The 72,089-nt window shown below is 43.7% G+C and overlaps 1 long non-coding RNA gene across 1 annotated transcript; it reads right to left on the bottom strand.

Annotated features, from left to right (window-relative positions):
• Positions 1-39,913: 39,913 nt before the first annotated feature.
• On the bottom strand, positions 39,914-46,354 carry LOC123370255. Its single transcript, XR_006579333.1, has 3 exons — positions 46,219-46,354; positions 43,074-43,174; positions 39,914-42,126 (listed from the first exon to the last, which is right to left on the bottom strand). It is a non-coding gene; the product is annotated as an uncharacterized LOC123370255 (long non-coding RNA).
• Positions 46,355-72,089: the final 25,735 nt, after the last annotated feature.

The following is a 72,089-nucleotide window of genomic DNA, read 5'->3' as shown; positions in this document are numbered from 1 at the left end:
AGTGCAGATGTGATGAATCAATCCCTGATCGCTCTCCCATCGACTGCTGAACTCCAGCTCGGTGAGAGGTGGAAGCAAAGTTGACGGGGGAGCGGCGGCCATCGATCCCGCACCGCGAGGACATGAAGTAAGTGATTCTAAGTCGATCTAAGATGTGTTGACTTCAACTACGCTATTCTCATAGCTGAAGTTGCGTATCTTAGATTGATCCCTCCCTCCTCATGTAGACCAGGCCTTAGGGACACCCAGATCACAGGGTTACATCCCTAACAATCTTGGCTAATAGCCACTGATGGACATAGCTATCCTCCAGGAACTCAGTTGTACTTTTGGCCTTCACAATATCCCATGGTAACAAGTTCCAAAGACTGACTGTGTGTTGCATGAAGAAGTACTTCCTTGTGTTTCTTTTAAACCTGCTGCCTATTTGTTACCTGGGGATTTCTGAACCCAAAGGTCTTGGTAACTTTTCCTCTTGGCAAGGCAGTGGCAGTAAATAAATCAATGGGGACATGGCCGTCTGGCCGATAGGTTGTTGACACAGCAAGGACAATACATGAGTGTTCTCACCTGATAGCTACACTTTATTTAGTCTCGAGCACTTACACACATCCACAACCAGTTAGTAAAACACCCTCAGCCCTCAGTAATTACCAAAATCTGGTGTGGATCTTAAGTCTTCTGATAACCAGGCTTTTGTCTGCCAAGATGTGTCCACAGAGGGATCCAACTAGCCCAAAGTAGCCCAAACTTTGAGCAGGGGGTTGGACTAGATGATCTCCTGAGGTCTTTTCCAACCCTGATATTCTGTGATTCTATGATTCTCCCCCACTTATTTATTGTGTTAGCACAACAATGACACGTCTATCAAAAATAAATAAAATAAAAGCTTAAGCGAGCAATTTTGAAGGTTAAGCAAGAGGTTTCCTCAGACTGTTAATTAGACAGATGTGTTTTTGCAAAGTCTGCATGCTTGAGGGTCCTGACAAACACACCCCAGAGGGCAAATATAGATAAGCTCCCTGTTTTCTAAACACACATTCCTCTGCAATTTCAGCAGAGATCTTATCAGAAAGGATGCAGGGAAAGGCTCCTCCTCCCTTCCCCTCCGCTCCTGGGTGAGCTATGCTAAGGCTGCTGCATAGGCCCACCAAAGGCCGACTGACTTGGCTGTCTTGACAATAAGCATAATAACTGATATTCCAATTACCAGTAGTGGTCCAGGCAATTTACTGATCCACCAAGATCTCCCCATACCTATTCATTTCATTGGGTGACCCCTGCTTCTTCTGCTGTGTGACGGAATAAATAACACTTCCTTCTTCATCTCCACACCAGTCATGATTTTATAGACCTCTATCATATCCACCCCTAGTTGTCTCTTTTCTAAGCTGAACAGGCACAGTCTTTTTAATCTCTGCTCCGATGAAAGCTGTTCCATACCCCAGTCATTTTTTGCTGCATTTCTCTGTACCTTTTCCAGTTCTAATGTATCTTTTTTTTCAGATGGAGTGAGCACAGCTACACACAATAGTCTAGGTAATAATAATAATAATAAATAATATTATTATTATTACCTAGAATACTGGTGATATTATTAATTATTATTATTATTATTAATTATTATAACAGTATTCTAGGTGGGGGGGTACCATGAATTTATATATTGACATTATGGAGATAGAGCCCCTTTGTTATACATCCTTTCCATTACCAGTAGGTAAGGGAGGTCCCACACTGGGTACCTGCAATATGAGTTTAAATACTAATCCAGGCAAGGCGCATAAAGCATATGCATAAGAACGGCAGTCATCCCATTGGAATATTTGAGCATGCGTCTAAGCGCTGTGCTGAATACTGCCTGCAGTTCTGGTCACCCCATCTCAAAAAAGATATATTAGAATTGGGAGATGTACAGCGAAGGGCAACAAAAATGATTAGGAGCAAGTTTCCATATGAGGAGAGATTAAAAAGACTGGGAATTTTCAGCTTGGAAAAGAAACGACTAAGGGGGTGGGGGAATATGATTGAGGTCTATAAAATCATGACTGGTGTTGAGAAAGTGAATAAGGAAGTGTTATTTACTCATTCACATAACACACAAACCAGGGGTCACCAAATGAAATTAATAGGCAGCAGGTTTAAAACAAACAAAAGTAAGTACTGCTTCACAGAATGCACAATCAACCTGTGGAACTCGTTGCTGGGATACATTGTGAAGGCTAAAAGTATAACCAGGCTAAAAAAAAAATAATTAGATAAGTTCCTGGATGATAGCATAGCTAATGGCCACTGATGGACCTGTCAGGGATACAACCCTATGCTCTGGGTATCCCTAAGATTCGGAATTCCAGAAGCTGGGTGTTGGCAACTGTTGGAAGACAGGTACTGGGCTAGATGGACCAATGGTCTGACCCAGTCTGGCTATTCTTAGGGGATAGTTTGCGGAATTAAGGACTGAAGAACAAAATAATAGAATATTATCCTACATTCAGTAATGTTAATATATGTATATTTAGATGTGTTACATTTGTATATATAATAGAAATCTTTGTAATGTTATTAGAATTATTTTTATATGAAGAAATATAAAACACTTGACAGCAAAATAAGAAATTAATAACAGATGACCAATACTAAGACATATTATTCATGTGATAAAATATTTAACAGTTTTTACTGCTAGCCGGTCTGGAAAAACAATTCACAACTATTGAAAAACTGATATGTCTGGCTCCCCTTACTGTGTGGCCTCCGTTTGGATAGCTGCGTATTGATAATTACCATGGGGAAGTACTGCTGCTAGAAATCAGACTATCATGGTAACTGACTAGCAGTTCTGAATGCTGGATTCATGCATCAGAGCAACAAAACTAATGTAAATAATTTACAACTTAAGTATTTTATTAGGGAGATAAAAACACTGTACATGTTAAAATTTTGTAAAGTTTTGCTACGAAATGAATTATGTACTATTGGGTTTGTGTACCACTGGAGATTTGAAAATAGTTCTGATTGCTACGAGGAGGAACTTTAGCACTTTAATGATTTGAGCAGAAATGTTATATTATAAATGTATTTATATCAGTAATGTATTGAGGTTATTTCCAGCAAGCATGGTGGTATATCCTTCAAATTGCTTCAGAATGCAGAGGAATATATTTTTAAAAATGTCAAGAAATGTACATTACTTAAGCTTTTTAAAATGAAAGCATTTGACAATCAAAATGATACCCTAAAGGCCAAATATACTTTAAATACTAGCTGACACTTCCAGCAGAACTTTGCTCAGTCGCATGTTTTGGTGCTAACATTCTGTGCCAGAATAGAATAGCTGGTAGGTGCATTTAACCAGAGAACCCATCTAACCTCTCTCCTTCCCACATGACAGCACAGAATATACAGTCACTAACACCCTTCCTTCCTGAGACCCTGAAAATATTTAGCAATTATACATTGCGCTATAGAAGTTCAGGTTGAAGCCTTCCCAGAATAAGCTGAGAGCACTGTCCTGTTTGCTCTCCATATACCTCATCCTTGTTGCTGGAAGAAAGTGTCACAGGGAGGGGAGTTTCAGGGAAAATGAGAGGTCCAGAACAGACACAAGTAGGAATATACTCTAATGTCCCTCACAACGCATAGTATCCCACACTGTAAAATGGTAGTGCTACTCATACCCTGTGCTTCTTTCACACAATCAGGGAGGAGCTTTTCCCATGTCACGATGAAATGCATGCCTTCCTGTTTTGCTTTCTGGTATTCACGTTCAAATCTGAGCAGTTCCTGGTGTGCTTAGGATTTTATAGCCCACTCATCTCCATGGGATCTGAGCACAGTGGTGTCTTCGCGATGGAGAGAGATCTGCTTCAGGTCCATTCAGTGATTCCACAATAATTGCCATCGGGCCAGCCACCTATCCTGTGGCTAATTTGAGGGGGCTCCTCTGATTCACATTGAACTTAATGGAAAGATCTATTACTACAAGCGCAGTGTCTGCAGTGGACACACATTGAGCCATCATGGATATTTCGACTGTATAAAAGACCTGAAACAGTAGCCTAGAAGTTGCTACTTCTCACAGAAAGGATCAGACAGTCTGAGGAGAGGCTCCAATGTCTGATAGCCTCTTCAAGTCGTAGATTTTGGTGGTACCTAAGATGTGGTGAAAGTACAACCCCAGGTTGAATAGTAATAAAAGAAAAATAACTCACTGATTTTATGAACCTTAAAACAGTTTGGTCCCCATCATCTGTCCATCAGCCTGTCTCACAGTGATGCAGTTTTCAAAGCTAAGATGTGTGATGCCTTTTTTGTGTCCTTGCCTTGTTTAATATGAAACTACAGGCACCAGCTGAACTATTGCTGCATATGGAAAGCTATTTTACTTGGCATAAAAAGATTGATTTGCTGGAAATATTTTAAGCTTTGACAATTAGATCCTGACTTTTCAGCAGCCTTAGGGTTTGATTCTAAATTGATGTAATTTTTTCTTTTACTAATGATGCCCACTCTAAATGTCTGCACAAAGCCCATTAAATTAACATGAAAAAATTAATAATACTCTAATATGTTTTCCTCATTAAATTCCCATTATGAAAGTAATGGTGGTCTTAAATGGACATCATTTTAATAGAGAAATTGCACACATTAACCATTTAGTGTGTTTATTTTTCTAAAAATGTGTGTACCACAAGCATGGATTTCAATTTCCTCAGTAGAGCTGTGCATTTCATGAAAGTTTTTCCTTTTCACATTTTTCCCAGCTTAAGTCTACAGAGAGCTCTGGCTGTCACATTTCTTCTTTAGAGGAGGTCTGTGAAACATTCTCTCAAGTCTCCTTCCCTCTCTCCCTCTCCAGACAATGACTGACTCCTGCCAGATCCCTGCAAGACCTATTTCTTACCCACCATACTCACATCCCGCCTGGTATGGAAGAGTGTCCGTAGACTGTTTATTGAGAAATGAGCTGACCATGTGTCCTGGATCTGGGGAATGTCCCTCTCCTCAGGGTCCCTCTGTTGGGAGGGGGATTGTTTGTTTTACAGAGAATGGGATTGATGTAGGTCCTAGCAGGAGACATGGGCTGGGTAAGCAGGTCCACTCCAAGCTTGGCCACGTACTAATGCCCTCCATAAAGCCTCCTGCTTAGCAACCACCTTGTACTGGCCTCTCCTGTCAGGGGTGGCTCCAGGCACCAGCCCAGCAAGCGTGTGCCTGGGATGACAAGCCGCGGGGGGCAGCCAGCCGGTCGCTGTGAGGTCGGCAGTCAGGCGGCCTTTGGCGGCGTGCCTGTGGGAGGTCTGCCAGTCCTGCGGCTTCAGCAGCAATTCGGTGGCCAGTACGCCAAAGCCGCGGGACCAGCAGATCACCTGCAGAAACGCCACTGAATCTGTGTGACTGTGGACCACCCGCAGGGGTGCTGCCGAAGGCCGCCTGACTGCCGTGCTTAGGGTGGCAAAAAAATGTGGAGCTGCCCCTCTCCTCCAGCTCCTGACACAGTGCTGGATCCATGCAGAGTCTAGGACTGTGCCCTTCAGTGAGTGGTGAGCCTACAGGCAGCTCTGTTGTGCTAGCACATCCCCATCCCCCCAAGCTAGTTTATCCCATGTCTGTCTCTGTTCTTAAATACATGGAGAAATACCTATCTCCTAGAACTGGAAGGGATCCTGAAAGGCTATGGAGTCCAGCCCCTGCCTTCACTAGCAGGACCAAGTACTGATTTTGCCCCAGATCCCTAGGTGGTCCCCTCAAGTATTGAACTCACAACGCTGGGTTTAGCAGGCCAATGCTCAAACCACTGAGCTATCCTTCCCTCCCTACCTTTACCTGTGAGGCTCTGTCTCTGAGCGGCTCCCTCTCCTCCTGCACAGCTTCCCTCGGGCCCCATCTCTGCTATGATGCCTGCAAGACACCAGCCAAGGTGGGGATAGCAGAGAGTTATTGGATGGGGAAAATATAGATTGTATATTTTATCCCTTTCCCCAACCCTGTGCATTTCTCATCATCACCGACTGAGAGTTCTTCGGCGCTGTAGGCTTGGGCACGGACTACCCCATTGCAGGGGCTAACAGAGACACCCAAAGAACTGGGGAGCAGGGAGAGGAAAGGTTTGGGTGAGGGTTAGGGCTTCACTACCTCATATACTGGCTTACATCCAGAGATCTGACAGCACGTCCAAAAGGCCCCAGGATCCCCATTTTAGAGAGGAGCACAGTTAGATGTAAAGAGTTAGGAGACTTGCCTAAGCTCACGCAGAGATTCAGTGTCAGAGAACCCAGCGCTTCTGCCTTCCAGCCCTATGCATCCTCATGTGTCCTGCAGCACAAAGTATTTTTTCAGCCCCAATTTTTTTTCTACTGAGCTGTTGTCTAACTCTGTTTGACAGCAACGCACACTCGTTACTGCTCTTGCTCCTCAGTGCATTCCAGCTCTTAGCTATCCGCTGTGTAAATAAATTCCTCCCTTATTTTACTGTGTTCCCATCCCCTTTTATACCAGTTCAAACAGCATTTCTCCTTCTCTAGTCCCTTTCGCATTTTTACTGCCAAAGTTTTGCACATTTCCAGAAAAAGCGCCGTTAAGTGAGTACCTGGGTACGGCACACGACTGTAGTCAAGAGTCTGTTAGCATATTTCTCTAGTAACAATAATGCTTTTTGACTTTCATAAGTGATGTATTTCAGCCCGTATCAGGCTGAAAATTGGTATGCATATAGTTAAGCTTAACTGCCTGTTGTCACATTAGTGAAGTCCTGATTTATCGAAGGTGCGATCCCACAGTTGGCAGGGTTTTAGTACGTTTTATCCAATTTTTGGCCTAAAATTGCTACATTCTGCAAAACTAGAGATTGCATGGAGTTAAAACCTCCCATGTAAAATATTTTTTGGGAAAAAATATGGAAGCACCAGACAACATTTGTATGAATGTGATATTTTTCTCTTTCCATCTACATTCTATTCACTCCATTGTGTGTGTGCTGTATGTTATTATTCTCCTTTCAATAAATACATGTACCAAAGAGCACAATTATTTAATTGTCTGTATCACAAGACCATCTCAGTCCCTGTGCAATTTACGCTAAAAGTGGTTGGAGGCGGGCAATGGCTGGGCATGTCAGAGAAAGAGAGTTGGCGAAATCTGAACCATCCAGAAGAGATGGTACAGCATGTATATCCCCCTCTGTGCACCAGGAACACTTGCCTTCTGGGGCACAGTCCTTCCCAATGCCCCATCTGCAGCATAGACCGGTGGCTAAACATATTTTAGCCATGCAAAGACCCTGAGACCCTGATGTGACTTGGTTTAGTATTTGCACAATAACCAGAAATCCTTGACATCCACCAGCAATTACACTTTCGCCTTACTGACCTAATCCACCAAAGAAGTTCAGCACATGCTTAACTGTAAGCACATGAATAATCTCACTGACTTCAAGCTAATCACATGATGACATGCTCTGCTGGCTCAGAGCCAGCGTAAGGGCAACATTCTCCCAATGCAAAATCTGTTTTAAAGAGAGCCGTGTACTGCAGACAGTATGGCCTTTTTACTAATCTAAATCCCACGAGAGCTTGCCGACGAGGGATTGTAATGCTGTGGTTGGGCTCAGCATCTCATAGCATTGGCCTTTGGTGCTCTGAGAGCCCTTCTTTGGAACCTGATTAACTACAGTCCATCTGCCATGCAGTTTTCGCCATCTAGATTATACTTTGCTTTGGTCTCCTCCAATAGCCACCGTTGTGCTTCGCCTTTCCCTTGCTGGAGGGCAGGCACACGCCATATTTTTCATGTCGCTTTTTAGGTGTCTTAATGTTTATTTTATTCATTTCTCCTGCCGGAATTGGACAAGAAAATAGGGTCCCTGGGCAGCAGGAAACAAAGATGACAGCAGGAAAATGTTGGGGAAAGTAGAGACCGGGTGAAGAGGGCTAAAGAGCCATGGAAAGGTTTGGAAAAACAGAGCAGTGAACGAGTTCCAGAGCTGCAGGGAGTGTTCAAAGGGAGCACAGGACGTCATTTGCAAACTCTGAGAACTTGTCTTAATTAGACTTTTGTACCTCAAATTCATGGATTGACACTTAACAAGAGGTAGTTATAACGTCTGCATAGCCTACCATGGACGACCCTTCTTTCATCCAGGTTACAAACATTTGCTCCGTACCCAGACCACATGGGGTGTTCCACTAGCCTTCACAACTGTGTTGACTACCTCAAGTTAACTGGCAGGCAATTAACTCAAGGCATAATCGTCTAGTGACGACAGACCACAGAAATCAAGGGCCTGATCCAAAAAGTCACATAAATCAGTGGAAGGCTCTTCATTGATTTTTATAAGCTTTGACTCAATCCCCAAATTCTGCCCTCACGTCCACGCAGGCAGCTCCAGTGACTTCATGGAAGCGCATGTTTAAGTGAGGGCAGGAGACATTGCTTTCCAGCCTGAGAGGAAGAACTAACTGTGAAAAGCATTGCTCCTAAGCATTTAGAACTGAGCACATCTAGCTCACCTTCCATTTGAATGTGTTTTTTTAAGATTTCACAGACACTCTCTCTTTCCTGGGACTCAGGTTATGATGAACACATGACCCCATGAGCTCATTGCCCTAGAGGACAACTTCTAATGCGAGCCTGTTATGCACACTGGCTCTTACTTGTGAGAAATGACACTGTGGGGGGGACTGACTGCCATGGTAAATATTGAAAACAGCATGTTGTACCAGGGGCTGGGAGAAAGTGTAACAATACATAATAGACAAACCTGAGCAAATTAGTGACATGCCTGCTATTTTCCTGAGCTCATCAGTCTACATATGTCTCTCTCGGGCGTCTAAATGCAGAGAAAATTAAGGAGAAACAAAAGATTCAAAGAACAAGATGCGTTTTCTCTCTCAGTTCTTCTGGGCTACAGAGATATGTAAGATCATGTCGTCCAGCATATAATTCTTTTTAGGTTGGCTTATCCCTGGGGAAACGAACCTCACACACCTCGCTGTGACTGAATCTTTCCATCAAGGAGTTCCATGACTAATGCCCCACCTCAGAGAACTCCATCCCAAGTGCCTGCCCCACATTATCAGTGCTTACTATAGACCTATCCAAAGCTTATTCAGATCAATGGAAATGTTTCCGTGGATTCCAATAGAGTTTTGGATCAGGCCCTGGCATTCTTATGAGTCAATGAGCAAACACTGTTCTTCATTTGCATTTGTCTTATATTCATGCAAGTATTTAGAATAACAGGACATAAGAAACGATAGTTCTCTTCTACTATCGTAACAAAGGGAACATTAAGAAAAAGACGTCAGAAACGGGGAATCCAAGGCTGGGCTGTAAATCAATACATGAACATTTATATAAGGTAGCACTAAACCCAGGGAATGCATGAGGTAGCTTTATGCTGCTGAAGTCTTTGAAACAGTCAAAATAAACTGGCATGGAAACAGAGCATTCCCTGAAAAATACCCAACCTACAGTACCAGTAGGAATGCTGTCCTGATGGAAGTTGCCTTGTAGGCATGCAATTCCCTAAACTATGATACAACTGGCCATTCAACTGATTTCATTAATGGAAGAAATCCTTTCAACAGGACAAGTAGGCAAACAGACCTTCCAGCAGGCTTCTGGAAATAGCTATTTTAAGAGCTCTTCCACATTCTTCAAACCATTTCTCTCTAGAGGATCTCCTCATAGTACCCACAAATCGGAAACCTCAGTTAGCATTAGGGCTGCCAACTTTCTGATTGCATAAAAGTGAACATCCTTGCCCCACCCCTTCTCTGAAGCCCTGCCCCTGCTCCATTCCATCCCCTCTCCCTCCATCACTTGCTCTCCTCCACCCTCGCTCACTTTCACCAGGCTGGGGCAGGGGGTTGGAGTGCAGGAGAGGGTGAGGAGTCCAGCTGGGGGTGTGGGCTCTGTGGTGGGCCCAGGGATGAGGGGTTCAGAGTGTGGGAGGGGGCTCCATGTTGTGGCAGGGGATTGGGGTGTGGGCCTGGGTTGGGGCCAGAAATGAGGGTTGGGGCCAGAAATGGTTTAGGGTGCAGGAGGGGGCTGTGAGCTGGGGCAGGGGGTTAGGGTGTGGGAGGGGCAAAGGGTGTAGGGTCCTGGTGGCACTTACCCACAGGCGGCTCCCAGGAAGCAGCCAGCATGTCCCTCTGGCTCCTAGGCAGAGGTATGACCAGGCAGCTCTGCATGCTGCCCCTGTCCATAGACGTCACTCCTGGCACTCAGGAGTGAGGCAGCATGTGGAGCCCTCCTGGTTGCCCCTGCACGTAGGAGCCGGACACGATGGTCACTGCCGGAAGCTGCACAAAGCCAGACACTGTGGCCAGCTGGACTTATGCTGACCGGAGCCGCCAAGGTCCTTTTTCAATCGGGCGTTCCAGTCGAAAACCCAATGCCTGGCAACCCTAGTTAGCATGTAGACAAACAAGAAATGCTTCCAGGGCATTTCATAGGCCCATAAGACTTACAAATATGGACTGCAGGTCTGTTCAGGAAGAAATGCACACAATGCATCCGGCTAAAAGAGCTATTTAAACTCCTGAATACAGTATAGTTGTGGCCATGTTGGTCCCAGAATATTAGACAGACAAGGTGGGTGAGGTAATATATTTTATTGGACCAACGTCTGTTGGAAAGAGACAGGCTTTTGAGCTTACACTGAGGTCTTTTTCAGAACTCAGAGTATATGTGGCAATATCTGTCTTTTAGAAGAACCATTTCAAAATCTCTTACACTGGTACAAATCAAGAGTAACTGTATTCAAGTCAGTTGAGTACAGAAGTGTCAAATCTATATTAGTGAGAAGAGAATATGGTCCAAAGTGTCTAGTCAACTTTTTAAAAGTATCTATTGATTTCTGTCCAGTTGTTAGTAGAATTCATTGCCATTAATTTTCTTTGCCAAGATGGTAGCTGAAAATATTGAAATCTTTCCAGTCTTTTCTTTGCAAATGGAGAATTACATGAAAGCTATAAAATTATTATATTTAGCACTTACAGTTTATAGCATTTTATAGTTACAAAGCACTGTGTGTACAAACATTAATTTAGACAAAAGAAATGATATAGACTATTAAAACTGTATCTTTTACTTTTGACAATTTAAGCTTGCTAAATAGGCTTCTTGTCCCAGAGTCCCTGTAGAAGGTCATGGTAGAGCTGGCCAAAACTTGGCATTTAAAGTTCTTGGGAAACTGACACTTTGAAATTTGATTTTGGCCCAATTTGGAATGAAACCAAATATTTTAAAAATTTCCCGTGAAATAGAAATTAAAAAAAACTAAAATGTTTCAGAAACACTTAACATGGTGTTTCTGAAATCAAATGTGCTTCCTGAGACCGCAGCAGACTAAAACTGACATGATTCTTGTCAGTTTCACCACTCCCCTCCAGTCTGCAGGGCCTCAGGTCCCCAGTCCTGGGGCAATCCACATGGTGGAACTGCCCTGGAGCCACAGACCATGGAAGCATGTATAAGGATTTCCAGGTGCCTGGCCCCATGCAGGGAACCTGGAAGCCTTTCCATGGTGGGAGTGGACCTATAGTCTCCGGCGCAGGAAATCCTGGTGCTCTCAGCAACCTTATTGGGTTCTGACACAGACTTGTCTGCAACTCTACAGAAATTTGTCAAACCAGATATGAGTCTTTTATGGGAAAATTTCCCACCAGCTCTAGTTAAGGGATAGAGCCCTGGTAAAGTTCTTTCAGAGATCTACAGTGAAAAAGAATGCAGATACGACACTTTTTGTCTTCACGATGCTAAGAGGCATTGTTGAATGCTAGACAACAAACAAAGGTGCTGATTTGACATACTCCTATCTGGAAAGGAAGGATTAATTTATGCCTAAAGCAGATTTACAAAATCCAAAAGGGTCCTTTGAATAGGAATTATGATACATTAGCCCTGGTTCCTGATTAACTACAGAATTCACATTAAGCAATATAATAAATATAATTCCCAGGCACGCTAGGATCAGTGTGTCAGATACAGGTCCTCAGCATGCACTGATTTTAAAACTTCATTTGATGGAATTGTAGATCATGTGGTAGAAGATGCCAGACTGTACCTCTCCTGAATTGTTCCATGAAAGAAAATCATCTTTCACCACTCAGAGAACTATTGGTAATTTACATTTCATGGGCCAAAATCTCTGCTGATGTAACACTAAAGTAGGGTGACCAGATGTCCCGATTTTTGGGTCTTTTTCTTATATAGGCTCCTATTACCCCCCCACCCTGTCCCGATTTTTCACATTTGCTGTCTGGTCACCCTACACTAAAGAAGCAAGTGGAGTCATTCCAGAGAATAATTTGGTCTCATATAAACCTGCACTGAACCTACTGAAACAAGGAATGAAGCCTCATTGGTTGCCCTCTATACATTACCTCAGTATAATGTTAAACAACATTACTCATTTCCATAGGATCACCACTACCGGATACACAAACAGTACTGTGCTTTTTAAGCCCGCCTATCCACCGACGCGTGTTGATCTGGACCATCAATATATCAAACAATGCCTAGATACCAAAAAGGGGTTTAGTAAACCTGGAGGCCCCAGCAGTGTGTTCTCTTTAGCAGCTGATGTAACGGGGAACTACAGCCAAGTCAGCGCCCTGCCCTAAAGAATTTGCACCTGCACTAATGTAGAAAAGAAATACTTGTAGTAGATCCAGCACATGCTATTTGCTTAGGGCTAGATTTTGCAATCCTCACCCACATTGGTGAGTACTTCCTCATGGGACTGTCACACTGAAGCCAATTGAGCCCTTGGAAAATTTACTGAAAAATCAAAATGGCAAAATTCCCTACGAGTATTGAAGAACCCTCTAGTGAAACTGACTCTGGTCCAGGAAACATGGAGTGTTAAAAAACACTGCCTAATGCAAAGTTGCATTGTTGGAGAAGTAGCATCCTGACCAGAACCCATCTGGTCAGAATGACTTTCACAGATGTTGCCTTCTTTATCCTCTTAGCTGTCTGCCTAAAGCAGAAATTCCAGGTCCAGCCTACGAGTGTAGAAAGCTCACAAATAATTTGTGCTAATAAAAAGTCCATTCCATCATCACGAGAGAAGAAAAAAAAAAGTCAACCTTAACGAAATATTATCCTACTCTGTTATTCTAGGGAGAGGCCAAGTTTTAGCCAGCATCCCACTTTGACCTCCCAGGAGAAATCTCTGACAGACTTAGCACTTTCACTTCTCCTGGAGAATACAATACGACATGTACATACAGGGGCTCAAAGTAGTCAAGTTCCACTGGCTTTCAGTCCCATTTATTCAATGAAAAGGAGGAGGAAAAATCTGCCTTTTTATTGTAAAGACACTGTCAGGTTAACTCCAGTGCAGCAAAGAGAGACAGACACACGATGTACCAGAAAATGAATATTAACTTTGTTTACTAATCCTTGGCTATGCAGATTCATGTGAACAGTTATCAATGGGATTTGGGATTTCTTATTCAAGGACTGGCTATAAATGTGTATGCTCACTGGAATTACACCGATTTCTTGTGCAGATGGTACCTGGCAGCACTGGATCCCCTACATCTCCCCTTTCACTACAGCGTGATATTTAAAAATGGGAACTGATTCTTAAATGACATGCATCATCTTTATTCCTGGCTGTTCACTCTGAAAGGTCATTCTGCTTGAACTGGCAGGCAATTATATAATCACATCACACAGGGCTAGAAAATGAAAAAGAATTCAAAACAGTCTACCTGCCAAGTCTGCATATTTAAAACATTCCCATGGTCTTCACCATTTCACTCCAAAAAGAAAGTGGCAAAGTCACAAAATCCTATTGTACATACGATATTATATCGAGATTTGGGGGGACATTTAGCGTGATTTGGATATGTGTCTTGATTTGTAAATGGATTTTTTTTTAATCTCCGAGTAAAGCCATAATTCCTGAACACTGAGGATTTTGAACCAGAAATCTGAATCCTACAGAGCTTCGCTGGTATCTAAGGATACAACATGCATATCATGAAACAGCAGCTGCCTATTAACCTCTGCATGGTTGGAATTCAAACCTCTGTTCGTAGAAGTCAGTGTTTTAGCCCCATCTTTCAATTACTTCAAAGAAGCCACATTTTCTACGTCAAATCTGGAATAAATGTAACATTAGGATTATTGCCTCAATTCAGCAAGGTGTATAGGAATGTTCGTAACTTCAATAAGACTACTCAAGTGCTTAAAAAAATTAACAGCACTACAGTGCTCAGGATTAGGCTCGTGTTTATGTACTTTGCTGAACTGGTGACAAAGTAGAGAAATTCCAAATCATTTGTTCTTCTCTATAGTCACTGAGATACAGGAGACATTTTATATTCGGTGGTAATGTCTGCATATCTGCTTCTCCACATGCTTTGATGGAGCCCTGCACATCATATGGAATATTATAGCATATCGGCTTTTTAAATTAGGTATATGCTAGACCAGTGGTTCTCAACTACTGTACCCCTTTCAGGAGTCTGATTTGTCTTGCATACAACAAGTTTCACCTCACTTAAAAACTGCTTGCTTTACAAAATCAGATATAAAAATACATAAATGTGTCACTCCACACTGCAGTATTATGGAGAAACTGCTTAATTTTTACCATTATAAAATAAATCGATTGTAACATAAATATTGTGTTTACATTTCGGTGTGATGCCTGAGCCTGTTATTCACTTGTGAGCCTTGTCTGAAGCCCGAGTCCCAGGCAGCAAGGCTGAGGCTGAAGCCTGGCCACCCGGGACTGAAGCGTGTAATTTAGCTTCACAGCACCTTCTGTGGTGTGAGGCCCTGGGAAATTGCCCTGCTTATCTCCCCCAATGACAGCTCTGCACTTGTGACCCCTCCTAACCCGGTCCTGTCACACACACACACACACACACACACGGGGGGGCTGCAATCTTTAGGTTGAAAAACACTGATCTAGATGAGCTGAGTACCCCTGGAAGGCCTCTGCGTACCCCTGGTTGAGAAATACTCTACTAGGGCATTTGCTCTTGCCAGTGTATCTTGCTACAAATAGCCACTAATATTATCAATGATAAATATTTCTAAAGCACCAAACTTCATATGGAGCTTTAAGGAGAAACAAACCTGATCCTCGCCCTGAGAATCCACATCAGGCAACGACGAGAACAGACACACTTGAGTGCGTAGGGAAGGGGTAATAGTGCAGGAGGATGGAGAAGATGGTCATTCAGCACCTTCAGGCCTTAAAAATCTATAAATCTGTGTTTGGCGTTTTGACTGGTTGAGAAACACTGTACTTTATATTTGGCTCAGACACTCTGCTTCCTTCTCCAGACCTGAAGAAGAGCTCTGTGTAGCTTGAAAGCACGTACATTCCATCAACAGAAGTTTGTCCAGTAAAAGCTATTACCACACTCACCTTGTCTCTCTCGTATCCTGGGACGAACCTGGCTACAGCACTGCCAAGAACTCCAGAAAAACATCTCACAAAAACAAATGCTTTAGAAAGTTTGGTCACTGCAAGATGGAACTGGAAAACAGGCACCTTCCAGTTTTGGCTCCAATCTACAAAACAAATTTCAGGCATGCGTCTGGATCCATGTGTGACAGGTTGGATCACAGAAACCTCCTTGGGAGCTGCCAACTGATGTGCTAAAACCCAGGTCTGTACCACGTCCCCTAACAGCTGTAGGCTTAAACTGAAAACAGCTAACAGACGTGTTCCTGTCTTTAACACTCAGATGCCCAACTCCCAATGGGGTCCAAACCACAAATAAATTTGTTTTACCCTGTATAAAGCTTTATACAGGGTAAACTGATAAATTGTTCGCCCTGTATAACACTGATAGAGAGAGATGCACAGCTGTTTCCCCCCCCCCAGGTATTAATACAGACTCTGGGTTAATTAATGAGTAAGAAGTGATTTTATTAAGTACATAAAGTAGGATTTAAGTGGTTCCAAGTAGTAACAGACAGAACAAAGTGAATTACCAAGCAAAATAAAATAGAACACGCAAGTCTACGTCTAAGAAACTGAATACAGAAAAAAACCTCACCCAGTAAGCTTCCTTTCACAGACTAGTCTCCTTCTAGTCTGGGTGCAGCAATCACTCACACCCCCTGTAGTCACTGTCCTTTGTTCCAAGTTTCTTTCAGCTATCCTTAGGGGTGGAGGGGCTATCTCTTTAGCCAGCTGAATACAAAATGGAGGGGTCTCCCAGGGGTTTAAATAGACTCTCTTGTGGGTGGAGACCGCCTCCTCTCTCCTGTGCAAAGTCCAGCTCCAAGATGGAGTTTTGGAGTCACATGGGCAAGCCACATGTCCATGCATGACTCAGTTTTCACCAGCCAAGCCACATTCCTGGGACAGCCCTGATGTGGATTGGCGTCTCTGAGTTCATTGTTGGCTTAAGTGGTTCTAGATTGGGCATTTAAATTGCACATTCCTTTCTCAATAGAAATCAAGCAAGTATACAGCCAATATTCCTAACTTCAAGTACAAAAATGATACATGCATACAAATAGGAGGACTGTATTCAGTAGATCATAATCTTTACATAGATATGTTACATGGCATATGTAGCATAAAACATATTCCAGGTATGTCATATATATATATATATATATATATATATACTCATCAGCATAGTCCATAAAGCTTTATGAGGGGCCCCATCACACCATGGATTCAAATCTTGCCACCCCATCCCACCCAAGCCCCTCGCTCGACAATTCCAAGTAGTAGAGATGCAACATGTTGGTTTTGATCTATTTCTACTTTTCACCTTCCCATAAGAAAAAGTTTTAGCAACCCACCCCTACCACCCTTCAACTGGAGAGCGTTGAGGATCCAGTGATTTAAAAGTGGGCCATTCCCAGTGCACATCTGAAATGTGGAACTAAAGAAAAAGTGACTTTCTCCTTTTGCTGCGTCTGATTCTGAAGGCAGAGCAGTTGTCCTTGACACACTTTTGAAAATGACTGAATCTTCAGAATATAACTTTGCTCTCACCAAGCCAGCCCAGGAACTGTTCAATTATAAAAGGCATTATTTCATGTAGCAAGGGCTGCAGTGCTGCCTGCACACTGATATAACTTACATTTTTTAATTAAAAAAATGGTGTAACTGTTAAAACTGATATTTAGGTGATGTCGTGATTCCATCATGTGGAGACAAGTTTTATGGCCTGAGAACTCTCTCCCCTAGTGAGATTAACAGCAGGTCTTAGAGGAGGCCATGTGTCTTTGCTGTACTGATTGGGCTGAGAAGTGTCATGGCAGATAATAAGGGAGCTGCTCAAGGTCAACAGGAGATGAAATGGGATTGAAATGAATATATTTTCCCTAGATATTATTCATATTAGGGTAGGTTTTACAACCTGTGAGGGAGTGTTCACCCCACCCCAACCATAAAAGGGTTAAGGAAGCTCTGAAAGAGCCAGTTAGTGTGATAAACCACACCTTAGAGGATTAGGCTGGAGGAACAACCCCTGGTTGGAGGATGAAGCTCACCTGAGCAGGTGTGGGCTGGGCTATTATAAAGCCAGGAAGCTGGAAACAGAAAGGCCTGCAGTGAGGAAGTCTGCAGCCACCCTTTGTGGACTAGAGAGGAAACCAGAAAAAAAGAGTAGGACCCAGGCCCTCAGGGAAGGCCATACCCTGAAGAGAGTAGGGCAGAGAAGAAAGCCTGTAGGAAGCAGCCCAGGGAGTGAGCTGGAAGATTGGGGTCTAAACAGACCTTGGCTGTGTTATAGGGCAGTGCTTCTCAAAGCCAGTCCACTGCTTGTTCAGAGAAAGCCCCTGGCAGTCCAGGCCGGTTTGTTTACCTGCCGCGTCCGCAGGTTCAGCCGATCGTGGCTCCCACTTGCCGCGGTTCGCCACTCCAGGGCAATGGGGGCTGCGGGAAGAGGCGCGGGCCGAGGGATGTGCTGGCCACTGTTGTAAGGTCTCTGGGCTGGAACCCAGAGCAGTGGGCAGGCCGGGGTTTCCCTACCTGCCACTGATGGAGTGGTATTGCCTGGACCTTGGGTCCAGCGAGACTCAATGCTCTGGAAAGGGAACGAGCCCATGAAACCTTGGCATAGATTACAAGACCAGAAGGGACCATTGTGATCCTCTAGTTTGACCTTCTGGAGAAGTACAGGCCATGAAAACTTTCCAAAAACAATGCCTAGAGCATATCTATAATTCCTAGAGAATATCACATAAAATCCTACCTCACACTTCACCATTGAATGCAAAACTAATTAGCAAACATTCACAGGGCTATTTGAGAGAGACTGTCACCAGTTTATCTCGGCTGTGTGTTTAAGACATTCTGATAGCAAGCACAGGGTTTACTCAGCTGTTGATACGCCCTGCGTGCTCTTCCCCACTCATTAGCTGAAATGGCCTCAGGGCCAGGAAATTCTCTGCAGCTCCAGGCAGTCCATGTTGAAATCTCTCATGCAACTTATCAGCAAATATCAGAGCAATCGTTTTATTCCACGAAGTAAAATGACGTTATTGTAAGATTAAACAAGGAAGACTTGCACTAGTTGGTGATAATATCAGGTTCTAGCTCAGTGTTTAGAACTTGATCCAAAGCTCACTATGCAAATGGAAAATCTCCCATTCCTAATGGGCTGTGGATCAGGCTCTTAATGCATATTAATAGTGCATCTGATTTGGCTTTTCCTGGGCTACAATCTTTGCAAGGCAGGTACATGACTTTGAATGCATTTATGAAACATGGAGCATACTAATTACTGTTGGTATTGCACTAGAGACCTCAGCCAAGATCAGGGCTGTGTTGTGCTAGACATGGTCCACCCACTTGGTATAAACAATATTGTACGTTCTTTGGGGCAGGAACTCAATATCGACGCTAAGAGATAAATACCATCTCCATGACCCTGCACAGGCAGGTTATGTTGATGACTTTTCCTATATATCTTTATAGCAGGGTTGATGGTCTGGAGGACAGGAGATTGTCAGCAACTGAATGAATCTGAGGTAGATTCCTGAAATAGATCATTTTATAGGACACACCAGCTGTCGACTGACTACAACCAGGAAGAGAGAAAACAGATTTCAAGATGGCTACATCATGTACAAGTCCAGTGAGTAGTGACTTTCTCCATCTACAAATATTCCTGTGAATGAAACATCACTCAGGAATGCTTGCACAAAGAATTTTGAAAACCAAAACAAAATGCGTAGTTTTTATTTGCACAGGTATTCACAAATACTTTTCTTCACTGTCTGCAAGCTCTAGCCAGGACAAAAAAAACATTACAAGAAAAGTGAAGTGTAGAGGAAACGAAGAACAGGAGGATGAGGAAGAGAGGAGTATAAGGTATAAAACCTATAGTAACCACTAGAGGGAGGTGCAAAAGCAACTGAAATTGTTTTTAATCAAATCATGGTAAAAAGGCAATTCTCTGTGGTCTGAGATTCAATTTAGATAAATAAAAGCTAACGACAGTGGGAAGGGACCACCACCAAGCGGTGGTACAAAATGGGAGGATTGCTTCTCAGAGAACAATAGTGCAGAGAAGTTTCTGGATAGCAGATGAAAGTATGGACATTGGCTCACACGGTGATACTGCAAAGAAAAAGACAAGTGCCACCCAGAGGATACAAGTCTAGGTGCTTCCCTTTCTGAGATTTTGCCTGTGAGTTGGGCTTGTGAAAGATTACAGTTTGCCAGAAGCTGGGAATGGACGACAGGGGATGGATCACTTGATGATTCCCTGTTCTGTTCATTCCCTCTGGGGCACCTGCCATTGGCTACTGTCAGAAGACAGGATACTGGACTAGACGGATCTTCGGTCTGACCCAGTATGGCCGTTCTTATGTACTAATGCATGGGTTAATTAATCATAATGAATGCCAGCAGTAATTAAAGGTTGCTGTAAATGTTACCTACCAATTCACTTTTCCATGAAGAGATACAAAAGCAAACACTTTTAATCCACCTAAAACATTTAATAAAAATGTATTTTCTTTAATTCCAGCAGGTATTCATTTATTAGCTGGGCAGAGGGGAAGGCTTGATGAAATATGGGATTATGTCCTGGCTGGGCCAGACTTCCAGGGTGGCCTCGGGAAAGTCTCAACTCAAGTTTCTCCATGGAAATGTGGGGTACTGCTATTTTCATACCTTACGTTGTATTGTGAGGATAAATGTATTAAGTTTGTGAGGTGCTCAGATATTATGATAATATGGGCCCCATGCACACAATATATTTCCTGGGCTCTGAATCGAACGTGATCCTATCTCTGCTGAAAAGCCAAGAAGCTGCCCAATGAGTCAGATAAACATTTATATTTTAGGGAGCTTACCTAAGCCAACGCCAAACTCCTATTCTCTTAAGATTCTCCCATTGTTAACCCTGTCTCATCTCTGCTAATACAGGGCCTGAGTCAAAGCCCATTTTCCTCATTGACTTCACTGGGTTTGGTTCAGAAACTTGCCTTTCAGTGGCTCCTTGCTTCCCATTTATATCTCAGAAATATAATATTTCCATATTTCTGAAGTATCTCTTCCCCGACCCATGCTCTGCAGTGCTTTCAGGACTTAGAAGTAGAGAATATTCCAAGCTGTTAGACTAACAAGAGTTATTTAAGCAATTTTCTATTATTTTTTATAACCTTCTCTGGCCTGGTGTTACCGCAGCAGATATTAGACAACATCCCGACCTTAAAACTACCCAGCAACCTTTTACTGAGTGAAATAAAACGCTGTTGTTCCATGGAGGTGGCTTTGTTATATAACTGTGCCCTGTTAATGTGGAAGAAGCTACTCTGTTGAGATAATTGGCTGCAGACACTTGTTACAAAAAATACACAGTCTTAAAAAATTACTATTTCTTTTTTTTTTTAAAGAGTTACAAATATGTAATTTAATCAACCAAATGTTCTTTAACCACTTGCCATTGAAGTGTTTTGCTCAGAGCTTGAAAGATGAGATGCCTAAAGTAGCTTTCACGATTATGTACAAGAGATTAAATGTTCAGTGTCAGTAGGGGGCAATTCCACTTCATTTGGAACGGGGGAGAACCTAACAGCAGCCATCAGTATCTTACGACGCCAAGACACTGATTGTCACTAAGGAGGGAGGCACCAAGCCCGGCAGAAGGGAATGGGGGAAGGGTATTGGTACCAGTACAGAGGAGACGGGATGGATTTTGGCTAACTAAGGAAGTCACAAGGCGCAATAAGTAAAGAGAAGAGGATCATGGTTAGCATGGAAGAGCCAGCCAATGGGCAGAGGGATGCTGTCTATAGAGAACGATCATAGCACACCAACCATGATAGCGATGCAGAGGGCAGCGCATTGATGGCTATTATTTATGTCACAGGGGTACCTGAGCTTGAGTCCCCGTTGCACTGGGCACTATCGATACACGTCATGAGAGAGAGAGTCTCTACCCCCAGAGAACTTACAGTGTAAATAGAAAGGTTGGGAGAGGAAGCAAAGGCACAGGGAGATGGACGGTGTGTGCAAGGACACAGAGCAAGTCAGTGGTAGAGCTGGAAAGAGAACCCAGGCGTCCTAGCTCCCAGTTCACTGACCTACCACTGGACATCTCTACAAGCCCCAGCTCTTCAACATCCATGTGAACACAGTTTTTCCCCATTACATTTTGTATACACATTTCTCTTAAGGTTAACGAACATTCTCTTTAATCTCCCTGGTGGGCCAGAATCTGCTTCTTGTCCCTCCCTGCATTTCTGAAGAGTGGGACAGGTCTGTTGTGGGTCCTATTGAATGACATCATGATTTCCAAATAGTCTGGAAAGGCAGTGGATTAATTCGTTGTTGAGAGAAAAGTGAGTCACAGAACACTTCTCCTAGTCTGCTTTCATCTGCAGTTTCTAAGCTCTTTGGGGCGGACATCATGTCTTCTTATAGGCTTGTACAGCACCTAGCACAATGGGGCCTGATCCCAGTTGTGGTGTCTGGATGCTGCCTTCGTACTACTGTTAATTAATATAAACACTATTGTTGACAAGGGTGAGCAAGTTTTTAGTCTTGGAAGAAATACTGTGTTGATGGATTTTTCATGTAGTTCTTGGAGAAAGCTGGGCCAAAAACAAGGAAGTTTGACATTTCTAAGGATGAAGGCTCTAATTAGATACTTTGTCTAATTACAGACAATTGTTAGGGCACAGTTGCTCCCTGAGGGCTGAACATTGGTGTTTGGGCTGAAAGTTCTGAAAGAAGTGATTACCTGCCTGTTGTTTGTGACCACCACTGCTCCAGGACTGGTGTAAGTGCAAAGAAAACAAACTGCACTAAGAATATACCAGTCGCCATGCGCTGATATCTCCTTTGATAGGAAATTGATCTGCAAGGCCCCGCTGGGCAGAGGGGCAATAATATTAGGTCTGTGGTAAGGTTATCAGACTCAGATCTTCTGCCTTGGTTAGTCCCAACCACACCTGACCTGAGCCAAAGCTTCAAGATGTGCCAAAGGTTAGGCAGGGGGTTACTTTCCATGTCTTACAACACAAACGGAAGCCTGTTGGACTTCAGTGTAAGCAACCCTCCCTCTGTGATGGAGTAGGGACTGTCTGTGTGGGGGATGGAAGAACCGGGGAGGACTTTAGGTGAGGGACAATACCTGAGCCTGTAACCTGAGCCAGGCAGGGGGGAGGGGTGCGAGCACCTTGGCCCGGGAAGCTGGACAAAGGAAGGGGCCGGCTGGAGGGGGTTCTGGTCAGTTTTGGTTTGGGGGCTGGGTGGTTGGAATTCAGGGAATCCCAAGCTGTGGACTAAGCTTCCTGAACCCCAGAAGGACTCGATTCAGGGGTCCTGGCTGTGCCCACAAGCTCTGCTGTATCCTGCATTCCTGTTGTCCAATAAACCTTCTGTTTTACTGGCTGGCTGAGAGTCACTGTGAGTCCCAGGAAGAGGGGTGCAGGACCGGACTCCCCCACACTCCGTGACACCCTTTTGAATACAAAAGGTGCCGTGTTTGCAGTTAAGATTGCAGGCATGCATTATTCTCATCCAAGTATGAGATTAACTCCAGTTGGTACCCAGCAGTGTGGGTCAGCAGTAATTTTCACTGCTTGCTGCTGGTAGGTTTCTGGCCTCTCAGACATGATGAATGAGCATAAACCTTTGAGTTGCACATCTGCCCATTCTGCCACAATCGAATACTGTGTGCCAATAATGGAGTGGTAATGTTTCAAAATCCCCACTCATAAGCTAGCCGAGAAAGGAACTGCTCTTTGATATACCAAGACTCTTTGAGCAAAAGCAACGCATGAGAGACCTCACAATCCCCATAATATAGTCTGTGCTTTCAAAATTTGGAACATTTAATAAATCCATTGAAATCCCTCATCCTGTCTCCACTGATGGCTAATAGATCAACTGGTTTTTTTTAAATTCTGAAAGCTATTGACTATCCAGGGAGAATTTAGGGGCCATTTGACCCTGTTTCCGGCAAATAGGTTGTGCCTGACAGCATTTAAATAAATATGTACTGCATGTACTTTTAACATCATACACATGCAGTGCTGTACCTCTGCTTTGTTTCTCTGTAGGGAATGCTTTCAAATACTAACTACATTGATGGGGATTTTGTACATTAAATGCTCACAGATGGCATAATAAACAGATCTAGATGTTTTGCTCATAAACTATATCAGCTTAATTTTCTGAATACTGTGGCACATCTGCACACCCAGGTAATTAAGAGATCCAGGTACATAAATATTGACAGTCATAGTCTATAATTCTTCCATGGATATAGCCCACAGGCCATGTGCGCCAAAACTGTCACTTGTTTTTGTATGTTTATTTTGTGAGGTCTTGATATTTGAGCTCCATGAACATTAAAACAAACTTGGCATGGAGCTGTAAAAGCTGTACACTACCTTGGGCTGCAATGTGCATTCCTTACTGAAAGTAGTTGCATTCCATTGGCATTGACAGAACAAGGAGCAATGGTCTCAAGTTGCAGTGGCGGAGGTCTAGGGTGGATATTAGGAAACACTATTTCAGTAGGAGGGTGGTGAAGCACTGGAATGGGTTCCCTAGGGAGGTGATGGAATCTCCATCCTTAGAGGTTTTTAAGGCCCAGCTTGACAAAGCCCTGGCTGGGATGATTTAGTTGGGATTGGTCCTGCTTTGAGCAGGGGGTTGGACTAGATGACCTCCTGAGGGCTCTTCCAACCCCAGTCTATGACTCCAGGATTCTGGAACATGGCCAGTTGTGAGCAGATGATCACATGCTCACCAATACTTTGTCAGTGACCAGGTGGGTGAGGTAACTTTTTTTTTTTAAATATTATTTTCTGTTGGTGAAAGAGACAAGCTTTTGAACTCTTCTTCAGGACACCGACCTGGGACAAACACAGTCACAACACCTCTGAAAACATAAGTATTGGTGAGAGCTGTAATCTATTTTCATTTGCATATCCAGGCTGAATAGCCATCCTTACCTATGCTCCTTATTTGCCTTTTGTTTAGCACAGCTGCCAGGAGCTATACAACAAGGAGAGTTATGTAATTGGACAAACACTAGTAGATCAAGAATAAAAGATGCTCCCTGATGGCCTGTCTCTGATAATTAACCGACTCCTATGGCAGAAGGACACCCTAAAGAACGAACAGATTTTATTACAACCGCTGCTCAAAATCTTCTCCTGCCCCGGATGCCGATTAACTAAATAGGTCTGAATTCTGAAGCTGAATGCATAAAGCATGTGTCATTCACATCCATCTCTCTATTTAATCCACCTCACCATCTCCCTTCAATACATTTCCTGCCCCATCCGTGCTGTGTTGAAATTCTGCAGGGCGCTGAGACTCAAAGTACCGGCATGATGGTAAGAATTGGCATGGCAGCAAAACACTAACATTAATGTGTTCTGAGGCCGCTCCAGAGTGCATATCGAAAGCCAACAGATACAAAGTGTATGGAGAACAGCAAGAGAGTGTTTCATTTGTTATTCCATTGTTAGTTGGCTTTAAATACTACTCCATATGGGCTCAGGAGCTATCCTCATATAGAACTTGCACTGCAGAAAGCGCCAAGTCCAGTATGCGGCACAGAAGTAGGAAAACATCCAGAATGGTCTTTGTTCAGCAGGGAAAAGTTGACTGTATGAAAGCTCTTAGTGCTTTGAGGGGGTTGATTTTATATATAAAGCACCTGTGTTCGTAAGCTTCTAATTGAGACTCTTGGAATCACTGTGGCCACATTACTGTAAAACATCCAATTTAAGCTGAGAGTTGTTCCTTGATTTCCATATGGCATGCCACCACAATGCACCACAAAACACTGTTTGGTATTCACAGTAATGCTGAAAGCAATGGGCCTGATTCTCCACTGCACTGCACCTTGTGCAATCACCTACACCAGTGCAACGTGAGCACAAAGTGGATTGAAAAAAGGCTGCTAAAATCAGAGTCTTGTACTCACTTTCCACTAGAATACATAATTCACAAGCAAAGAATCAGGCCCCATTGATTGAATAAAATGAGTAATGTACAGCAATGAATAAAAAGTGTTTTTTATTCCAAGGAAAGATGCATATTGAGTTAGACTGCACCAACACCTGAATGAGTTTACAGAGAGATTTTTTTGCCTTGCCAAAATAAGACTTAATATCCTGCAAATCATTTTAATGGAGTTTATTTTAAGTTATGATTTACAACATACAGTTACATGAAACTCCAAGGAAATGAGATGAAGCACAGCCATCTCAGAGCCTCTCCCTGCAATAGCCTCACTTGTTGGGTCAGAACCCAAAGCAGGGTGAACAGAGAAGCCAGATATGTCAAAAAAAAGTCTAAATTTGGCAGATCCAGTGACGCAATCAGAAACGCAAGTCTGGCACCTTGCCTAATGCCAGTCATGTCATATCTGCCAAGCCTCTCGGACAGATATTGCTGTTAGATCTCTCACAGAAGCCAAAAGAAATCGTTAAGGAGGTCATACACACAACAAAGTCAATAGTCAATTGGGTTGCCAAATATTGTGAAGATAAGCATCTGTGGTAAAATTAGCAAATTGTGGGGCAGGCTCATTAGGACTGAATTGGCTGTAATTTATCACAATGCATTTGAGACAGATACCTTGAGCTAGATCCTCAGCTCTGTAAATCAGCATATTTCCCTTGAAATCAACCAAGCTACACCAATTGACATCAGCTGAGGATCTGCTCCTGGCTCCAATCTTAAAGTTCAAACCTTCCTGAAAATAAGGAGTTCCTCCATGGCAGCATTCTCTGAAATGCTTCCTGTTCCACGCACAGGGCTGGTTAGACAGGCAGAACTGCAGGGTCTCAACGCGTGGATGAGATGATGGTGTAGGGAGGAGGGGTTTAAATTTATTAGAAACTAGGGAAACTTTTGGGAAAGGAGGAGACTCTACAGGAAGGATGGGGTCCACCTAAACCAAAATGGAACCAGATTTCTGGCACTTAACATTAAAAAGGTCAGAGAGCAGTTTTTAAACTAAGGGCTGGGGGAAGCCAACAGGTACATGTGGTTCAGACATCCCTTAGGGGAGGATCTATAAATGGAGATCTCCTATGGCCTAGTAAGGAGGAGAGGATAAAGATGATAAAATACAGGTAAGATCTGATGAGAAACAGTCAAAAGAAAAAAGTCCCAGTCAATTACAGGATGTAATGGAAGACAGCTAAAAAGTGACACGATTTTAAAGTGCTTATATACAAATGCTAGAAGTCTAAATAAGATGGGCGAACTAGAGTGTCTTGTATTGAATGAGGATATTGATATAATAGACATCACAGAAACTTGGTGGAACGAGGATAATCAATGGGATGCAGTAATACCAGGGTACAAAATCTATCAGAAGGACAGAACAGGTTGTGCTGGTGGGGGAGTGGCACTATATGTGAAAGAAAGTGTCGAATCAAATGAAGTAAAAATCTTAAATGAACCAAACTGTACCATAGAATTGCTATGGATAGTAATTCCATGCTTGAATAATAAGACTATAGCGGTAGGGCTATATTACCGACCACCTGACCAGGATGGTGATAGTGACTGAAATGCTCAGAGAGATTAGAGAGACTATTAAAATAAACTCATAATAATGGAGGATTTTAACTATCCACATAATGACTGGGTACATTTCATCTCAGGTTGGGATGCAGAGATAAAGTTTTTTGACACCTTAAATGACTGCTTCTTGGAGCAGCTAGTCCTGGAACCCACGAGAGAAGAGGCAATTCTTGATTTAGTCCTAAGTGGAGCACAGGATCTGGTCCAAGAGGTGAATATAGCTGGACTGCTTGCTAATAGTGACCATAATATAATTAAATTTAACATCCCTGTGGCGGAGAAAACACCACAGCAGCCCATCACAGTAGCATTTAATTTCAGAAAGGGGAACTGCACAAAAATGAGGTTAGTGAAACAGAAATTAAAAGGTACAGTGACTAGAGTGGAATCCCTGCAAGCTGCATGGAAACCTTTTAAAGACACCATAATAGAGGCTCAACTTAAATGAGTACCACAAAGTAAAAAACATACTAAGAGAACCAAAAAAGAACCACTATGGCTAAACAAAGTAAAAAGCAGTGAGAGGCAAAAAGGCCTCCTTTAAAAAGTGGAAGTTAAATCCTAATGAGGAAAATAGAAAGGAGCATAAACTCTGGCAAATGAAGTGTAAAAATATAATTAGGAAGGCCAAAAAAGAATTTGAAGAACAGCCAGACAAAGACTCAAAAAGTAATAGCAAAGAGTTTTTTAAAGATACATCAGAAGCAAGAAGCCTGCTGAACAACCAGTGAGTCTACGGGACGATCGAGGTGCTTAAGGAGCACTCAAGGACGATAAGGCCATTGCAGAGAAACTAAATGAATTCTTTGCATCAGTCTTCACGGCTGAGGATGTGAGGGAGATTCCCAAACCTGAGCATTCTTTTTAGGGGACAAATCTAAGGAACTGTCCCAGATTGAGGTGTCATTAGAGGAGGTTTTGGAACAAACTGATAAACTAAACAGTAATGAGTCTCCAGGACCAGATGGTAGTGTTGCAATGAAGAAACTTCAGAGCACTCCAACATTTTATGCTGGGAAGTATCTTGATCCATCTTTCAAGTATCAGAGGGGTAGCCGTGTTAGTCTGGTTCTGTAGAAGCAGCAAAGAATCCTGTGGCACCTTATAGACTAACAGACGTTTTGCAGCATGAGCTTTCGTGGGTGAATACTGCACCCACGAAAGCTCATGCTGCAAAACGTCTGTTAGTCTATAAGGTGCCACAGGATTCTTTGCTGCTTGATCCATCTTGTTATGTTTCTGGAGCCAGCAGAGAAGGAAAGACAGGAAGATTCAGAGGGAGCTGATGGACACAGCTGTGTGTTGTGTTGATTTTATTGTTCCCAGAGCAAAAGTGAAACTAACATGAAAGTAGGGTTTTGCACTGGGGAGTGCAGATGAGAAGAGCCCCTGAACATTTAGAGGGGCAGGAAAATGGAGCTGGTTGGAAAATTTGACAAAACAGTATTCCATCAGAAAAAAACCTGAACATTTTAATGAAATGTTTTAGTTTAGGTGAAATTCATTTGAAAAAAAATTAGTTTTATTTCTAAAAAAAATTTAAATAAGGACAAGAGGTTTCATAATAGAGTACCAGTATTTTTAATGTCCTTGTGTGTTATCCTAGAACAATTATTCTAGGTTATTAAAAACAGCTGCTACTCTAAGCAGTACTAAATGAAACATCTTTTGGTTGTTCAAAGTGTCTGTTGTAATAAAACAGTCTAACACTTTGAATCAGATAACAAGTTAAGCATTCAGTACTAAGTAGAGCAGATTTTAATATTTAAAAAAAATCAATAAAATTTTAAACTACTACTACGTCAGTAGAAGTGCATAATGATATATTATGCATAACTACTATGACATATCAAGAAATAAATATTGAAACAAAAGTTTCTTTACAAAACAAACTTTTGATTTAACAAAAATGTTTCAAGATTAGGAGTTTCATGGGAAATTTCAAAGTTGCTTGTTAGGATTGAGAACTAAACCAAATTTCAAAAATGTCAGAATTTCTAGTGAAATTGAAACTTGACATGTCTATCAGCTCTCATCCTGACTGCCACATTCCCAGGGAGTCTCCTTTGAAACCAATGAGACTCGGAGATAACGTCTGTACTGTAACACCACAAGAAAAGTAAACAAGTGATATTGGGCGGAGGAAGGGAGAAAGTGATTCGAAGGGTCTAATTAACATTGTCTAAAGAAGAATAGTGCATTATACATGAAGAACAGCAACAAAGGTTTCAACAAGCACAAGAGGCATTTCATCAAAGATTTAGCTGCTGACTAACTATAGAAGTAATTAAAATGGTGTTTGTATGGAATCCTTATCAGGAAGAGAGAACAGGAAGTGTATGGGATTAGACAGATAAAAGTTTAAAGCAGAACCATTAATCTTAAAGTGAGCATAAAACACTGTTGGAGGATCCCGACTAACCTGTCCTATCCCGTTAGAGAGACAGGATGGGTGAGGTAATATTTTTTACTGGACCAACAGAAGTTGATCCAATAAAAAGGTATCACCTCACCCACCTTGTCTCTAATATCCTGGGACCCACACTGCAACATCTACACTGCTTTCAGATCGTTACTGCACTTTTTCAAACCAAATTGCTGCACCAGTAAGAATTGTTTGATTATTTTTGTTTGATTGTTTTTAAATTAAAGTCTTGATTTGATATAATTGTGGCCTGAGGAAAATGTACAGAAGAAATCACATTAAACAGCTGAAATTTATCCATTTCCCGCCTTCTCCCCCCTCACCAGAAGAGGTTTAGAGAAGGGACAAAAATAAAAAGGTGTCTACACAGGTATATATATAATATAGTGAAATCAAGCAGGAATAAAATGAGATATTAAAACCTACAAGTACACAGCTAGTCATGCTGTAGACAGTAAACAGGATATATCTTGATTTTAATAAGGCTTTTGACACACCCCACATGACATTCTCATAGGCAAACTAGGGAAATTGGGTCTAATTTAAATTACGACTGGTTGAAAGGCCGCACTCAGAGTAGTTATCAATGGTTCGTTGTCAAACCAGAGACCATATCCAGTGAGGTCCTGCAGGGGTCATTCCTGAGTCCAGTTCTAGCCAATATTTTCATTAACGAAGTGGATAATGGAATGGAGAGGATGCTTATAAAGTTTGTGGAGGACACCAAGCTGGGAGAGATCACAAGCACTTTGGAGGACAATATTAGAATGCAAAATGACTGATACATTGATTTCATACAAATTCTTCAACAGGATGAAATTCAATAAGGACAAGTGCAAAGCACTACACTTAAGATGCAGAATAACTGGCTAGGCAATAGTACTGCTGAAAAGGATCTTGGAGTTCCCAGATCACAGATTACACGTGAGCCAACTGTGTGATGCAGTTGCAAAAAAAGGGTGGGGTTTATTAACCAGCATGTCATATATAAGACACAGGAATTAGCTGTCCTGCTCTACTCAGCACTGGTGACGCCTCAGCTGCACTACTGTGTCCAGTCTTGGGTGCCACATTTTAAGAAAGATGTGGAGAAATTGGAGAGACTCCAGAGGAGAATAACAAAACATGATAAAAGGTTTAGAAAACCTGACCTATGAGGAAAGGTTAAAAAACCGTGCTGATACACTCTTCAAATATGTTAGGGCTGTTATAAAGAGACACAGATCAATGTTCTCCTTCTCCACTGAAGGTAGGACAAGAAGTAATGGGCTTAATCTGCAGCAAGGGAGATTTAAATATTAGGAAAAATATTAACTCGAGGCCACCATCCACATCCATGGTCTGCACACCAGCACTCTGCCTCTGCTCCTGACTATCACTCTTCTCCCAGCTCCCAGAACCAAAGCATCCTCCTCTTGACTGAGCCCTCTGTCTGCATCATCATCTACATTTACCCCTTCCGGCGGGTGGAGGGGGGGTTATATCTGTCCAACAGTTCAGCTACTTCCCCAGTGGCAAGTGGGGTGCGGGGGAAAGGGAGGCCCACCCACTACTCTGGGACCCAACCCTGGAACCCTCCTGCTGCTCCTCTGTAAACTCAATCAACACTGCTCCATTTCCATTTTCCCATGACCCCAGCTCCCTCTTCACCCTTTTCGCAGGGCCTCAGCTGCTCAGTCCCAGCAGCCAGCCACTGCTTTGTCCAAGTACTTACAGTTCTCTCAGCACTCCAAGGATGCAGTCCTTACTCTCAGGGCTCCAGCAGCAACTGACCCTGTTCTGCCCTGTGGCTCCTTTTCTACGGGCTTGCTGGGTCCTGATTGGCTCTTCTTTGCAGCCCCTCTCCTATTGGCTGCTTTCCACGCAACCTCCCCAGGGCTCTATTAACCCCTTATGTGCCACACCATCACATTCAGGACCTTATGCGCCAATTCTGTAAAGACTTCTGGATTCAATGGTCCCATTGATGTTGAGGTTTACTACTGGGTCAGATTCTCAGGTGGAGTAAATCAGTTGTGTTCCATTGACACCAGTTTATGCAAGCCAAGAATCTGGCCCATGGTGTGCAAAAATCTGTCAGGATCAGGACCTCAGATTGCAGGTTTGTTGTGGCGGGACTGCCTTTATTATATGCCCAGCACCACGTGTCCCCTTTCTGACCAAGGCCTTTAGACACCACTGTAATACAAATAAGCCATCCGAGAAAAGGTGTGGATGCCCCAGTTCTTGTACTAATACACAGGCCAAACCATGAGCTAATTTAGGATGTGGCCCCTCACTTTACTGGCAGGCAGAACTGGAAAAAACATCACCATTATCTCAGATTCACAGGAGGCACAACACTGTGAATTCCAACGACTTTATCTAAACAGGTCCCTTCTCTCTGGCTGCCCCCCAATGGGACTGCTCAGACAAGTAAGGTTAGCAGGACTGGGCCCTTACTTCACACCCGAGACAACTGTATGGTGGAGTTTCCCGAGAGATGAACATGGCTTGGTATGTGGAAGCAGAGCTCCATCACACACGTGCCATTTTCAGAAAGAATAGCAGCTTATCTCCCACGGCTCTGATAAGCTCTTTAACGGTTTTCTAAACGTGAAATGCTAATGAAAACACTGCATGTCGAGTACAGCAGTTTCTAAAGCAGACTCAATACTCACCATGCTATGAGGTGAAAACGTCCTTCCCCTAAATCTTTGCAGAATGTCATAAAAAAGGAAACTAATCTCTTTAAAGGTGCTCAATTCGCAGCACTATAATAGGAAAGAGAATGGTAATTAAAATGCCTTTAAAATAGCACCATAGGAAAGCACAGTCGTGCAAACGGATTACAGACAATGGCTTGTCAGAGAGAGTGCCTCTCTTGCAAAGCTCTGATTCCTTTGACTGCTGTTGAAGTAAACAGGATTGACTGCACTTCATGAGTTTGTAATAAAAGCATTGGCTCTAAAAGAGACAATATTCACAAATCTTAAAGGAAATTAAACAAAGTGAAGAATTGTCACCAGAAGATGGCAAGAGGTGAAACCAGTGGGAGAGAAAACGTATTTTTATGATGGAGTGTGTTGCAGAGACCCATTTCCTGTAGCTTTTTGCCGTATTTCAAATTACTTAGTGATGAGCCAAGGTCAATAACAGCTAGTATATGATACAACGATGTCATTTCATCAAGGGATTTCAGTGGTGGGTCGCCAGACTCCACATGCTATTAGGCAGTTGCATATTTTCTAGTTTTATAAATAAAAAAAAGGAGAACACATATGGTGCCAGCTCCACAGCTAGTGTAAATCATCATAACTCCATGTTGCACCAGTTTACACCAGCTCTGGATCTGGCCCATTATTTTTATTGGAAAAGATCTGCTCACATTCTATAACTAGCATTGTGAATGTGATAGGTAATAATTGGAGATATACCAATCTCCTAGAACTGGAAGGGACCTTGAAAGGTCATTGAGTCCAGCCCCCTGCCTTCACTAGCAGGACCAATTTTTGCCCCAGATCCCTAAGTGGCCCCCTCAAGAATTGAACTCACAAGCCTGGGTTTAGCAGGCCAATGCTCAAACCACTGAGCTATCCCTCCTCCCCAATGATGCTATATCAGTGCTAATTCCTTCTCTCCCCCCCCCCGCCCAAGTCCCCGGACACACATTATTTTATGAACAAAAATATTTATAGCCATTGAAATTTTTAAAGTTTTCAGATATCTCCAAAAAGCTGAAAATCATTTTCTCCCCTTTGGCAACTGAAAAGTGAAGAATTCCAGCTGGTCAGGTGAAAGATTTCAATCCAACTATAAAATGGTTACCTGACAGGTTAAAAAAGTTTGATGTTTTTGGATGTCAATAACAGCATTCCCCCCCCCCCCCGGAGTCTTTTATATAAACCTGTGAACAAATTAACTGAAGGCAGACATTCCTCACAGCAACAGCTATTTAGTTGAAATAGACACTTTCCATTAAAACAAAGTTGATGGATAATTTATTACCATCTACTATTAATGTAGCCGTATGACTACACAAATATCAAATGAGTTTTTTTTAATGCAGTGTCCTCTGCTGGTGTATGTCAAGGAATTTCCATGAGGCACAGATGATTGGTAAAGTCAAACAGGACACCAGAGCAGTGAAGGACCATAACTGAATTGTTGATAATGCTCTGACTTTACCAATACAGAGGTAATGGGCTTGTTCCTACTCCCACTGAATTTAATGAAGTCACGATTGGGACCATCAGCAAACATCATGTTTTATATTTCCACCTTCCCACAATGCTTATTATTTGTAGATCACCTACCTGTTGACATTTTGGGGATAAAATCCCAGGTGTTACTCCACTAAATTTAATGGTACATAATGGGGCAAAATTCATCCTTGGAATTGACAGACAGAGGGCTGCGGTTACCCTGGTCTCCCACATAACCCTCACTCCCTACCTACTAGTTTATGTCATTGTCTTGTCTTTCAGGCACTGGGGAGGCACTGTCATTTGCTATCTGTTTGTACAACACCTAGCCCAATGGGTCCCTGACCTGGCTAAGACTTCTACCCAATGTTGAGATTAATATAAAAAACCCAAAGATGGCACTTGTGCACATACGTAATCTACTGTTTTCCAAAGTATCCTTCTCTGAATCAATTGCAGGCCTCAATTTTAGGCTTCTTCTCATTAGAATATCCACAACACTACTGAGATTAATGGTAATGTATTGATCGGTTTTGTTTCCCACGGTTATGGAATATGCAAGCAGCGCTGACCTTCTCCATTGTCAAGGTCAGCTGGTATTTCAGAACCTTAGTTTATGTCCATTTCAGGATTCTAAAGTCCCATTTGTAGGTTACTGGATGGCACAGGGAAACAACAATAGATTATAGAGCATTTTATGCACTGTTTCATAATACATAGGAAGACAGCAATACATGTTATAACTAAACAAAGAAGAAAAATGGTCCATGAGGTTATAATCATACCTAAAGTGAATGTTTCCTTTATAATGACATTTCCTCACTGTAATGCAGACTCCTTTAGGCACTACACATTCTAAATATAGAAAGCAATATGGTGAGGTATCTGAGAACGTGTAAATGGCACCGACTCTCTGGGGATCTTCGTCATCCCACACAGGACTTCAGAATTCTGCTGGCATCTAGTAATGCCCATTATGAATAGACATATCACACACTCAGCTTCTGTTTTATGAATTAGGGTTGGGAAATCCAGCACACAAAACAGAAGCTACCTTGAAGCTGAAACCAAAACCATTTGACAGCTCTACAGGGCTTAGATGTTCAAGAACCACCACCTCCAAGAAAGCTTTAAAGTTATTTCTCTCCCCAGTTTCAAGCCCTTCTCCCTTTCTCCCAACCCAGCCATATTTTTTTTCCTGACCCCGTCTTCCATAACTACCATGAAGGACATTAATCAGTCACAACGATGACATGCAGTGTCTAGTACATCCCAATCTAATTTGCTAAATAATTTTTCTGTGAATTAAAAGCCTAAATCCTTACCATGGAGACACAAAACTGTCAGGCCCCCCATCATTCCACTGGGAGGCATTATGGGCCACTGGAGACATTGTTAAACAGGGAACTGGCAGCCCCCTTTTTTATTCTTTGCTCTACCACCATGGAACTGGGCAGGTCACTTCAACTCTGTTACTTTCCATGCCCGTTGTCAGTGTGTTTATGTAAACTGCCAGAATTGCTGGTGGAAAGAGTTTGTTCAGTGAAAAATGGCTTTCATCAAAACAAATTTTCATGGGAAGAATCTGATTTCTAGTAAACATTTAATCTCTTAATCGAAAACCTGGGGTTTGGGCTGAAATTTCTCATTTCTTTAAATGCAGACTCAGACGCCCTTTGAAGAAAAATTGCTACAAAAATGAAAGCTTTGTTTCCTTTGAAATTTTTCTAAAGGACCAAAAAACATTTCCCAACCAGCTCTAACTGAAAGCTCTTTGGGGGAAGGTTTGGTTCTTAATCGGCATTTGTATGGTGCCTACAGCAATGGGGCTCTGATCTTGTGACTTGCAGGGGATCCTATAATACAAGCAATAATAATTCTACGCAGACTTCATTTCAGTAACGTGTGTGTTTGCAGGCCCAGGGCTGTTGGGTTTCATCCTGGTAGGTGCTTTATATCTCGTGCGTGGTTCAGAGTATTCACAGCTTCTAATGATTTGGCCAGAGGCACACAGCACCTTTACTGACACTTTGAACTTTGCAGGATTGGGTCCCTGGCAGCACCCATGGAAAAAAAAAAGCTTTTGAGATACTCTTCTTGTACAATCATAAAGATGTTGACATTAAAAATATCACATTAACAAGATGAGAAAATTGTGCCAAACCTGACTTGAAAAGTCCTCTATTTCATGAGTAAATTAGAATTAAAGTTTTTTTCCCCTATTTGTTTTTAATAGATAGGAATTAGTACTGGGCAGAGAGCCAGGAATGCCTTGAAACCTTTCCTGTTTCATATGAATCATGTTTTTTAACATTAACATTTAAGTCTCAAAAACCATGGGCAGTCATTGAATCACTTCAGACACCGCAATTAAAAATAGATTAATACTTACTGAAGGCAGGTCTATCAACAAGCAGCAACCTACTGAGCAACGCCGTGGGTGTCAGAAAGAAACTAGTGTAGGCTGCACAGCAAGATCATTTCAATAAGTCTCTAGTCCGGGCCATGCTGTGGGTGTGAGCATTTCTGCAGTTCTTGGATTAGGGGAAACCAACTCAAATGAGCAAAGATGAAACAAGGGGGCCATACAGAAGCAAGTGTATATATGTTGGGCACAAAGATTCAGGATCCACTCCGAGGGAGCAACCAACGGATTTTATTGACAAGTCTAGGAATCTGCTCATGGATTTCTCCTCAACTCAGGTCACTCGCTGGAGTCAGAAGTATCTAGCACATTTGGGGGTTTCAGTCAGGTTCTTTTTAAAAGCCTTTAGGTGCCTACATCCAACATGAGCTTCTCACAACCCCCGCTCAGCTGCCACCTAACTCTGAAGCTGTCTAAGTCTCCTTAGGCCCTCAGTCTCCACCAGTGGCCTGTGCAAAGCATCTGTAGGGCCAGCTCCCAGTTCCTTGCTCACACCTAAGCCTCAGCAGGTTCCCTTTGAGGGTCCACCGCCTCCCATCTCTCTCACCTTTGGGCCCAATCCAGCATGAGTTGTCAGAGCATGCCTACTGGGTCAGGCCCTGCACAAAACACAGTCACTGGAGGAAGAAACCCCCCGTTATTTACATTCTGTAGCCAGGTAGTTGGCGCACTCAGCCAAAATGCAGGAGACCCTAGTTCTCATCCCTATGCTGCCTGAGGCAGAGTAGGGATTTTTACCCATGTTTCCTACCTCCCAGGAGAGCAGACTAACCCCTTTGCTATTGGGTGTCCTAGCATGGGATTCTCTCCTGTTGAAGCTGTTCCACTTTGCATAAAATACTTAAATAGTCACTGAGCCAGTGAGAAGACGGTATAGCCCAGTGGACGGGGAACTCATCCAGGCAACCCAGGTTCCAGTTCCTGTTCTAATGACTAGCTTAGTATTTCCTACAAAGGGGGACAGCTTCCACCAGGCAGCTGGGTGGTTAGGGCACTTGGCTGGGGGATGGAAGAACTGGGCTCAAGTCCCTTTTCCACATCAGGCAGAGTGGGGAACTGAAACTGGGTCCTGGCTAAGTGCTTTTACTACTATATAATACATGTAAATATAGAGATCAAGAAAGGGCTGAGCCGCCTTAAGTACTGTTGCAGATTCACAGCATCTCTGCTACACCTGTTCTTAAAGTCTCTTGGAGGAAGCTCTCTACTGTGGAAAAACCACGGGGGCGGGGGGTCTCACTTGCTCCTCTCTCAGCCTCATCCCTACCTAGAATGAACTACTGGGCTCCAGCCCTCCTGCTTCCCACTGTGAGCTTTGCTCAGCAAGTGCAACCGAGAGAGACTCCGGGTAGAGACTCGTGCACGTCACCCAGTTTGTGCGGTGACACTCAAGCAGCATTTTCAAAGCAGCAGAGATTTAGTTAACTAGAACATAGCACTGACAGTGCTTAGGTTAGCAAGGAGAAGAGAAAGTTAAAGCATAGCCAATCTGATCATCCTACAGCAATACACCAGCCAAGCTGTAATGAGCTTTGTTTCAGTCCGTCTCTCTCAGACTTCCTTCCTTAGTAAGGTGAGATAGCGCCAAGCTTCTTCCAGAAGTCAACTCTTTATTCCCTCACCTCACCGCCTTTCATGTCCTCTCTTCTCAAGCTGGGATCTCTGCTCATCTTCCCTGGTGAGAGGCAAGAAAGGCCTCCTCCCTCTGAGTCATTGGTCAGTAGGTGTAGTAGAAAGAGAGAGCCTGAGACATGAGGCCTGGAATAAGAGGTCTGAGGCCTGAACTAAAGCAGTCAAGCTCTGCTAATATAAAGCAGAGTTAGCAAGAGTCAGGCTAAGATAGGCTCTGGCCGGTTACAAAGCAGAGGCCTGTCTGATACGTGAACTTGGCAAGAACGGGGCTGGTGTTGCAAAAACACAAGCACTCCTAGGCACCAAGTATTCACATAATTACATTCCAGAAGGGTAGGACCAGAACACCCGGATACAGGATTATGGTGTAAACACACTCCCCAAAGATGACACAAGGACACACTGACCCCTCTTAAAGATGAGGTCAGGATGACAGAGTGATGGATAGAGATGATTTGATCAAACCAACAGGTACAAGGTAGAGGTGGTAACTAAACGCATCAGAGGGACACTACGTAACTTGTTTGTATCAGTGTATAAAAGAGGGTGTGTGTCTTTATTTGGCTGAGGGGGCAATGGAAAGTCCTGCCATTCACTGAGTTGAGTCCATTGTAATGGGGATACATGTCTTAGTATCTCCATGGGGTCTGCCGCGTGCTATTACCATACTGCGCTGACAATAAACCTGGCCAAGTGCCTTTGCTATGGAACCAAGTCTGTGGCCTTTTGGGGCTCTTCCATCAAAGTCTGATGTGTCAGCTATCTGCACAGAACTGGGACAGCACACAGCAAGAACACACACGCAGACAAGAACTGATGACACTAGGTAGCAATGTCTTGGTGACTGGGCTTTCCACTGGCTGCTTGGATTTTCCACCGATATAGAAGAGCCTCGACTGCTCCTTTTCAAATGACCTCCTCAGCTAGCATGCACACACCTGTGTCTCTCAGCCTGCCCTTCCACCCCCACACAGGATAGCCATGAAAAGTATACAGGAAACTGAGGCACATGTAGGGTTCATACAAATATTTTTTAAAATTCCCACTTCATCCCATGTGACTGACTTCAGGAGAGGATTCACGGCGATGAATATCAAAAAAGAGGTGCCTCCCTTTAGGCCTGAGACTCCCTTGGAGAGATGGGGTTTAGACCTCAGCCCCCCACCCACCCACAGCATTTCCTACTGGCTAGCTTAGGCAGATCCCCACTCATTGCACTGGCTTTGATTAATTCAATTCCTAGAGGCCTGGCAGCCCTATGCCTCCTATAGGAAGCCTGTTTGCCAGTGCTGTGTATTTACTAGGTTCCAGGGTGTCTAAAGTTAGACTCGGAATTACAACATTTTAGTCTCCTTTGTGAAGCTCGTCCCCTCTATTATACTGGGGTAAATATACTGTATTTCCCCCTCCCCTCCAATTAGAATGACTCTCCCCCTTGTTCCCACCCTGGTCCCTTTCTGCTATTTTCCACCGCCACCCCACCCCCATAGTCTGTCCAGTAACATTCAAGGGGAATCAAAGTTTGAAACCTACAGCACTAGAGTGGGCTGAACTGCACATGGAGAAAACGATCTAATTCAGTCTTTGGATGTCTGCACAAGGCAAGAATGGGCAAGGGTAGGGAGGTGGTATTGTGTCTGTAGAGGGATTAGTAAGACCATTACTGGATGATGTGGGCAAAAAGATGCTGAAGATTGGCAAGGTTCAGAAATCAGAGGTGTAGCCGTGTTAGTCTGGGTCTGTAAAAGTAGCAAAGAATCCCGTGGCACCTTATAGACTAACAGATGTATTGTTAATCCAACGAAGTGGGTATTCACCCACGAAAGCTCATGCTCCAATATGTCTGTTAGTATATAAGGTGCCACAGGACTCTTTGCTGCTTTTGAAGGTTCAGAAAAGAGCTAGAAGAATGACTAGAGGTCTGGAAACCAGCCTTATAGCGAGTGACTCAAGGAGCTTGATCTATTTAGTTTAATCAAAAAGAAAATTAAGCAGCAATAGTCCTGGACCATACTGATGTTGGAAGGGAAAAGATATCTGACCTTAGCAAGCTCTTTCATTCAGCAAACAAAGGCATAACAATATCCAGTGGCTGGAAGTAGAAGTTAGAAATATTCAAAGCAGAAACAGGAGATATATTCTTAACAATGATGGCAGTTAGCCACTGGAACAACTTATTGGATGTGTTCGATTCTCCATTACTTGCAAACTTTAGAAAGGGCCCCAATCTCAATTGAAAATATATTCTCTAGTTCAGCTCTGAGGTACTGGGCTTGGCACTGTTTAGGAGGAAAGAACGGTGCTTATCAGAGTGAAGTTCTATGGCCTGCGTTATGCAGGAGGTCAGAGTGGTCCTTTCTGACTTTAAAATCTCTGAATTACACAAAAGGGGTCAGAGACTATGGATAAATATAGTATTCTGGTGGACCTGTCACTGTCCCGCTGCCATGAATGAGAGTGTTCAGTGAGCCAGCAGTGCAAGGCTTTGGTTACCATTCGTTTGAGGTGGAGTGCAAACACACAAAACGCCTTTGGGCACCACTAATTCACACTTTGCTGTCCTGCAGATTGGATGATAGACACACACCCTCCCAAGCCCAGCAGGCTCCTTGCGCCTCTAAGCAAAGATTTAACATCAGAGCGCAGTAGTGAGTTCTTACATTACTACCAGCCCACTGCTCTCAGAAGGTGCACTCCTCTACGTTCACAGCAACACCAACAACGACGTGTGTCAGCGGCAAGCCCGTGGTGTGTAGTACTCTTTACTGTGTTGTGACCTCAGGCAAGTTATTTAATCTCTCTGTGGCTCTGTAAAGTGGGGATGATATTCCTTACTTTGCCTATATTCTCTGTTTAGATTGTGAATTATGTGTCTGCCCAGTGCCTAGCACAAAGGGGTCCTGACCTCAGGTGCAGCCTCCAGGCTGTACAGTAATACAAATATATCAGTAATAATTCCCTGCCCTCTTGCATCACTTTGTGACTATCATAGAGTGCCACACTTCCAGTCAACAAGTTACACTAGATTCCTCCAGACCAACAAAGTCAGCTTTGTGGAGCATTTTTGAATCCTTTATGATGATGGGGTGTTTTTGCCATAGCACTTCTGTGTAACTTGCACTAATGATTATGGGCCCCACTATGGATAAATTACTTTCAAGCACTAGTGTGCAAGTAAACAGTCTCAAGTTTCCATGAGCATTTTCCATTTAACAGGGAAAGGACTCTGTAAGAAAGTCTGATCTGTTAATTAATGATTCCTGCCCTTCCTTCAGTTTTAAGTTACTGGTAAACCATGCCAATTATCACTGATAAAAGTCTTTCCCTTCACCCCGCTTCACCCACAGACTAGAACTAATTAATGCAACATCATGAGACGACGTAATGATAAATGATCCGACTTTCCCAGGGCTGGTGATGCATTGCCTTGGTTCAGTCTGAGACTCAAAGACCGCTTGAGAATGTCCACAGGCAGATCAGTTGGAAGGACAAGAGGAAGCTGTCAGAGAGCTGAGTTCTTAGTGCAACAGCAATCAAAACGAAAGCCTGCAAAATCAGCAGGTGATGGACGTCAGCAGCATTCAGCCAGATGGCTGGCTCCATTCTGTCAATCAATTTGCATAAAATACTGAAAGCTGATCAACTTTCTTCTGAACAAACCACCAGCCTTCACAAGCACTGCACACTTAGACAGACTTTGCTAATAGAAAAAGCCATAACGGGTCAGTCCATTGGTCTCTTTAGTGTAGGACGCTCTCTCCAGTAGCAGCCAGCACCAGATATTTTATAAAAATGTACAAAAAGCTAAGCTGTATGTTCAGTAATGGAATAACCTTCCCACCCTATAGACATTTCTATCTAACCTCACCGATGCCCCACAGCATAAGGGTTTATCTGCTTTACACGATTTTAATTCAATGTAAGGGAACGATGAAGGCTCAGGACCCAGATGTACATCAAACCCATTTGTGAATCAGAGCGCAAGGTCCCACATTGTTCATGTCTTCGTTCATTACATACACAGGTGCAAATCCTAAATCTGAGCATTAAGTTCATTTAGTCAACTCCACCCCAACATTGCCCACATGAGGGCTGAAGGAGCAGATTTGATGCACGTCCAAATTTTAGAAGTCTCTGTCCCCAAGAAAGGCTCCTCAGAGAGGTCACGCTTGTCAACGGTGGGAGTATCCTACAGGAGATCTGTACATATTGATGGGTCAGGGTGTGTACATGCCAAGAGATGGGGAACGTATCCCCTACGTACGGGCCATTCCATGGCTCCTCCCTTGGAAGAGAACCTCTCCGTACAGGAAGTGGGAAGGCAGAGCCAAAGTGATCAGTTTCCACCCCCAGATTTCATACCTAGTGACGGCTTTTCAGGTGTAGACGTACGCACAGCTCAGATAGAAGTCCAGCCCACAGTCCCCAAGTCACCACTCCCCTGAACATTAAAGATGAAAACCACATATCAGTATCACAGCTAAGGGAGAAACATTCTATACCCTCAACTACTGACAGCATGAGGGACAATATTGCACATTCTTTACGTTCCATTTCCTTGGTTTTGCTGGGTTTTATCTAAGCTATGGAAGTGCAAACTAATCCTTTTGCTATCTCTGCTTCAGATTCAGCTTCTCCCCCCCACCCCCAATACTTTTTTGGATATCTACCTAGGTTTTTATGTTCAGCTTGGTTCAGGAATATCAGTTTAGATCAATTTATTATTTAGTAAAAAAAGCTAGATTCAAGTTCTTCTCTGATTTAAATGTTAAACTGATTTTAAATAAGGTGCTTGCCTTTTTATACTAGACTTATAGCATCCTTCACAAGTAGCAGTGCAGTTTGTTCTGTGACACGCTATCATATCAGTGCAGTTCCCAAGAGCATTGGGTTTCTTTGTAACTATATTACGACTCCTCAATGGTAAGACGTTCATGTGAAGTCATTATGGGTTCAATCCTGCAAGGTGCTGAGCAGAGCATCTCCCAAGAGAGGTCAAATGCCTTCAATGCCATCCTGTGATGGAAGTTGAAGGAGCACAACACTGCACAATCACAGCCTTTTATAGCTGTGTTAAACTTTTGCAACAGAATCCCAATTCAGGAGAAATTCAGTTCTGCTTATATATTTTTAGAGACCTTAAACAAACCTGGAATCCAAATCAAACTGAGCCAATTTTATGGTTTTGATTGGAAACTAGGAAAAGCTCAGTTCTGCAACTTTTGGACCAAAAATGGGTTTCAAATGAGGTTTGTGTTGAGTTTTTCAGGTCAATCTAGAGTTGGGGGATGAGATGCAAACTTCCAATCCAGACTTCAAACCTCTTAGGTCCAGATATTCAGCTCTGAAGGGTTGATTTGGTCTGTTATAAAAATAGGCTTCACTCACCAAATCTGGATCCGAGAGATCAAGGGTGTTCAGTTCCAGCATTGTAGTTCAAGCCCACCATTAGTTCATTCAAACCACAGATTCATAATCTGCAAACTCACCTGAAGAGAGAGGGAGAAAAAAAAGTTTGTGCCAAATCCTGTAAACTAGACCTGGTCATATATATTTTCAGACAAAACATTGTTCTGTCAAAAAGTGGCGATTTGTCAAAAGCCAGTGTTTCATGGAACAGTGCAGATTTCCATAACATTTCATTTAAAAAAGAATGGGGCATTCTGATAAGTTCAAACAATCTTTTTTGGAAAGTTTGAAATGAAACATTCTATTTTAACCTTTCAATTTTCTGTTTCGAAATTACTTTGTTTCAATTTTAGATATACATCTAATTAAAATTGAACAAGTGAAAATCAGAATGAAACATTTCAGTTTTATTGAAACAAAATGTTTCAAAGACACAAAATAATTATTTAGTAATTTTGTTCCATGGGAAATTTAAAAACAAATGTTTTGTTTTGAAATGGAAAAATTATTCAAAATGGCAGAAATTGGAAAATCCAGTGCCTTCCCTCTATATTAGAAACAAAAGCTCCCAGGTTTGGCACTGCTTTCTTCCGATTACAGGCAGTCCTTGGACTTATGACACAATTGGTTCCAACCCACTCCATTGAAGGACAAAGCATCGTAAAATCTAAACCAATTGTCGTAAGTTGAATCAGGGTGTCGATGTAGAAATGTCATAAGTGCAGTTTGTCGTAAGTCAAACATCGTAAAGTTGAGGTCTTCCTGTACTGTATTTAATGCATTTAAACCCAATCAAAGCTGGGTTTGGCATTTGGTAACTTTATTAGTTATATGGAACTTCGCTGAATAACAAAACTTCCAAATTAAATAAAATCATAACAGAATTTACAACTGGAACTCAGTTATGACATGTAATTTATTATGTTTTATGCTTTGCAAACTGTGTTATTCTTTATTACAAAATGAATTATTAAAACACACAATTACGATCCTCAAGACTGTACTAAAGGAAAATAAGGCAGAAAATAAAAATGCAAACTAGTTGTACACTTTTGTTCTCTCTTCCCCTCACCCCAGAGATTGCATTTCTGTAAATTTTATGTCCGTTTAATAGGAGATTATTGCTCATCACGGCATGTGCACATATTTGTAATTCCCTCCACTGCAGGACTTGCTTGCTGAAATTCTATGGCCTGGGTTATGCAGGAGGGCAGATTAGATGATCATAGAAATTCCTTCTCACTCTAAAAATCAATGAAGCACCTAAACTCATGAAGACTCCCATTGAGTTTAATGAGATTACTCACATGCACAAAAGTTACTCATCTGCTTCAGAGTTTGAGATCAAGGCCTGTGGCTATACCACCAGCAAGCAGAACAATAAAGAAGCAGAAAAGGATGCCAACTGGGAACCCACCCTTAACCTTCCCTTTGTTAAGCTAAACAGACTGAGCTCCTTGACTCTATCACTAAGACATGTTTTCTAATTCTTTTTCTCATGGCTCTTCTCTGAACCCTCTCAACAGCCTTCTCGAATTGTGGACCTCAGAGCTGGACACACTATTCCAGCACTGGTTGCATCAGTGCCAAATACAGCAGAAAAATAACCTACCTACTCGTGATTCCCCTGTTTATGCATCCCAAGATTGCATTAGTTCTTTTGGCCACAGCATTGCACTGGGAGCTCATGTTCACCTCATTATCCAGCAGCACCCCTAAATCTTGTTCAGAATCAGTGCTTCCCAGGATGGAGTTCCCCATCCTGTAAGTGTGGGATACATTTTTTGTTCTGATGTGTATATATTTACAGTTAGCCATATTAAAATCCATATTGTTTGTTTGCACCCAACTTATCAAGCCAAGACTTATCAAGACTTATCTTGATCGCTCTATAGCAGTGACCTTGTAACAGGATTGCACTCACATCTCGCAGATACCCCTGGCTAAGTGCGTGGGCCTGCACTCTCTCTCTATTTGTGGTAGGGCTTTGCTGACTCACCCCTCTGGCCAAGTCAGACACAGTCTGTCTGAGATAAAAGCAAAGCAAACCTCTTCCGGGGTACAAGTCCAACAGGGGCCTCTCTCAGAGCCTTCTGTAACGTCTCTCTCAGTTGGTCCTGTACAGTTGGCAAACCAGCAAAGTGCCTGAAACCACTATGGCTTATTGTTAAAAGCAACCTAGTCAGCAGGTTGTAAAGTTGCCATGCAGCTTGACCAAGGCAGGAGGGGAGGGGGGTTTTGGGTGCCTCAGAAAGGGCAGCTTGTCCCCACGTCCTTCCTGATAAGAATTGTGTTGAAGTTGCTGATGCATTTTAAAAGAGCAGGATGTGCCCCAGGAATGTCTATTGGGGTCTCAAGGCTGCAAACTCTGGAAAAACCCACACCTGGTTAATCAGTAATCAGAAGGAACCTCTTGCTTGACCATTGAAACTGCTTACTTAAGTTTTCTTTAAAGGACATGTCATTCTATTACTAATGTATAAATAAGGGGGAAACGCTTGAGATAGTTGGACTCATTTGGGGACTCTTTTGGACTCTCCTTCTGGATACATCTTGTGGTCCCCACCGGCAAATGGAAGATTTGGCCACCAGAAGCCTGCCGCTGTGTCACTCGAGGGCCACACTCAGCTTCGGTAATTATCAAGGGTTGGGGGTATGTTACTAACTTGGTGTGGACGTGTGTAAGTGCTTGAGACTAAGTAAAGTTTAGCTTTAAGTGAAAGCACTCGTGTTGTCATGTTTGTGCCAGCCATCTATCGGTCGGACAGCCGTGTCTCCCCTGATTTATTTCCTGATACCAGCCTGCACAGAGTAAAATTTACCAAGAGCTTTGGGTTGAAAGAACCCCAGGTAACAGTCCCTGCTCTAGAATAGAGTGGTGCCCCAGAATAGAGAGGCTTCTTCCCTGGAGGCAATGTCTGTGCGCCCCCAGGTGCTTCAATGCCCAGGCCACTTCCCCCAGTGACTAATGGAGGGGGAGGACCCAGGCCCACCCACTATTCCAGGTCCAAGTCCAGGGATCCTGTAGATAGCAGCTGTCACTGTGTCCCTTTATCTAAAATCATGCTGCTACTCTAATTCCCTGGGCCACTTCTCCGTGGCCCTGAGCCATCTTCACCCTTACCTCAGAGCCTTGTCCTGATGTAGTCCCTGCAACCAGCTCAGGGATCCTTCTCACTCTCCCTGGCTTCTGGCAGCACTGCCCAAGCTGGGGTTCTGCAGCTCCCTCAGCCAACCACACACCATCCACACTCCTCCAGATCTAGCAATGAACTGAACTTGCTCTGGCCCTGAGGCTCTTCTTATACTAGCCTGCTGGGCCCTGATTGGCTGCATCCACACAGACACTCTAGGCAGCTTGGAGGACCTCTCTATTGCCCTTTTCTGGGGCAGGGTGTGGCAGGGCTACAAGGCTTCCAGCACGGGGCCTCAGGGCCTATTCCACTCCATCACAGACCTGTCCTCTCTATTATTTACCATTCCCCCAATTTTTGTGTGATCTGAAAACTTTATCAGTGATGATTTTCTGTTTTCTTCCAGGTCATTAATGAAAATTTTAAATAGAGCAGGGCTAAGCAGAGATTCCTGCAGGACCTCACTAGAAACACAGCTGCCTGATAATGATTCCCCAGTTACATTGTAAGACCTATCAGTGAGCCAACTTTTAATCAATTTAATGTTTGCCATATACATTTTATATGTTCTAGGGTCTTAATTAAATGTCATGTGATACCAGGTCAAATGCCTTACAGAAATCCACATCAACACTATTATCTTTATCAATCAAACTTGTAATCTCATAAAAAAAATCAAATTAGTTTGACAGGATCTATTCTCCATAAGCCCTTGTGGATTGGCATTAACTGTATTACCCTCCTTTAATTCTTTATCAATCAAGTCCGATACCAGCTGCTCCATTATCTTGCCTGGAGTTGATGTCAGCCTGACAGGCCTATAATTACTCAGGTCATCCCATTTACCCTTTTTAAATATTGGCACATCAGCTTTCTTCCAGTCTGCTGGAACTTTGCCAGTGTTCCAAGACTTATTGAAAATCAACATTAATGTCCAATGAGCTTCCCAGCCAGCTCTTTTAAAAACTCTTCAATGCAAGTTTTCTGGACCTCTTGATTTTAAAATATTGAACTTTAGTAGCTGATTAACATCATGCTGAGATCCGACTAGAATGTAAAGAGTGTCGTCATCATCATCATATGATGAGATTACAGCTGTTTTTCCACAAATACAGAACAGAAATATAGATTGAACACTTCTGCATTTCTTGTGTTTTTATTGATAATTCTAACATTTCCTGAGTCTTGTGTTTGCCCATAAGCATTTCCATGCCACTAGACTCCACTCACAGCAAACTGTTCCTCAAGTGCTAGCAAAAAGAAACCTAGACAGAGAAACCAAGGAAAAAGAAATAATGGCACACAAACCATCAGTTTGTGTTATCATACATAGAGATTTATGCGTTTCTGGCTTAGTGGGGCTTTATTCCCTTCAAACTATTTTAAAAATATAAAATAAGGCACCTCCTTGCATAAAAATAGGTGTAAAAATATCCCCTAAAGATTATGTTCATTATGATGATACACAAATGACTATGTATGAGCTTCACAAGGTGCCATAAATCACAATATTTAATGAAGATCTTTTGTTCATGGTCCTCATGGCTGTTTTTACATTTCCCTACAGGTTACTACTAATCATAATGATGGGTGAATAGACAAAAAAAAAACTTTTCTCCATTCATCTCAGCGTGATTTTAAGTAAATGTTTTATATTGCCCTGCTATTCTCAGCATAGTATCCTATAATGAATTCCTGGGTGACTCGTGCCAACCTTAGAAAACATGTAAAGCATTTAAATAAAAAAAGAAGAAAAAAGACAATCCAACCACTGCGTTATCTGCAGTCAAACAATGAGCCAAATATCCCCGGGTTTAGCTGCATTGTTACTGGTTGCCTTGAGACCCATCAAAATCTCAAACTCCCTGCTTAATTAGATGAGAGGGCAAAACTGGCTAAATATCTGTGGAGTTAACAGGGCTTTTATATTTATTTAAGTGGCATGTAGCCAAGGTCTCAAACAGCTGAATAAATAACCAATTTTATAATTAAACAATTGGTACCTACCCTCTTTGTAGCTTCCCCCATCTTCCTCTATCCCCCATACACATATTAACTTGCAAATCTGACTTTTTTTAAGAGCCAAAACTAGGAACTCAGCAGCTTGTGCACTGGAGGCTAATCTCTCTGCTAGTGAATTGCAGTCAGTGAAGTTGTGTCCATTTACACCAACAGAGAATTTGGCCCAGAGTACTTCCTCGGTGGAGGAAAGGAAGGAATTCAGAAAGGGCTAAAGGAGGCCACTTTAGCCCTCTCTGAAGTACAGGTAGCATGTCCCTGCCTGAGGAGAATACTGTATTCAGTGTTGTGGTAGCCATGTGGGTCCTAGGATATTCAAGAGACAAGGCAGGTGATATTATATCTTTTATTGGACCAACTTCATATGTTTCCACCACAGCTTCAACAACCACTATCAGTCCATTAAAACTCTCTCTGGAACACTCCCATACCAACATCAATTTCCTGGACACCTTGATCAGCTTCAGCAATGGGACCCTACAGACAACTATATACAAAAAACCCATGGATCCCCACACCGACCTTTACAGATCCAGCAACAATCCCAAACACACCAAGAAACCTGTTATCTACAGCCAGGCATTCAGATACCACAGAATGTGCTCCGAGGAGAAGGTCCAGGATATATACCTTAACACAGTTAAAACGCCTTCTCCAAACAGAGACTCTTCACCAGAGCAGTAGATCATATCACGGGATGGGCCACCCAAATACCCTGAGAGAACCTGCTTTAACACATAAAGCAAAGCCCATCTGACCATACACCCCTAGTTGTCACCCACCTCTCACCCACACTGGAACCTATACAGGGTATCATCAAACAACTACAACCCATACTTCATGGGGGACCCCCATCCTGAAAGAAATATTACCTTCTTCTGGCCTTCAAACAACCCCCCAGCCTCTTCAAGCTCATCATCAGAAGCAAGATCCCTACAGACCAGGACATATCCACTCAAAGTGGCACCAGTCCCTGCCAAAACAACAAATGCAAAACCTGCCAACATATCTATACTGCTACAGTGATCAGCACCCCCCACAACACATCTTTCAAGATCCTTGGATCCTACACATGCCTATCACAATATGTGGTGTACCTCATCCAATGCACTACATGCCACAATAGTAACTATATAGATGAAACCAGACAATCACTACTCACACAGGAAAATGATAAAAGACAAAAACACTGTATCCCCTGTGGGTGAACACTTTTCACAAAGCAATCACTTTGTGTCTGACCTATCAGACCTCAGCCCCAAAGGAAACCTGCCCAACATTTTCAAAAGAGAAGTCTGGGATCTTAAATTCATAACTTGGTTAGATACTAAAAAGCATTCACTGAAGAGAGACAATGGATTTATGGCTTAATACAACAATCTATAATGCACTAACAACCTTTCCCCAACTGTTCCCTACCTCCTTCCTTTCCTCCCTATGACTGGAGAGACGTTAACAGGCCACTTCACCTTGAATGGTCCCTTGAAATATGTGTTAACTCCTTATGCTTAACAATCTGTTCCATCTTGTCTTTAACTCTGACACTGTGAGTAAGTTTCCCAGACCTGAAGAATGGCTCTGTGTAAGCTCAAAAACTTGTCTCTCTCACCAGCAGAAGTTGATTCAATAAAAAAAATATTACTGCATCCACTTTGTCCCTTAGGGGAATACTAAAAGAGGTGTTCTGCAGGAATATTGTGGTCTCCACCCTCCACTGCCCCCACCCCTTCATCCCTCATCTGTGCTTTGCTGTGCAGAAAGCCTCCATGTTAGCTGCACTCCTTGCTACACAGGGCTGAACACTACCTACCTGGATTCCCCTCTTTATCCAGCCCCTTACTGCAGCAGAACCACACTGGTTCCACACTGCACATGGGGACACCCTGCCCACGTAGGAACTGGGTGTGTTTCTAAACTCATTGGGCCAGATCTTCAGCTGGTGAAAACCAGCATCATTTTGTTTACTTCAGTGGAGCTACAAAAGTTTACATCAGTTGAGGATCTGGATTATAGCTACCAATATTTTGGTCTATCATTTCCATTATATGTATATTCCCTAAAACAGAGAAAGTCCGGTAGGAGAAAAAATGTCTGCCATTGTAGAGTCCCTTGACCACACATCTTCCCGAAAGGACTTTCATTTTTCCATGTAGATTGTAGGTGCAGCTGGCTCTGATGATATTGACACTAACTCTAAACTCACATGCATTATATGTAGGCTAGGAAGGATTAGTGTTTTATTGGTAAATGTCTGTGAACTTCGACACACTGCATACACACACACAAAAAACAACAAAACTTTATTTCCATCCATAACAAATCAACATTTACAGATACGCAAAGTATGAAAAATGCTATTTGAGACCATATGAGAGTTTGATGTAAGGCTATTTACTTTGTATGTTTTGACATGTGATATTGACAATTTGTGTTTTAATTATTATAAAGCTTTAACTTTTGAATTTCAGCATCTACTGTCATTAAGTAATTGTCTGATCCCCACACGGTTTCGACAACTGTGGGCATTTACACTGATAAAAATAAAAAAAGTGCTTAAAAATAAATGTTGATATTATCCACCAAAATTATAAAAAATAAACACTGAATTCTCCCAGGCCTGTTTGCAACTAAACAAAGCCAGTTTTCCTTTGTGCGTCTTGATTTTTCATATTTCTTGGAATAAGATTCTCTTACTTGGCCATTCAAGTCGTCACTTTGTTCCTCAGTTCATTTTCTTTTCATGCTTGGTTTAACAGCTGACTCTAAGTAATGTGACCCTGTTCTTTTTGTATGCTAGAGATCTATCCTTGAGATGCTCCCACATGTTCCACTGTGGCAGGCTGGCTGTTATTTAATCAAGTGTTCAGGATGCAGCAGCCTCAGTTGTTGGGTCATGTGCTTAGCATAGGAAACGGAACAACGCAACCTCCCTAACTGGCAGTGTGAGCCAGCACAGGACAGAGTCTTTCCTCACCCTCCGTCTTTAGAAAAGTGGTGTGCTGTTAAACGGAAACACCCCAGGGGTAACATGATGTGCATCTGTGAGTGGATACAGATTAGGAATGTGGAGAGCAATGATAAGAATTCCACTGATTACCAAAATACCAACAGGAAGTGCAAACAGGCACATACCTCCTAATCTGTAACTTCTAAAATACTATCAGGCAAATCCTGGGCTTGTTCGGTGCCACACAAGAGGCCATGTTCCTGGAGGTTTGAAAAGCAGCAGGTTTAGCAGTGTTAATTAATGAAACTTTGTTGGTTTTCTACTTGTGAGGCGGGAGGAGAAGGGAAGGGAGGAAGGTGTCTCAAGTATTAGGATAACTTGTACAGAAGTGCATAATTATATGAAATTAGCATTCAGCCCAGCAAATTACAGGCAGATGAAAATGCTGCACGGAGCACAGCCAGGCAAAGGAGTTTGGGTTTTCAAGGACATAGTTTTTCAGCCGGTGGCATATGTCCTTTGTCTAGCTACATAGAGAACGCTATAGAAAGCATGATCGTGCTGCACATACATTTTAGAAGTCTCTGACTTTCTCAGTACCTGAGAGACATACAGAACTCGGTGGGAGTCATGTCAAATTCACATCAGGACAGTACTACCAAGTATCCAAAACCACAAGGCAAACTTAAAATGACCTGAGGAACACTGGAGACGGTGCTGCTGGTTGCTGCCTCCCCACTCACTTTCTGCCACTTAGCAGCACACTAACTAGCCAGCATGTTCTACTATAAGCTCTCGGAGCAGGTGCAAGGCTCCTTCTGTCTGTTAAATCACTTATAATAAAGAGGAAAACAATCTACACTTAATTTTTGTGCTCAGCTGAAATGGAAAGTGCTGTTTTAAATCCAATGTGACGTGTGTGTCAGGTCATGTAGAGCTTTGTCATGTCACATGGACACGTGTCTCATCATATTATGGGCTGGTGTAGACTCTCATCGCTGAATACAAAATACAACAGACCAGCTGAACATTTGGGTACCAGAGGTAACCCACTTAGCAACCACACATGGGAATGATGGCAAGATGCTTCCTGCAGTGACACGCCCAGATACAAAGAGAAGGAGACATACAACCGCTATTGTGCCTAGAGGATCTTTGAATCGGTTCCCTTGTATGCCAGACTAAATAATAAAAGGTCACTAATCTCTTCAAAAGTCTGGGAAATGCCCTTTCTTTTCCTTGTTTACTGACTGGTCCAGACTTTAAAATACATACAGTATAATGTACAGTGCATTCAGTTATTACAACGTTTTCTTTTGCCTTAACAACAGGTAAGAAGTTAACTGGTCTAGCAATAATTCCTGTTATAAGTATGTGCATTCTGAGTCGATGTCAAACCAATAAGATCTGAGCCCTTTGGGGCAGAGTCACTGACTATGTCTATGGACAGTGCATAGGGCAGGGGGTCCTGATCTTGGTTTGGGACTTTCGATACACTAAAAAAAAAAAATGATGTAAACTAAATAAAAGCCCAGACTCTTTGGCTGGATGCCTTTTTAATATTTAAAAACTATTTTAAAATTACTTGTCATTAAGGATCATAGGTGTTGTCCATATAATGTATATTGCGTAGAGTATATAAGGTGACATGGGCTGTTAGAAATCCTCAAAATGCAGCTCTAACTGACTGCTCATGTGACAAATTGAAATAATTTAGCTTCACAACATCCTCTTGAGGCAGGTAAGTGTTATTAGACCCATTTTCAAATTTGGTTTCCAAAGTTAAGTCCTGCCTAAGGTCACAGAGAAAGAGCTGGAAATTAAATACTGGTCATTCAAATTAGAATCCAATGGTTTAACCATAAGGCAATACTTCCTCCATTACATAAGGAGTTACTTTCAGTGACCACAGCCCTTTATTTCTGATGTAATAATCCATTAATTCACACCATCCTTCAACAAAAAGAAAAATTTCACTTATTTCACTTTTAATTAAACATACTTACCTTTTATTCCCACCAGCTCTCTCTCATATATCACATGAAATCTCCTTGGCAGAGTCAGGTGTATGGAAAACCAAAAATGTTGTCGCTTTTCAGATCCGTATCCATTATTTTAAAATACATATAACAGTTGAACATTATGTATTTATGAGGTGGTGTATTCTTTTCTCTTATGGCAGTAGTGCATTAAAATTTTACTACATGCGTACTATTGATTTTACTTTTGCTTATGTCCTGGATGCAAAATAAATTAGTTGCACATTAATAAGTCAGCAGAGAGGATGAGAAGCTAATTGCATGGATCATGAAACAGAATCTATAATTTTATCCAATATTAAAAAAAACCCTCGGAACAAATAGTGCTAGGCTTCAGTGGTTTCAAAGTTGATATCCATTATTTAAAATACAATAGTGATAAAAAAAATGCATGTGGTGTGGTTTCCTTTGGTAGCAAACATGCCTTTATTTGGGTTTTATTATTACAGGGACATTGATTTTACTTTTGTCTCTACAATAACAGAGTGAGACTGTCTTTACTGTGAGGCTTAATTCTGAGAGAATAATGGCAGCTGCTAAGTGACAAGCTGTAATGAAAATCTAGATACTTCATTTCAGTGCCTAAATCGCAGCTGAATTATTTGGACAAACCCAGCCAATCAGACCTTTTCTATACAGCCAATTGTCCTGGGTTAAGGAAGATAAGTTTTTTAATTGTTTTTTTGTTCGGTTGTTTGGTTCCCCCCCCACCCCAGAAAAAAAGGCAAACTCCAACACAGGTTAAATCAGTCTGCAACAGGCTCGTATTGATTTAAACAAAATCAATACCAGTCACTTGTACACCTCTTTAAATACATCCACACAGAGGTTTGCACCGGTTGAACTATATCAAATTAAAACCCAATTTTTGTTACACTGGTGCAATTTGAGCATGAGGTGCAGGGTGCTTAGCCCTTTTGGAAATCTGGTCCCAGACCCCAGTGATACTGAGCTTATATCCTTTGAGATAACTTTCACTCAAACGTTTTTTGTACCGCTCCACAAAAGAAGATAAACTGGTTCCTCAGAGCGTGCAAACTGGTGTTGCTCCACTGAAGTCAATGGAACTATGCCATTTACACTGATGCCTGTACTCAATGTAAGTCCCTCCTGGTAATATAAAGTCAGTCCTGTGTACCAAGACCAATAAACCATTTGAACGTAGGAAAACTACTTCATGTCCCTAGACTAATGCTTTAAATTGATACATATGATCATCTTCAGGAAAGCAGACACTCTGACCTTTCCAAAACTAAAAGTGGTTTCCTAATCAAAATAAGAAAGAAAGGTTGTGCCTACCATCCTTCAAGTCTGATAACGGCAGGCACATAAATTCAACTGACCGGGGAGAGGTGATTAGGATGATGCATTATAGCCAATTCAATAGAGAAGTGAAATATTGAGACAACTCTCAAATACAAATTATTATACTAAATTACCCTCAGCCCACTCCAACGTTGCAGAGAATTAGCCAGGCACCCGGGCGGAATGTTCGGACCATATGCCAGAGTGCTTTTTTCTAATGGTGGTGAAGCATCCCAGAGTTTTGCACAATGTCTAGAATACACAAGGGCTTTCCTGCATCGTAGAATTAGCGGCGCGGGCACATAGGCTCGTTCTATTAGAGGACACATCTCCCGGCCTTCCAGTTACAACTGAACTTCTGGAGCAATTCAGAATGGGCAAAACCAATTGATTTTGCAATTCCTTTGGGTCTGATGGCAAGCAGACTGCTGGGAAATAAGTGCCCAAGTCAGAGATGACAAAGAAGAGATGACGCCCAGTCAGGGCACGAGACCTGGATTGTATCCCCAGCCCTGGCACTGATGTGCTGCCTGACCTTGAGGAAGTCACTTCTCCTTTGTGTCTCAAAATAGGGGAGCTAATTAAAACATGGCAACAATAGTTTCCCTTTCTATGTTTTCCAGCTGAAGATCTCAAAAGCTCTGCAAACATTAATGTATTAACCCTTCCAAGACCTCTGTATAGCAGACTAGAATACGTGGATATACAACATATAGGGTAGGTACTGTAGGTGCATTAGAATAGATCACCTGTAAGTACAGTTGCTGCATCACCTGTTTGTCTGTTTAGTCGTCGTCTTCTTCCCATCTTTTTGTCCCTTTTCTTTCCCCATTCAGTATTTTCTTCTCTGTCAGTCTGGTGTTTGCGCTGCCTTATTTTTTCCTGCTCTCCCCATTCTGGATCTCAGCACCCCCTGGTTGCCGAGTTTGCTCTTTGCGGTTGGCACTCATCATGGGGCTGGTATACCCGTCATAATACTCCCAGTGCTTTATAAGGAGAGGGCTGGTCAGCAAGCCTTGACTGAAGTTATCATGGTAGTCAGAGTGCTGGGGGATGATGTCAGGGGTAAGTGGGTTCCTCAAAGGCTGGCAGGCCACACAGATTGTTTCCAGCTACTATCAGCTAGTGGAGGATGGGGAGGAGATTTCCACCTCCTCCTGCCATGGGTATCTAAGTACCAAGATGAATCATTGCAACCCTCAGAAGGGGTTACAGGAAAGGACCTAGTGGATGAGACTCTGGATATGAGTCAGCAGTGTGCCCTTGTTGCCAAGAAGGCCAATGGTATATTGGGTTGTATAAGTAGGGACATTGCCAGCAGATCGAGGGACGTGATCATTCCCCTCTATTCGACATTGGCGAGGCCTCATCTGGAGTACTGTGTCTAGTTTTGGGCCCCACACTACAAGAAGGATGTAGAAAAATTGGAAAGAGTACAGCGGAGGGCAACAAAAATGATTAGGGGGCTGGAGCACATGACTTATGAGGAGAGGCTGAGGGAACTGGGATTGTTTAGTGTGCAGAAGAGAAGAATGAGGGGGGATTTGATAGCTGCTTTCAACTATCTGAAAGGGGGTTCCAAAGAGGATGGATCTAGACTGTTCTTAGTGGAAGCAGATGACGAAACAAGGAGAAATGGTCTCAAGTTGCAGTGGGGGAGGTCTGGGTTGGATATTAGGAAACACTATTTCACTAGTAGGGTGGTGAAGCACTGGAATGGGTTACCTAGGGAGGTGGTGGAATCTCCTTCCTTAGAGATTTTTAAGGTCAGGCTTGACAAAGCCCTGGCTGGGATGATTTAGTTGGGGATTGGTGCTGATTTGAGCAAGGGGTTGGATTAGATACCTCCTGAGGTCCCTACCAACCCTTGATATTCAATTATTCTATGGTCCCAGGCCCCTTTCTCAGCCCTACACAGGAGATGCAGTTGTGACAGAGATGACTATTTCCTGGACAAGTCTTACTGAATTATGTTAAACCTTAATGAATTAAGTTTAAGTATTTTAGGAGTCTGTTGTATTACAAATGCAACTATTTATGTGTTATTGTGTGTAACTTCTTTATGGGGGGTGGGCACGGAGAGAATGAACAAACCCTTGGAAGCCTCATGAGCTTCAAAGGACCTGTGACAAAGTTCCTCCTCTACCTTGGTGGGTCCTGAGCTTACTGGCAGATTTGCTCACCTCAGAGATTCACCATGTGAGTCAGGAAACAGCCCAGAGACCTTCCCCTCTGGTAGAAGCCACAGTCCAGGTCAATTCCTCCTGTGTCTGATCAGGAGTTGGGAAGTTTGGGGGGAACCCGGGCCTGCCCTCTACTCCGGGTTCCAGCCCAGGGCCCTGTGGATCACAGCTGTCTATAGTGCCTCCTGTAAAAGCTGCATGACGGCTACACCTCCCTGGGCTACTTCCCCATGGCCTCCTCCCAACACCTTCTGTATCCTCACCACAGGACCTTCCTCCTGGTGTCTGATAACGCTTGTACTCTTTAGTCCTCCAGTGGCACACCCTCTCACTCTCAGCTCCTTGCGCCTCTTGCTCCCAGCTTCTCACACACACACCACAAACTGAAGTGAGGTCCTTTTTACCTCAGGTGCCCTGATTAGCCAGCCTGTCCTTAATTGGCTCCAGGTGTCCTAATTAGCCTGCCTGCCTTAGTTGGTTCCAGCTAGTTCCTGCTTGTTCTGGAACTGCCCCTGTTACCTTACCCAGGGAAAAGGGCTCTACTTAATCTGGGACCAATATATCTGCCTTCTAACACTCTCCTGTAGCCATCTGGCCTGACCCTGTCATAGACCCTTTTAAAACAATCATCAGACGAGATTGATCTTTTAGCTGAGTGGGTTTCTTAGGAAATACTGGTGGGGACGGAGATGCAAATTACCCAGCTCAAGATCCATCCTTTTGAAGCTGCACCCTGAGGAGAAACCCTTTGTCTGCTGATCATCATGAGGACAAGACCAGAGGCCCAATCTGGGTAAAGGGGCGGCTCTCACATTCATGAGAGCTAACAGCTGTTATGAACTTCTGACCTAAGGAAAACGCCATGGGTGGGGCGTTTGAAGGACTAAACACCAGCCAGAGCCTTTGTTGGAGGTAGGATGATCTCCGGTAAGATTATTAGTAGGCATGTAGGTTCTTCTCTTCTAATATGCTTTCTCTTGATGCTTTTACCTTAAGAACAGATGTGCATAGAAAGAGCTGTGCAGTAACTTATAACTGTGGCAATTACATTGTTAGTAGCCTCTGAGGAGCAAAGCAGAGCAGGCCAGCTGATGATGCTACTGGTGAATTCACAGTGTAGGCAGGGAACGGAACAGTCTGAAATACCCCGGTCAGGAGGGAGGGAGATGTGGGTATCCGCCCAAGCGAGGGGACAGCTAGGGTGCTGGAAACCTGAGAGTGGGACCACAAGGGGAAAATACAGATGTGGACGCAGAGATCTTTGCAGCTCCAGCACAAGGATGATAGAAGAACAAGACTCAAGTGTGACGGGTTGGATCACAGAAACCCCCCTGGGAGCTGCCAACTGATGTGCCAAGACTACTTCTGTCCCCTGCTTTCCCTGCCAGCTCAAGCCTCCAGCACCTTGTTTTGCTGAGCCAGACATACCCGTCTGCTCCAGCAAAGACCCAGGGTCTGAATTACTTGCCCCAAAGCTGCAGGTTAATCTGAAAACAGCTCACAGAAGTGTGCTTATCTCTGACACTCAGATGCCCAATTCCAAATGGGATCTAAACCCAAATAAATCTGTTTTACCCTGTATAAAGCTTATGCAGGGTAAACTCATAAATTGTTCGCCCTCTATAACACTGATAGAGAGAGATTCACAGGTGTTTGCTCCCCAGGTATTAATACATACTCTGAATTAATTAATAAGTAAAAAGTGATTTTATTAAATACAGAAAGTAGGATTTAAGTGGTTCCGAGTAGTAACAGACAGAACAAAGTAAGTCACCAAGCAAAATAAAATAAAATGCACAAATCTATGTCTAATCAAACTGTATACAGGTAATCTCACCCTCAGAGATGCTTCAGTAAGTTTTTTCCTCAGACTGGACACTTTCCAGGCCTGGGCACAATTCTTTCCCCCGGTACAGCTCTTGTTCCAGCTCAGGTGGTAGCTAAGGGGTTCTTCATGATGGCTCCTCTCCCCCATTTGTTCTGTTCCGCCCCTTTGTATATCTCTCGCATAAGGCGGGAATCCTTTGTCTCTCTCTGGGTTTCCACCCTCCCTGACTGGAAAAGCACCAGGTTAAAGATGGATTCCAGTTCAGGTGACATAATCACATGTCACTGTAAGATCCCAAGCCTTCATTCCTCCCAGTCTGACTCACAGGGAGGCCTGCCTGCAAACAGAGCCATCCAGTCAATTGTCCTGGTTGATGAGAGCCATCAAGATTCCAAACCACCATTAATGGCCCACACTTTGCATAATTACAATAGGCCCTCAGAGTTATATTTCATATTCCTAGTTTCAGATACAAGAGTGGTACATTTATACAAATAGGATGATCACACTCAGTAGATTATAATGATACCTTACTAGAGACCTTTTGCATGAAGCATATTCCAGTTACATTATATTCACTCATTACCATATTTTTATAAAACCATATACACTGCACAACGTCACACCAAGGAGGATTGCCTGGAGATGGGAGGAGCCAGGAGCCTCTTCACTCACTGTATACACTGGGTCAACTACACCCAGGACAGATTGGACCACTGCAGACAGACCCGCAGTACATGGAAGTAAGGAGCTTTCACAGTACATGGGAGCAGGCAGAATGGAGGCAATACGGATGATGGGATATAGTCTGTAGAGACACTACTTTTGTAACTCTTACTGGATAGCTTCGGTGCTCTTTTTAATGAGTTCATTCCATGATCCTTCTTCATTTCTTCTTCTGAGTCACATTCCATAGGAGTACTTTTTTTTTTCTTACAAGGCAGCTCACACACATTTATTAGCTGTAGTCATGAGGACTTCACACACGGATCTGTGTTGGTTTAATTTCAGCAAAGCAGGACATTTCACTAACACCATAATGAAAGGGATTTGAGGGGAGATCCCAGTAATAACTCTTACATCAATTCTCTGGCATCGCAGGAGAAGTCTTTCAATTTACAACGCTCCCAAGCAACAGTTGTTATCTCACAAGGAGCTACACTTTCACAGCTGCATTAGATAGTGAATTTAGTCGAAGACTTGGGTGTGACACTACTGAATCGTAGTGTTCTACCATTAGTCTCTCCAAGAGGATGGTATTCTGCGGTAGTGCTAAGCATTATAAGCCTGGTCCAAGTGCACTGAAGGCAACTGAAAGAGTTCCATTGGCTTCAACTGGGCTTTGGATAAGGTCCTACATCTTTCTTATCACCTAGAAAAGTTTGCTTGCCTCACTTCTCTTTTGTAACCTGCTGTTGCCTCATATGGTCTATCATGCCCTGTAGTTTTGTGGAAGGGTGTATGAATTCAGAATATCCATTTCATTGTTTTTAACCCAAGATCTGTCCCTGCTTCCCCTACCCACAATTCAGTAGCAGATATTTAGAGTACGGCTGTAATTCCTGGCTCAGTGAGACATACACATGCTAGCTCGGCTTCAGCGAGCACCTAAAACAAGCAATGTCACAGCAGCAGCCCGGGTGGTGGCTTGGGCTGGCTGAGTATAATCCTGCCTAACCCCCTGGGTATAACTCAGACAGCTAACCTGAGCCAGCACTGGAGCTCCAGCTTGTATTTATCTACCTGAGCTGGGACTTGCACCTTCCAGCTGCCGTGTAGATCTGCCCTGTTCTGGCTAGAGTTGAGCAAATCTTTCTAATAAATGGGTTTGCCAAATTTAAAATCTGTAACCCACTTGCAATTTTCTCACATTAGATACTCAAAGTTGTTTCCAAAAGCATTTCAGCAAGTAACTCTTGGTCAGTGGATTGTTTCCATGCAGTTTGTGGTGAATAGTCCATATCCAGAATTCAAGCTGGTTTGATAAGTTTGATTGAATACATCAGTCAGAGGTGAAGGTTGTTCTGTTCCTTGAATGAATGAGCATAACTCCTAGAAACAGGATGTTGGTGTGAATACTCATGCTTAGGAATTCAAACTTCCCCTCCACAAAAGTTTTCTATTCACTGCAGCGCCCATCCTGCAAACACCTATGAACATCCTGAACTTCAAGCTCCAGTAGTTCCAATAAAGACAATGGGACTATTCACATGAGTACAGTTAAGTGCACGAGTCAGTGTTTGCACATCAGGGCCTTAACATTCATTTGTTCTCACCAATACTTCTGCAATGTCTTTCTATAGGGGTTTGAACCACCCTATAAAATTCTGTAGCAGGAATATGATTCTCTGTTAAAGTCTCTCAGCTTTAAGAGTAATTTCTATAGAATCTCATTATACTTTTATGAAACCTTATAGTCATTCAGAGAGGCAGCAAATTAAACATTTTATTGGAGCCAGTATCTGTGGAATGGTTTGTGAGTTATTTAGTGAGAGACTTAAAGAGTACAATCTGTCTAGTTTATCAGAAAGGAGATCAAGAGGTGACTATATTACAGTGTATAAATACCTTCATGAGGAGAAGGTACCTGGTACTACAGGACTACTTACTCCAACTGAAAGAGGCAGAACAAGAGCCAACGGCTGGAAGCGGAAGCCAGACAAATATGAATTAGACATAAGGCACAATTTTTTAGCAGTACTGTGGGATTGACCATAGTCTGTAAACACGGGCACCGACTTTCCAAAGTGCCGGGGGTGCTCGACCCCCGGCTCTGCCCCAGGCCCCGCTCCCACGCCACCCCTTCCCCCAATGTCCCACCCCACCTCTGCCCACCCCCTGCTCCACCCCACCTCATCCTGCTCAGTTCTGCCCCCTCCCCCTGAGCAGACAGCATCCTCGCTCCTCCACCCCGGAGCCTCCTGCGAAACAGCTGATTATGGTGGGTGGGAGGCATGGGGAGGGAGGGGGAGCTGCTGATCCGTGGGGCCTGTTGGCGGGTGGGAGGTGCTGGAGGGGGGAGCTGATGGGGGGCTGCCGGTGGGTGCTCAGTCCCCACGGGTGCTCCAGCCCCAGAGCACCCATGGTGTCGGTGCCTATGATAGTATAAGAACCTATATAGAATATAACAGAGAGGGTGACTAACTGTTGGAAAAAACTCCCAGGGGAAGTGGTGGATTCGCCATCTCTTGATGTCTTCAGATCCATACTGATGCCTTTCTGGAAGATGCTTTAGTCAAACACGAGTTATTAGGCTCAACACAGGGGCAAGTGGGAGAGGTTTAGTGGCCTGTGCTAGACAGAAGGTCAGACTGTGATTGAATGGTGCCTTAGAAGCTATGAATTTACTTGGCTCAAGTCCTATCATGCATGCTTGGGGGCAGGTTCAATAGCAGAAATTCTTATAACTCAGGTTGGCAAGTGAGACTTGGCAGCAAGGATAAAATTCAAACAAAGCATAAGACACACTTTAAAAATGCCCGCACTTAACTGTAGCTCACCAGTCATCACAAAATAAGCTTATATCATCTCAGACAAGAGTGGTATCTAGGAGCGTTTTTAGACAAGAGAAATTTGTACTAATTATAACCAGTGCAAATCCCAAATGTAGGCACACTGCAGTGGAGAGAAATGGGGTTTGCACGGGTGTCACAGACAGTATGCACAGTTATCACATTTGCTTCACCCGGCTAGCCAGCTTGTGAATAGAAGCACCTTCCTATGCACACAGCTACAACAGCGGTACCCCAAATGTTTTTAAATGTGGGCCCTGCTCGGCAAACACAGATGTAGTTGCTCATGGATATAAAGTTACTCAGGTACATAAGTGTTTGTGAGACCAGGGCCTCACATGGGGCAGGGAGGATGCCAGTTACATGGAACGACTGTGCATCATGCTCCTTTTGGATAACTTATCCCAGACTGGTTTCAGTGATGTGGATCTATCAACAGGAGACACACTGGAAGTATGGGTGGGGATGCAAGCTCAAAACAGTCTTTAAACACAGCAGCATTACGCACCAGTGCAGGACAGGAAAGAGAGATAGGTAGGGATACTAATTACTTAACTGGAATTTAGTCAATGTACAAAGCCTAAGACACCTGGGGCTAACTTTTAGGCACTTAGAAAATCATTGCAATTCACAAAGCCTGAGTGCAGTGCCTAGGCTCCTCATACACTGACCGGGGCAGGAGAGACATCTCTGAAGGGGATTCAGAAAAGTCAGCATGCCAAGCGGCTGCTCCCCTAAGCCAGCCAATGGGAGATGTCAAGGTGAGGCGTGTCTGCTAAGCCTTCTCAGGAAGTTTGGCCCCTAAGTCTGGGCTGCTTGGAGTCACCTCCCTCTGCTTGGGATTCTCAGCTGCAAACCCTCTCTTGGCATGGAGGCGGAAGGAGGGGAAGAAAGGAGAACCACTTCCCTCATACATTTTAGTGCAGAGTTTCGGGGTATTCACTGGGGATGTGGGAAGCTCCACCGGAGGGGAACAAGGGTTTTCGTTTCTGCCCCCTCTCAGTTGAGTGCTCTAACCAGAGGGCTATGGGATATTCAGACGTGCGGTTCCCTCAGGCTACTCTGTGGAAGCTGTTCCGCTATGAATAAATAGCAACAGACTCATTGGGCCAGAGAGAGAGCAAGCAAGAGAATGACTCTGTAGGCTGGTGGTTAGAGCACTGTGTGATGGGTTAGATCACAGAAACCTCCTGGGAGCTGCCACCTGATGTGCCAGGACTACCTCTGTCCCCTGCTTTCCCTGCCAGCTCCGGACCCCAGCACCCTGCCTTGCTGAGCCAGACACTCCCGTCTGCTCCTACACAGACCCAGGGTCTGAATTACTTGCCCTAAAGCGGAAGGTTTAACTGAAAGCAGCTCACAGAAGTGTTCCTGTCTTTAACACTCAGACACCCAACTCCTAATGGGGTCTAAACCCAAATAAATCCCTTTTACCCTGTATAAAGCTTAGGCAGGGTAAACTCATAAATTGTTCGCCTTCTATAACACTGATAGAGAGAGATGCACAGCTGTTTGTCCCCTCCCAGGTATTAATACACACTCTGATTTAATTAATAAGTAAAAAGTGATTTTATTAAATACAGAAAGTAGGATTTAAGTGGTTCCAAGTAGTAACAGACAGAACAGGGTAAGTCACCAAGCAAAATAAAATAAAATGTGCAAATCTATGTCTAATCAAACTGAATACAGGTAATCTCACCCTCAGAGATGCTTTGGTACATTTTTTTTCTCAGACTGGACACCTTCCAGGCCTGGGCACAATTCTTTCCCCTGGTACAGCTCTTGTTCCAGCTCAGGTGGTAGCTGGGGGATTCTTCATGATGGCTCCTCTCCCCCCTTTGTTCTGTTCCACCTCTTTATATATCTTTTGCATAAGGCGGGAATCCTTTGTCACTCTCTGGGTTCCCAACCCCTCCTTCTCAATGGAAAGACACCAGGTTAAAGATGGATTCCAGTTCAGGTGACATGATCACATGTCACTGCAAGACTTCATTCCCCACTTCCCAGCACACACGTCTACAGGAAGACTTATGGGTAAAACACACCCATCTGCAGACAATTGTCCTGGTTAATGGGAGTCATCAAGATTCCAAACCACCATTAATGGCCCACACTTTGCATAATTACAATAGGCCCTCAGAGTTATGTTTCATATTTCTAGTTTCAGATACAAGAGTAGGATGATCACACTCAGTAGATTATAAGCTTTGTACTGATACCTTACAAAAGACCTTTTTGCATGAAGCATATTCCAGTTACATTATATTCACTCATTATCAAATTTTTACGAACTCATATAGATGGCAACGCCACACAGGGGTTCTCAAAGGGTGGGGCATGCCCCCCTGGGGGGCCATGGAGGAATGTTTGGGAGTGTGTGCAGCAGAGCCAAGGCCACCCCCAGTCTAGCTCCACCCCCAGCCTCATGCCTCCTCCTACCCACTCCTGCTCCGCCTCTAGGCCCAGGTTCACCCTCCCTCCCTCTCCTCCCCTACCCCAGCTCTGCGGTCAGCCCGAGCTCCGCTGCTGAGGCAGCCCGGGCTGTGCAGTAACGGGGCGGGTGTGGCCAGATTCCATTACTGGCTGTGGGGAAACGTTTGAGCACCCTGGGTTAGAGCACTCCCCTGGGGGACCCAGGGCCAGTGCCCCTGCTCCAGCGCTTTTCAAAAATGATTTATCCACAAGTGAAGCTTCAAGAGCAGAGGCTGAAGGAACCTCCCCCACCATCAGAAGGTAGTTAGTGCACTCCCCTGAGCGGTGCAGACCCCACAGTCAAATCCCTTCTCCCCCTCAAGCAGAGGCGGGGTTTGAACTGGGGGTCTCTCATATCCCAGGCGAGTTCCCTAACCACTGAGCTATAAGTTAGGAGAGAGGCTATCCACCCCAAGCCGTTTTGTGTAAGCTCCCGTGTGGGGGGCCTTATCCCGTAGGCAAGCTCTCAGCACCCTTCCCCGATGGCGCCCTGCGGGTGAACTAGGCAGAGGAACGCTTATCTTCCTCCAGCTCAGGCATCCCTGTGGGGCTTAGGTGTCTGCACACTTGGCACAGAGCTGCAGTGTGCATGCTCAGAGGCAGAAACATGGGCACTTGCAGTTCAAAAATGTAGGTGCTCAGTGAATTTAGGCACCGCTAGAGGGCAACTGAGCAGGGGCCTTGTGACTCCCAGCAGGACCCAATTCTGGGATTTGGGGAACTAAAGTGACAGTCAGGCACTTACCTTCTCTTGTGACTCTAGCTCCTAATGCCAAAGGACTCCTAGTGACTGTCAGTAGTCAAGGCCTCACTCCAGAAATTATAACTAGCCCTTTGTTAGCCTAAATCTAGTCAAAAGTCAAGTCTGAGGCTTAACATGTTACAGCCTGATGTATTGAGACCATCTGCGGAGTTGCCAAGACCAGGTAACATTTTTGCCAGTGTGTGTCCTGAACCTCACTCTCAGAAGGAGATCGTCAGACACAGAGTGACAGGCGCTCACAGGGAAACTGGCTGACATTTAAATCCTGCACTTTACTGCAAATGACATGTAATAACGTTAATAAAAGCTTTATCAGCCCAATGCAATCTTGAAGAATGCCATGAGAGTACAAATATCAAAGAGGGACATACTCCACCAAGGATAGGAATCTAAATGTTGTCATAAAAGCCCAAGACAGGAGGAGATTTAGCAGCAAGAAACCAATATACTGTCCTGTGCCCCTAGATAAAAGTCACTGCAGCACAAAATGTGCCCTTTGTGTTTTTCCATTGCCTTATAAGTGCATCTGCAATGTCTGCTTTTAATGCAGCAAAGTGTACATTTTGGTTTTAAATCATTTATTGTTATTACTTTACTTCCAGAGGGGGGAAAAAAATCGACATATCTGAGTCTTTAAAGTAGGATAAAGTCCAGCTTCAACAAACACCTCCCCACAGCTGAAAGTCTCATTCACATAGTTGATTACACTACAATGTATCCTTCCTCTATTGCTACATTTCCATTGCTTTTACCACTAAGGGTAGGTCTATACTTACCTGCCGGGTCGACGCGTAGAGTTCGACGTCTCAGAGTTCGAACTATCGCGTCTAATCTAGACGCGATAGTTCGAACTCCGAACGTGCTCCCGTCGACTCCGGAACTCCACCACCGCGAATGGCGGTGGCGGAGTAATAGTAATAATTGGAGATATACCTATCTCCTAGAACTGGAAGGGACCTCGAAAGGTCATCGAGTCCAGCCCCCGCCTTCACTAGCAGGACCAATTTTTGCCCCAGATCCCTAAGTGGCCTCCTCAAGGATTGAACTCACAACCCTGGGTTTAGCAGGCCAATGCTCAAACCACTGAGCTATCCCTCCCCCTCCACTGAGCTATCCCTCCCCCGACGGGGGAGCCGCGGACTTCGATCCCGCGGCGTCTGGACGGGTGAGTAGTTCGAACTAAGGTAGTTCGAGTTCAGATACACTATTCGCGTAGCTGAACTTGCGTACCTTAGTTCGACACCCCCCCAGTGTAGACCAGGCCTAACTGTGGAAGATACAGGTCTTCTTTTCTGAGTACTTCACTCCCCTTCTGTTTGCAGTGGGCCTCAGTCTGCCCTCATGTAATTTGTAACAATCTGGTGTGCAGTGACACACCTGGGATTTTTGTTTGCAGTCAGCAAATAGCACAAGCTCTGTGAGAAGCAGGTGCTTTAGCACAGACCCTTTCACCTCTAGGAAAGGTGCACCGTCCCCCACCTAACAAGAGGGGTGAGTCAATAAAAAAGCCCTGGCAAAATGATTTCAAACACTGAGCTGGGATCTAAATGTGAAAAGTTTTTGTTAATATAAAGGCCAGATTTTCAGTTAGCCTGGTAGAAGGGGATAGTAAGGAAGTGGATTTTGAGCTAATGTGTAGTGGCCTTTGCATCTGTCTTTGGGTCACTTAAAGGTTGAAGGAAATCAACAGTCGGACAGTGTGCGCCCTGACAGCCTGTTAGCACGTGTAAAATAATTGGGGTTACCTTCTGGCATTCGTGGAGGAAGAAATTTGCAAAAGATCCAACTGATCAGCTCCCCCAACAGGCATAAAGACCTAATAAAGTGGAAATGGAAATGTCTTATACACCCCCTAAGTCATTAGCATGTCATTCTCGACTGGGACATAGCCTTATGATTGAAGATCAAAAATGCAATGTGGCAATGTTCTGAACTGATTACCTAACGTTCTTCCACTGGGAATCTTTGGAGGGCCTCCCAATCTTCTGTCTAACTTGTGCCTTTTTATTACTTGAAATGGGTCAGTATATATTTGGTCCAAACAGAAATCCAGTATGCACTTCCCTGCATTAGCCCTGGTCAAGGAGGGGCAGCAGGTCAGCACAGAATTACTATACTTCTCACTTGTGCAGCTGAGACTTTCCCAGTAGATCTGGAAATGCAAAGCAGCCTGTGGAGCTGTATTGCTTGGCCGCTCCAGCATGAAAGTAGTGATGGCTGGAACACACAACGCTCTATATGCATGTCCATGCTGATGGATCTCCTGTAGACTACACGAGGGATCTGCCTGGGATGGAGAGTGCTCATCCCTAAGCTAATACAATGCCTGCCTTTTGAATTAGCAGCAGAGTCATTCAGGAAATTGAACCTTTATCCAGTTTAATCCACTGATGCTTTCATCTTCATCTCTTGTACAGAGGCTGAAGAAAATTCAGAGGCAGTGGGGAAGGCTCTTGATTTTGACTTGTTGGTGCTGATTGGAAGAATGGGTCTAACAAAAGGTTTGACTTGCGGGCCCCAAGCGTATGCAGCATGCTAGGCTCCAAAGCGTCAGAACCGTGGCAGCGTGGTTTCACTGGTGGCCCAATCTGAAATGGCGTGTGCGTCCGAGGAGGACAGCTCTGTGGCAGGCCTACACACAGCACCCTGGGCGTGCCAGGGGCACAGTCAAAGGAGAGTCATACAGAAGCTGCATCTGAGACGCCTCCATCACTAGTCTCAGTCGGATGTGGGCTAGCTGCCCAGTCTACTGAGACTTAGAATTCTATCTGCCGTCTCCCTCGGCTTTGCACCCAAGTCTGGTTATCTTTCCCTGCCGCTGTGCTTGCCAGGAACTAGTCCCGGGATTAGTTCCAGGAACGCTATAGCAGGTTGAGCACTCACCGCCACGGCGCCTCCTGCTGGTCATCCGGGAATGAGCTCAATTCCAGCCTTGGCGTGCCCCCTGCTGGCCGGTGTCTCGCCTGCCACAGGCCCCATGTCCTTCCCAGACCCCAATGCCCTCTTATCTTGGGATGCTGCCCCACAGCTCTGGGTCTCCCCTCCCCCTATGCCCACTTTGCCTCAGTGGCTACTGCCAGTCGTCACCTAGCCCCCTTTCTCTGGGGCAAACTGCAGTCTGTCTTGGCCTCTCATCATTGGCAAGGGGGCTGGACCAGCTGCCTCTGCAGCCCCAGTACCTCCTTAGGCCTTTAACAACAGGGGCGGCTCCAGGCACCAAGCGCACGCCTGGGGCGGCATGCCGGTCGCCGTGAGGGCGGGAGTCAGGCTGCCTTCGGTGGCATGCCTGCGGGAGGTCCGCTGGTCCCACGGCTTAGGCGGAAATTCAGTGGCGCGTACGCCAAAGGCGCGGGACCAGCAGACTGCCCGCAGAAACGCCACCCAAAGCTGCCTGACTGCCGTGCTTGGGGCGGCAAAATACATAGAGCCACCCCAGTTTAACAAGGCCTCAGCCTGGGGAGTTGCCAGGCTGGAGCTCCCCAGCTCCTCTTGCCTTCCCCAGCCCTGCTCTGTGTCAGGTACCCTCAGCTCCCAGGCAGCCAGGCCCTTCCCACTCCAAGGCTGAAGTGAGACTGACCCAGCACCTCCCTGAGCCCTTATATCAGAGCCAGCTGTGGCCTGACTGGGTGTGGCCACAGCTGCGGTTGCCTCTTCAAGCCGCCTACCTCAGCTGACTTTAACCTTTTCTCCTTGTAACTGCCCCGCTAGAAACACACACTGCAAGGGATCAGCAAGCTCCTGGCTACGTCCTGTATGAGGCTGGGAGCTTGGATAATGTACATATAATATGTTATGACACACGGTATTAGCAGACTCACAAAATCCACAAACGTCAATGCCTGTGGGACCATTGTATCTGTCTTGCAAGTCACTCCAGCAATTATTGCCCAACTACACCCTTTACGGTAATTTAGCCCATATTCCTGCTTATCAGAACCGCCACACCTAGATACTACAGAGATATGTGCAAACGGGGATTTGGGTAACACAGATATCTGCAGATACCGGCACACAGTTTGTTAACGCATCCTCCTGACCCTGATTCTGCACTGTGCCCAGGAACAGAGGAGGGACTAATTGCAAGCAAATGCTGCTTCAATTCTCTCCTACCTTGCCCCAGCATAGGCTAAAGCTGTAGAGGAGAAACTTTCACGCATGCTTAGGCATCAGATCCATCAGAAACCAAACTCCATTGGGGGAATATCTCCCCACACCTCTTCTCCCCTTTCCCCAACACACCCCATACTTCCTCTTTCGCTGGGAGAGTGGAGTTCTGGTTCAGAACGCAGCATTTCAGGTGCGATGTTTGAGTGAAACAGACCTGCCTACCATCTAGTTCCTGTTACCCTTTGCTGCCTAGTTTTTCTGCATATACCCTGTGTTTTAGAATTCCTACTCAATACATCTCTCCAAGCCTGAAATCACAAAGAGTGCCCTGGGTTGCCCCCTTTCCAGGGTAATGGCATAACAAAGTAAATTGCAGATAAGTGGATCAACAGCAGTAGCATAATTTGTGACCTGACCATCGCTGGTGCTCCGGATAATTGGCCCTTGGATAAGTTTGAAAGGCTGATGCTATAAAAGTCTGTTGATGGGCTGAAAGGTGAGCGGGAACTAGTGGGGAAATGGATTTGAAATTCATAGCTGTACATGAAAGAGAACTTCATTTTGTAGCTATACTGTGTGCTTTTGAGGGCTTTTTTTGAAACGTAACATTTTACACGTGGGACATGGGAAGAAAAAACTTACTATAGCAGGGCTGCTGGCCTGTTAGAACCACTTGGGTGTTATATTGCAAACATTAGTCTTTGAAATTATCCTAAGGGTCATATCTTGCTAGCCGGTGGATTTCATGTGAGTTTTTATGGGATGACTTTCCCATGCACTGTGCACCCCAGTGTTCCAGTGTGAAATACGATTCAATACCATATAGTTTATATTTTTCCAGAGCAGTTTTGCAGCGCCTAGTGTTACAAACTGGGGTCCCAATCGTGCACTAGGATCTGCGTAGGCACAAGGGTCGAATACCAGACCAGGGCCTAGTTTGTAAGCAGAAGGTTCCAAGCAATCTTGTTTACAGCCATTTTTCTGACCATGCTGACCACACTTTAAAAGACTGATTTTATAATTTACTGCATCTGAGACCCTCTCCTCCCCCACTTCGCTGCACTGGTCTCTGCTGCCTTTCCTGTTTAGACGTAATGGGGTTGAAATTTAATAGCAGCTCTGCTCACAAATAGTTTCTTAATACGTCTCATTTTGCTGGAGTAGATTTCCCTATGTATGAAAGTACAGCAATCATCGCTCCTCGGGGCACTTTTCATTCTCTCAACATCCTCTTTCTGGAAGCCTCGCACCACTGACTCTTCCCTTTAGTACTTTGCCATCATGAGTATTTTGATATTGGAATCACTAGATTCTAGATGGCCCCGAGCTTCAACCTTATTTATCACGTAAAGCATTTTCCCTAGTTTGAAGTCCATAATAGCCTCTGTGTATGGAGACTTCAAAACCAGCCACATAAGAAAGTAGTAGTGCCTCTGGAAAGAGAGAGTTCTTACTGGTTATCTCACGCAATTTCTAAATAATTAATTGGCCATGCCTACCCTTATAGCCTTCATCCAAACCCTATTTTCTATAACAACTGTGATACTGCTTTACCCTCCATATGAATGACCCTTCCTTCTTGCTATGGAATTGTATCCCTGACCGACTTCTGAGTTATTTTGTCTACATTTTTAGTAAATTCTGTATCCTAGCAGTTAAATCTCTAGGCATTCAAATCTCTTTGGCTCAACCTGGTTTCTACATCTCTAATAATATTTTTCTCCTTGCAAACATTCAGCTCCAACCCAGCAGTCATGTTTTGTGTATTGTTAGCATATTTTTTCTCATTTAGACTTGTTATTGTTTTGTACACTGAGAACAAAGTGAACCTGTCTATTTATAAGTAAGGACACCTTTGAAAAAGAAAAGCAGGGATGGCTACACACGTTATACTGCAAATATTACTTAATGTGAGTATCTAGGTCTGTTTGTTAGCCTGGGATAGAATTTTGGGTTTGACTTTTTGATACTTTTATACTAATACGTGTAAACAAGGGACAAAGACACTGTGATGTTGCTTCTGCCCAGTCAGCTGGATTTGTTAGGACAGTGGGAACAGATGAGAGCAGTGAAGTTCCTCAGAGCACACTTTAATATTGCCTCAACCCCTGTGTCAAGGCAAAGTCAGGCAACCAGTCAGGAGGGACTTTGGGAGGAAGGTATAAAACATTAAAAGACCAAAGAAATGCCCGTCCCTGACTGGAGCAGAACCTCACTCCTGACCCCTCCCATGGGGTACAAAGAGGTAAGATGAAGACCCCAGACCCAAAATGGAACATGACCCTAAGTTGTAAGGGGTGGGAGTGAGGTCCTGCATTGCAGGTATAATTGTGCCTCCGGGGGGGAGGAGAGACACTGGGAAACAAGGCTCTGTGGCGTCAGAGTTATGGAACATGTTTGCTGGAAACTAACCCCAATAAACATCACATTGTCTACACCTCAGACTTCTGCTCTTCTGCCTTCTGTCTGCGTGACAAGAACCAGGGGAGAGGGTGAAGGGAAACCCTCTAACACCTACTAGGAGCATGAATTCAACAAGCATCCTGAGAACCCTTCAAAGAGCATTCTACAAAATTAAGTGGAAGCCCTGTTTGCACCAGGAAGTTTAGGAGAGGATATTTCCAGCTGAAGAGCTGGCAGTGATCACATCGCGTTCGGCGCAGTATCACAGTGTAATGTATGAAAT

This window comes from Mauremys mutica, chromosome 4, assembly GCF_020497125.1.
Source record: "Mauremys mutica isolate MM-2020 ecotype Southern chromosome 4, ASM2049712v1, whole genome shotgun sequence".
NCBI lineage: Eukaryota > Metazoa > Chordata > Testudines > Geoemydidae > Mauremys > Mauremys mutica.
The sequence above is the reverse complement of the archived record's forward strand: the minus strand, read 5'-3'. Positions and strand labels throughout refer to the sequence as shown.